The following is a 72,089-nucleotide window of genomic DNA, read 5'->3' as shown; positions in this document are numbered from 1 at the left end:
GTACTTGAGAAGGTTGAGCCCCTCCAGAGAGACAAGCTGGGTTGTTTCCTCCTTCCTGCTAGTGTGCTTTGAATCTGCAATTGACATTGATGTTTCAGGATTCTTACAATTCTTGTAAATCAGCTTTCATAATCAATAGGTGTTAGTTTATTTTCCAAAATGACTTTAATATTAGTATTTCTCTATTTGGCTTATATTTGTATGCACTTTTACATAAAGGATACTAGCAATGTGTGCCTTATGTTAGGTATGTCCATCTCAGCTCATAATTAAATGTTTTAAATATTCTCAGAATTTTGACATTTCTGAAACAAATGCTCTAATTGTACTCATTTTAACATTCAACAACACTTTTCATCTAAACACTGTAATTCTAAAATTAACAAATAATTGCTTATGGAAGAGTCAGTGTTTGCCTCTTTCCAAACAGATCAGTAGTAACTAATTTAATTTAAGCACCTTACTTAGCTATGTATTTTTCCTGAAAAAAAAAAATTGCTTCTGCAAGTAAAAGCTGGAAATATTTTTGTTTTCTCAAACGCAGGCTTGATAAGCAAAGGTAATATCTAGTCAATCACAAACTCACCCACTATGGATTTGCCCACACATTACTGTTATTGCCGAAATTGAATGCACTTTCTCCTTTTGCATGTCTCACATCCACGTCTATTTTTGAGACTTCATTTTGTACTTCAGTCTAACTCAGAACAATTCCTAGTGTGTTACAAACTTTAAAAAATGCTGAATAAAAGAGTAAACTAATAGAGGTCTGATGATATGCCTCAGTCTTTGTAAATGCCTTTATTTCATGAGGGAAACCCTGTCCTGTCTTCTTAGTCACTGTTGAGAAACTTGCTTCAGTCAGAAGGAATCTATTTATCTTTTAAGCTAAGAACTTTTAAGGGTCAGTAATTCTTCTGGTGCATTGGTCTTCATACAAATAATTTAATATTGACATCATTTTCAATTAAGAATGATTTGGCCATTTACCAGTAGATTTTTCCATTGGAATTAATTACTACCATACATAGAATTTCATTGGAGAAAACAATCTCCTCTGGCCTGTAACATGTACAAGTAAACTATCTTAGAGTTTAAAAGTGATGTAGAGGATTTACATTCTATTTGTTTATTTTCTCTATTCAGATACTATGATCGTAGACCTTGATTTAAAAATGAAGTATATCCATTGAGGAGCTCGTATGCACAGTGCAGCTGGCCATACAGAAATGACTGTAATATCAGTGGCAGTAATGATAGTAATAGCAGTAATATTCAGCCATAAAGTGTTTTGATGCAGTTGGTAAAACTAGACATTAAATGTGGCTTTGATAGCTTCATACTCTATTGTGTTTCAATGTCATATTTGGGTTCACAATTGGAAAATCACAATTGTTAAACTATTAAGAAGATTTAAAATACTAATAGTGATTCTTAGGAAGGGTATTATAAAGGATTTGTAGACAGTCAACTCTTCTAAATACTGTATTTTTCTATTCCATCTCATGGTCTAGGAATGTTTATAGTTAAATAACTTTTTGTAGTCCATAAAGAGTTGATTTCATCAAGTTTGCTTAAGCAAAATGTCATTAGCCAAACTAGGGCAGGATCCTGTAAATGTTACATCCAACTCATGACTGCATGTAGTTCACATTAAAATCCATAAATAAATAAGAATATAAATGAATAAACCAATAAATAAGAAGACTCTAATCATCAAAAGATACAAGTAGATGTTTGCAATAATTATATAAGAATTTTTATCCAGAATGTGTAAAGAGCTCCTACAGATCAATAAGAAAAGGATAGACAGCCCTATTTTTAAAATGTGGAAAAATCTTGAATAGACACTTTTCAAAGAAGAATTTTGAAATATTCAATAAACCTATCGATTAAACATATTAGGCCATTCTTGGATTGCTATAAAGCAATACCTGAGACTAGGTCATTTATAAATTTATAAGAAACGAAGTTTATTTGGCTCACAGTTATGCAGGCTGTACAGGAGGCATCATGCTGGCATCTGCTTCTGGGGAGAGCTCAGGGAGCGTTTACTCATGGAAGGTGGCGGAGGAGCAGGCACACCACATGGCGAAAGCAGGAGCAATAGAGGGAGGGAATTGGGTGGGGAGGTGCTATACAATTTATTTTATGTATGTATGTATGTATGTATGTATTTATTTAGAGATGGAGTCTTGCTCCGTCACCCAGGCTGGAGTGCAGCGGCGCAATCTCGGCTCACTGAAACCTCTGCCTCCCAGATTCAAGGGATTCTCCTGCCTCAACCTCCCAAATAGCTGGGACTACAGGTGCATGCCACCACGCCCAGCTAATTTTTGTTTTTTTAGCACAGACAGGGTTGCACCATGTTGACCAGGACGGTCTCGATCTCTTGACCTCGTGATCCACCCGCCTCGGCCTCCCAAAGTGCTGGGATTACAGGCGTGAACCACGGCGCCCGGCCGGTGCTACACACTTTTAAATGACCAGATCTCAGGAAAACTCTTCACGATTGCAAAGACAGCACCAAGCCATGAGGGGACAGCACCAAGCCATGAGGGAACAGCACCAAGTCATGAGGGATCTGCCCCCATGATCCAAACACCTCCCACCAAGCCCCACCTCCAGCATTAAGGATTACAATTCAACATGGGATTTGAATGGGGACAACTATCCAAACTATATCACATATGATATGGTGCTAAATTTTACTGTTTTTGAATGCACTAAGTGGGGCAGTGATGTCAAAACACCAGAAACATTATACCTGTTGTTAGACTACAAAGCAGTACATCTGTTTTGGAAACTTGTACTTAAAAAATTGAACATAAGAATCTATTATGGACAAGTTAGTATATTCCTAAAGTTATACTCAAGAGAAATGCTTACATACATGTACAAAAATATATATACACAAAATTTTTCATAGCTGTCCCACCTAGTAATCACATCAAGTGGAAAAAACTCTCAAATGTTTTCCAACAGTAGAATGAATAATAAATTATATTAAATTCTTGCAAGGAGATGCCAGACACCAACAGCAATGAAACTACTACTACAATACACAGCGATATGGAAGAAAGTAATAGGGTTTGGATTATTTGTCCCTTCTAAACTGCATGTTGAAATGTGACGCCCAATGTTGGAGGTGGGACTAGTGTGAGGGGTTTGAGTCATGGGGGTGGATCTCTCATGAATGGCTTGGTGGCCTCCAGTGGGAGAGTGAGTTCTTATGTTAGTCCACATGAGAGCTGGTCATTTAAAAGAGCCTGACATCTCTCTTGCTATCTCTCTCACCATGTGGCATGCCTGCTCCCGTTTTGCCTTCTACCATGAGTAAAAGCTTCCTGAGGTCCTGACCAGAAACCGGCATTATGCTTTTTGTACAGCCTGTAAAACTGTGAGCCAAATAAACCTGTTTTACTTATAATTAGCGAGCCTCAGGTACTCCTTTATAGCAATGAGAAACAGACTAACACTATCATCAAAAGGATTATATGGAATAAAAGAGCAGAGACTAAAGATGCAAGCTATATGGTTCTACTTTCATAAATTTTAAAACTAATCTAACATATGCTAAATAATACTAGACGTTAACTTTGGGAGCGTGTAATGACTAAAACAGGCATGAACAGAAGCATAACATTCTACCTGTTAAACTGTATGCTGGTTATATAGAAGTGTTCATTCTGTAAAATTGTGGGCAGCCGAGAAATTTGTGTTCTATTCTGAATTCATATTATGTTTGAATAAAAGTAAGTTTATCTACATTGGATTAATTTACTTTGCTGACAAAATTTGTAGCTACTACCTTTTCCTCACAAACACTTTGTCTTGACATCATTCTCCTTTGCATTTATCCATCTATTTATTCAACACATATGCATTCAGTACCATGTCCTTCAGGCATTTGCCAAAATCAGGAATAAGAGAAATGTTTTCCCTGCTTGTCTCCATTCTATCAGAGATGAACTCTAAAGAAAAGCAAATACCAACATGGCACATGTATACATATGTAACTAACCTGCATGTTGTGCACATGTACCCTAAAACTTAAAGTATAATTAAAAAAGAAAAAAGAAAAGCAAATAAATGAATATAATTTTTCAAAGTAAAATGAATACTAGCTGTCATGGAGTATATTAAGACATTTAACATAATGTGTTTGGGGAAGGCCTTTCTGGGAAATGGACCTAGCTGTGAATCTTGGCTCATGAGAGAAGCCAGCTATGTGAAAGACCAGGAAAATGGTTTTTGAATTGAATGAAAATATCCTGAAGTGAGAAGCATCTTGGCAGGTTTTTAACACAGGAAAAAGTCAGTATGATGAAATGTGTTACACAATTTGTACGGAATGAAGTTTAGAATATACAGGCAAGGTCTCCTGTTCTATGATTCTAGGTACAGGAGAAAAAAGAGATCAAGTTTTAGGAATAAGTACTTTGTGCTCTTTCCCTTGGAAAATGGTTCTTGTACAAAACCTTGTATTATTTTTCTCTTGTGATATTCATGACCATGAAGCATCAGACTTTTCCCTTGTAATTTTTTTGCCTTTGATGTTTTTCCCTTCTGAATTTGTCCCCAAATTTGGTTAATAATTTTCAGTAATTCATTCCTTACCAATCACGTAATCTGTGCAAATAACTACTCTTCTAATTGGTGAATTTTATACATAAAAATTCACAATGGATTTCATACATAAAAATCCATAATGGATTTTTTATGTATGAAAATCACCAATTAGAAGAGTAGTTATTTGCACAGGTTATGAAAATAACACAATTTTCATAGGGTTTTTGAATTGGAGAAGAAGGTCTCCAAAATAAACTGCTCAGGTAACTGGAAGGATATGGAGTGAAGGAAGGTTTTACTCCACACTCTCTCTAACAAGCTGCTACTTAGAGCTTTAGTACAAAACAGAAAATCCCTGAATGGCATAAACTACTTTGTAAAAATGAGAACAACAGGTAGAATAAGTAATAAGCACATAAATGAACAACCAATGAAAGTTTATGCCTGATGTGTATTAAATCAAATTCGGGGTAACTAACTCTAAAACAGATTTTGGTGTTGAACTTATGTAACAACAAAAAAGAAAGCTGATAGATTTGCCAAATGTTAAAGAAAATATTTTAGTTTAATCAGTGAAGGAGTATTTGCAAATAGGTCATTCCAATATATTTAATATTCATTTCCATTAAAGGGAAATCATTCTAAGGGAATCCCACACACTCAATGTGCCATGGAACTAAGTAAGAGTCTGTAGGCCTCTAAGGCAGAACTTCTGTTGATACTGCATGAAATCTGAGCACAGTTTAGTACTCTTGATTAATTTAAATATGCACTGAATTATGGTAAAACACGTTATAGACATTTTATTACAAACACATATGTAAAACACATATATATGTATTCTATAACTTCTTTAACATTAATATTAAATGTTTGGTAGGTAGCTGAGGCTACCTACCTGTGTGGGTACCAATAACCACATATTTCCTGAAAATTCTTAAATATACATATATATGGTATATTTACCTGTTTATACACATACACACATATCAAAACGTCAATCAGCTTTCTTTTTTGCATGTCTTCTCTGCATACTACTAAAATGTTATGATTCTATGGCTGAACTTGTGCCTTATATATTTAGAAATATTTATATTATAAATATATTTTACTAGTTTATATTGTTACCCACCATTCCATAAATGCCTTTAGATATATTTATACAGCATTCACTTTGTGTTATCTTTTCCTCCACTAATTATGATGATGGGCTGTAATATGTACATGTGTGCTGCTTCTAAGTGAGTTGCTGGCATAGTCTTTATGGTTTTTCAGGACCAGAAGACAACAATCAGGTAACAGGCTAATTTAACATCAGGATATAACTTTGACAGGCAGATTTTTTTTCAGCAGCTGTTCTCTAACTATTCTAAAATATGATAGACTTCTCCCTAAATTGTTATGAAGGAGAAATTAAATTGGGTACAGCAGATGCTGTAATCTCAGGTGTTACTTAGTTTTCTTTATTGTTGACTCTGAGGAATCACATCATGACCTAATAATTGTAATAATAAAAGAGGAAGGAGTATTTGTTGGCTCAAAGATAAAGATGACTCTCAGTAAGATAAGGATGGAACATGTATTAATTATCCACCAATCTGTTCCCTGTTGAAATCACAGATAGAATATATAAGACAAAGTAACTTACAACAGTATTTTTAAAAAGGAAATGGGGACAGTCATTAAAGAAAAAATCTCATAAATACTGCAAATGGAATAAAAAAGGAAGGCATGTTATAAAAAAGAATGAAATCCTGTAATTTGCAGAGACATGGATGGAACTGGAGGTCATTATGTTAAGTGAAATAAACCAGGCACAGAAAGACAAATATCACATGTTCTTATTCATATGCAAGAACTAAAAAAATTGATTTCGTGGAAGTAGAGAGTAGATTGGTGGGTTAACAGAACCCAGAATTGGGGAGCAATGAAAAGAGGCTGGTTAAGGGGTACAAAAATACAGTTAGATAGAAGGAATATCTTCTTGTGTTTGATGGGACAGCGGGATGACTACAGTTAACAATTTATTGCATATTTCAAAATAGAATATTTGAAATGTGCCCAACACAAAGAACTGATAAATGTTTGAGGTGATGGATACTTTAATTACCCCAATTTAATCATTACACATTGCATGTATTAAAAATCACATGTACTTCACAAACATGTACAGTTATTATATATCTGTAAAATTGAAGGCAGCTCAACCTAATGCATGACTTTCTGAATATAAAGGAAGTCAATGGAAGATTTGCCAGCAAAATCAGTTTCTCAGAATGCAAAGATTGCTTCAGAATTGGGGATTACTGTGTTCCTTGAAGCATCTCTAGGAAGCATGTCTAGGCTCCAGAGTGGGCATATGCATGTTATATAATAATATTATAATACTATGCAATATTATATTATATACCGGAAATTCAATAAAATAATATATTTTCGGTATTTTTATCACACACACACACACAAAATGGTAACTGTGTGAGATAACGGAATGTTAATTTCTTTGACTGTAGTAATCATTTCACGAAATATATGCACATATATTAAAACATCATGTTGTATACCTTAAATGTATATAATAAATAATAATAAAAAGTAGGGCTAGCCATGGTAGCCAAATCGGGTTGGGAGAGTTAAATGTCTCATGTTGCTTGATACGGCAAATAACATCATGACAAGTAATGAATAGAGGCACTACTCAAGCTAATCGACAGATACTATAGATCAGGGAAAATAAACTTTCCAATAGAGAAAGCAATTATACCAATTGTGATTATTTCTTTCTAACAAGCTGATGGGTACCTGAAATATCGTAGCTTTCTTGTTTGGTCTACACTTGGAAAAGAGGACCCCTCAAAATGTCCAAGAAAAAGTATGAGTATTTTCATTATTAACAACCTATCAACTTAGAAAATACCATCTAAAGATAAGAAATGACAAATTAAGAGACAAGATTTGTACCATTATTTCATGACTGATATTTATTGACTAATGTTGAGGTTCCAGCCTTTGGGATAGCTGGTTGGCTTGCCTTTTCTCTTACCTCATTTAATCATCACCAAACACTATTGGGTTCCCTATTTATAACATGAAGAAACAGAAAAATGTAGATTAAAACACATTACCTAATACGATCAAGCTAGAAAATGACATAGCTGGGATTAAAATACAGCACTGTATAAATACAAAGCCCTTAGTATTAGCAAATATGTTCTACAGTTTGCATTGTACAGAATTCTGTTGCCACTAGATAAAATGGAAAGAAAAAGGACAAATAGTGTGTAAAATTTATCAATGCATTTTGATTAAAAAATGTTAAGAAAATATTAACAAGTCGAGAACATGACTGCCCAAAAGAAGCGATAAGGCAGGAATGGGATTGGTAGATGTCAGTAACACCCAGGAGGTTTCACTGCTAGAAAGCATTTTAATATTTTATCATGTAAATTCTTAAAATGAAAAAAAAAATCACATTATTTTTGCCAAATGTGATGTAGAGGATAAAACTAAAAAAGGCTCAGATAAATGAATCAAAATGATATTTACTGAATATGTTTAGAAGTATGAAAGTCAAAATAAATATCAATATTTAAGACATGCAGAAATATAGTTAGATGTAAATAGTCACATTCATAGCTGCTTTTAAAAATCATTTTTTCAAGCTTTGGCTTGAGTTATACATATTGGAACAAAAGCATTATATTATATAAGGTTTATCTGCTTTGAAAACCCTAGCAAAGTCATTAGAATATCTGGATATTAGTAAGGCACTCTTTACATAGATAAACAAAAATCAATAGCTTGACTATGTAACAGAAATTACTATTTAGGAAATGCAATGAAAACCAAATCCCAGTCACAAAAGTTATAAAACTTTAAATTATGTAGAAATAAACTTCGTAAGAAATTAGGAAAGTCCATATTAAGAAAACCACAAAAGTTTTACAATTTTAAAATAGGATAAGTAGTGATACAAACCATAGGAGACAGGCCAAAATTATGTATACACTTAAGGAAATTGAAAGAAAATTGGCAAATCAATTTTAAATTTCATGAGAAAAAATAAGTGAGAATTTATAAAATATTTTTAAATGTGCTTAATTATATTGTATCCTATATGTGCTAAAAAACCATAGTAGTTAAAGGTGACATTTTTTCTCATAAGGGAGAATGAACAGATAAATATAATAATATAAAATATGGAAGAAATACACAGGCATATGGAGGTTTTTTACCATATTAAAAATGCACCATTTTCAAATCAGTCAGAAAAAGAAGTTAGAACTCTAAGTTATGAACTTAGAAGAAAAAATATGCCATATCTCAACTTCACATTATTTATAAAAGCAAATTCCAAATAATTTAGAGTTCTTAAAGCAGGAATATCTAAAAAAACTTAACTGTAGCAAATATACAAAAAATCTTTTATTATCATTGGTAAGAAATTACTTTTCTGTCACAAGAAGGACAGAATCTATGATTTTAAAAATTGTCTGAATAATCTGCATAAAATTTAGATCTATACAGTGTATAGTAAATAATAATTATTGGCAGCTGAAAAACATGTGCAATCCCTATGAATATTTAAGAGATTATTTTAAAGCAGAAACTAAGATTGTTAAGGTGAAGACAAGAACTTTAAATAATAAATATTACTGCACGCAGCTGTAAGGAGGAAGAGGTTTTATTAAACAAGGACCAGAGTAGAAATGTACTGAGAAAACAATTTGCTGACTCAGAGGGTAGGGTGGTCATTGTGTCATTTTTCTACCTCTCTGCGCATTTGTGATCAGCTATCTTCTATTGACAAATATCCATAGAACCTGTTTGCAACTTCAATACTTATTGTTCCTCAAAATATGTAGCAAGTATTTGCTTTTCTCAACTCTGAAACTGACTTCTGTGAAGAAGTTAAAGTTTGGAAGTAGAAGAGTGCAGCTTTTCAATAACTCTTATATCTGTGAGTAACACAAAATAGAATTAAAAATGGGCTTAACCAATAAAGGAACCCTATCACTGTCTACATTGAAATGCTGTGTCTCAAGCAAAACTTTAGGAATACATCGAGGTTCTCAACATGATCAGTTTCAATTTTGTTTCCCTATGTGTCTTCTTGGTCACAGGTACTCCATGTGTAGATTTGTTAACTACTTGACTGTTAAAAGTAGAGCGATTATATATTTCTTATTCATATCCAGGAAGATAAAGATAGCATAAGTTATCATTCATTTTATGGGAATAATTCCTGGGCTTCCCTGTAATTGGCCCAAAGTAGATCTCCTTTCTACTTGGGTCTCCTCCCCTAAGCTGAATTTAGGTGACTAATACACTGATGTCTAGCTCATCTTCCCCATGTTGACTGTGGCTCCTTGGCCATCCATGTAACCATAGCGTGGGAATCCCTCTCTCACCAATGGAGGGAATAGGAGGTAATATAATAAAAATACTCTTCTTCCAGAACCTCCGATTTAAATTCAAAACTCGTCTACCTAATTGCCCACTGTATAACTCCACTTGGATGTCTAATAAGTATGTCAAATTAAAAACTTCCAAAACTGAGTTACAGTAGTCCCAGCACCTAGCACAGACCTTGGTACCACTTATGCAAACATTATGTGTTAGATAAATGAATGGAACTACAGGTTAAATAGAAAATTCTCCTATTATCTACATCTTCTCACAAATATGTTAAAAATAACTAGAATGTTGGACAAAGATTATAGATTTTCTCATTTTATAGCTATCTTCAATAATTATCTGCCTGTTAATTGGAAACATATACAATGCACAGGGAAATAGCAAAATAATAGAGTCAATTGTAAAAAGTATTATCCTCTGGGTTAGGAACAGGCACTCTTTCTATAAAGGGCAAGCCAACCAGTATTTTAGGTTTTGCAGGCCAGCTGGTGTAGTCTGCACCCAATTCTACCACAGTAGCGTGAAAATAGGTATACACAGAACATAAACAAATGGGCGTGTCTGTGTTCCAAATAAAATTTATTTATACAAACAGGCTACAGCTGGGTTTGCCTAGCAGACTATAGCCTGCTGACTACTGGTTTAGGTAGCAACATTATGCTATTTTTATTATTTACTTATAAAACTTTTTTTTTTTTTTTTGAGATGGAGTTTCGCTCTGTCGCCCAGGCTGGAGTGCAGTGGCGCGATCTCGGCTCACTGCAAGCTCCGCCTCCCGGGTTCACGCCATCCTCCTGCCTCAGCTTCCCAAGTAGCTGGGACTACAGGCGTGCGCCACCACGCCCGGCTAATTTTTTGTATTTTTAGTAGAGACAGGGTTTCACCGTGTTCACTAGGATGGGCTCCATCTCCTGATCTTGTGATCCGCCCGCCTTGGCCTCCCAAAGTGCTGGGATTACAGGCGTGAGCCACTGCGCCCGGCCTATTTATAAAACTTTTCTAAATGTCCAAATTAGCTATCATATGCTTTTCTAATCGAATCTCAGTAAATATTAAAAATAGTTATAATTTATACATGTCTATTTATGATACTGACATATTAAATCCATTCTAGCTATTAAAAATTAGTTGATATACAACATACATTATCTCTTTCTGTAGTTTGGAGGATATAATTCAATGTTGTATCTGAAAGTTGTTTCTCTAGCCACAAAAGAAGAGAAAAGCCCCATTTATTTATTAACACTGCTCAGTCCCCTTAGCTCTCAAAAAGTTTTTTTGCCACTACTTAATTCTACCGCTCATGTTTTGCAGAAAATTGGAAAGCACTTTCATGTGATAAAACCAGCTCACACGCATTTTTAAAAGTCAATCTAGCATGGATCAGTAGTGTTGGAAAAAAGCATACATTGAGAAACGGCACATCAGAAGTGTTAATGTGTCTGAAAGCTCCTGAATTTTCTCCTCAGACAGAGCTTGTCAGACAAACCTTGGTTCATATAGTGAATACGACATCCCTGTAAATGTGATGTAGTCAGGTTACTTAAATTTACTGAGTCTCAGTCTTATCAGAGCAAGAAAGGAATTGTTGACCTCACCTCATGTTTTTGTTGATAAGATAAAAGGGCCATTCAAATGTCCTAGATTAATCTCCTGCCTGTCAAGCATTTGCCATAAATAACACTGTTTAATCTTTCCCTCTTTTTTCTCCTTATTTTCATCTCTAGATAGATTTCAAAGGCAAATTTAGACACCCATAATATGATGGAGTGTAATTTCATTAGAATTCCCTATTAAAAATTAATACTAAAAGTTTTTTGTCCCAGTCTTCTCTAAGTCCCCTAAATATTAGGCTATAAAGTAATTTATCCTGCAGATAACTGATTTATCCCCCCAGATAACTGAGCCAATTGTAATTAAGGTATGAAGACGATTCTTAGCCTCACACCCACAAGTCAGAAAATTCCCAGAATTAGTTTCTAGGCTGTGCATTTGCTTTTCCATCAAGCTGAAAGATTTTATTAATGACCACTATATTGATCCAGTCATTATAATCTTGTTTCGGTTTTTGCTTATGACAACCTGTCCCTATAGCACTGAACAATCTGTCTAGCACATGCCTCCTCCACCTCCCAGGAGTTGACCCTTTTTTTCCATAAACCTGACCATGGCCTGGCACCCTCTGCAAAAGTGACCCATCACGTAGAACAACCCTGAAGTTATTCAGCCTGACAATAAATGTCTACAAGTTCACTTCTTTTTGCTTGCCCATAGATATGGGTGAATTCAAATATTAATGGTCAAATTCTCTATCTCCATTTGGAAAAGAAATATCTAACTCCTGGAAGCATGTCTATGTCTAGCCTTCTTTGTCCAACCCATATCTTGTCCATTCTGACTTACTCCCTATCCCCCAAAAACTCTCATTATAGGCCTGCCTAAGTAATCACCAAATAATCTCTATTATTTTGAAGATGAACTATAGAACAATACAAAAAAGATGAGAGATATCTAAGACAATGAGAACTACTTCTGTTTTCTTCCATATTCTTTTCCATGCATTTTATTTATTTTAAACATAACAGAAAAACTTTATTTATTTATTAATTATGATTTCAACTTTTATTTTAGTTCAGGGGGGTACCTGTGCAGGTTTGTTTCATGGCTGTATTGAGTGACATTGAGGTTTGGAGTACGAATGATCCCATCAACATGTAGTGAGTTTTGAATCCAACCATTGTTCTTCAACCCTTGCCTCCCTCCTCTGTTCTTCTTGTAGTAGTCCCCAGTGCCTGCTGTTGCCATCTTTATATCAATGTGTACTCAATATTTAGCTCCCATTTGTAAGTGGGAACATGAGGCATTTCTTTCTGTTCCTGTGTTAATTCACTTAGGATAATGATCTCCACTTGCGTCCATGTTGCTGCAGAGGGCCTGATTCCACTTCTTATGACTGTGTAGTATTCCATGATGTATATGTGATACATTAGCTTTATCTAATCCACGACTGATGAGCACCTAGGTTGATTCCATCTTTTTGCTATTATGAATAGTGCTGCAATTAACATATGAGTGCATATGTCTTTTGGTAGAACGATTTATTTTCTTTTGGATATATACCCAGTAATTACTTTCTCTAGTATTTTCAAATTATTTCTCTCATAGAAAAAGAAGTAAAGTGTTTTAATTATAATCGTAGCAATGATAGTTGACTCATGGTTTTCAGGAAAAGAATTACCATTTGAATGCGGCTTCTATCCAGAATTTTACTTGTCTTTGAAGAACAAATATTTTCCAGTTCTAATTCACATATAAATGTTTTTTCTGTTTACTTAAAATATATTTATTGTGCTAAATATTACATAACACATTCTGTAATATAAAATGGCATAAAGGAGATAAATAAAAGTTTACATTGATATATTAACTGTAATAGGAAAAGGAACATTTTTAAAACCCTATGATTTCAAAGAACTGAAACTATAGCCAGAATAATAAAAATTGCATGTACCCATACTCTTGACAAGATTCTTGAGTTTGATTTTTAAGTCAATCATCTCCAACTTTGCAATGGCATTTTCTTACTATTATTGTTATTATTCAGTTTTAAAATCCTAATCTTAACATGGAAGCAATAAGGGCAAAATAACAGAGTCATTCTAATTATGAAATGAGCTAAACATTTGTGCCTGCTTCTATATGCCTGTATCACTATCTGATATGCAGTAAAGTATGTGATTAAAGGAAAGCTTTGCTGCCTTGTTCTATTTTATTTGAAGGTTCACAGAGTATTTCAACCGTATTATTACAGGTTCCTGTACTTGGCCTTTAGAAATGATGGTGAAGTGTCACTGAAGTAGAGACAATGTGTATGAAATCATATTTGAAGTGTTACCATCAATAGCCAATTTTAAATTATTGATCCACTTCATCCCATACAAGCGGAAGTCACTGAGTAGTTCCAATTTGTAGACTCAGTGAATTACAGTAATCAAATCTAGAAATTGTAAAGCTATGAACATCTGTGGGTTACTATGCGTTCCTAGGATGAGGTTGTGACCTCCATGTCACCTGCAGGTGCAGATTTATTCCATTTGCTCCAAAACGAAAATTGATTCTCTCACATCCCATCACAGCCTATCATGTATCAAATTACCTCTTGACTTACACCTAGGCGAATCAGTGGTTTCTAATAATAGCCACATATGAGTGAATTTGTGACAGATGACTAAGCTATTATATTCTACCAGCAATGTTGAATTTAGCACTTCACACAAGAATTGCGCCAGTTTTGAGTATCACAAAGATCTAGGTCAACTTCAACTACTCAGAGACTAGCAGCTTGCACAGCAAACATATTCCTTAATTATAGCAATAGGCTTATAAAATTTGCCATCATTAATTGGTTTCATCGAGATAATTTAAAAAATCTTTTCTTATTCAAATGTAAAGCTTTTTGACAGAAACTTTCCGGATTTGTTTCTAATATGGAAATGTCAGATAAAGTTGTATATAATTTTGGTTCTCCTCTTGTAGGAATACATTTTTTTGAAAAACTATTTTCAAATAATTTTGGATTATATTCTCAGTGCTATCAATTGGATTTGTAATGATACAAATTTGTAATACATTTCAAATGCAAGTTGGCACCTGTGACTGGATGGAGGCAGATGTCTATTTGGGCATCTCCTTAAAGAGCTCTGTGAACTATTATATCTAAATTTATATATTTATCTTCCCTTATTTTCCCCACTTTGTTTCAAAATCATGCTCATTTTTTCTTGCCTCTTACTCCTATCATAATTTTATCCCTTTTTTCCTCTTCATTAAAAACAATGGTATTGTTATTATCAATATATCATTTCATTAATTCATATATATTTCTTGCATTCATTTATTCAACATTTATTAAGCAATTACTTTATGTGAAAAAGATAACTGATTAATATGATATTAAAAGATGAATCAATATTTTGACTGAAATAAGTTTGCATTTGAGCCTATGAGCAGAGTTTTATTTAAAATATGTGATCCTTAAAAATCATTGATGTGGTGTGATGGTTAGGAGTAGGTGTCAACTTAATGGGATTGAAGGATGCCTAGGTAACTGGTAAAGTATTGTTTCTGGGTGTGTCTGTGAGGGTGTTGCCAGAGGAAATTAACATTTGAGTCAGTGGACTGGGAGAGGAAGACCCGCCACCACTGTGGGTAGACAGCATCCAGTTGGCTACCAGTGCGGCTGGAACAAAGCAGGGGAAGAAGGTGGGATAAGCTGGCTTGCTGAGGTTTCTTGCTTTCATCTTTCTCCCATGCTGGATACTTCCTGCCCTTAGACATCAGACTCTAGGTTCTTCGGCCTTTGGACTCTTGGACTTAGACCAGTGGTTTGTCAGGGGCTTTTGGGCCTTTGGCCACAAACTGAAGGCTGCCCTGTTAGCTTCCCTACTTTTGAGGTTTTGGGACTCTGGACTGAGTCACTACGGGCTTCCTTGCTCCTCAGCCTGCAGACAACCTTGAATTTGTCAACAATATCTTAAATAGAATCCAAAACTCATTAATTACTAAATAAAAAAAGAAATTAAAGTTCATCCACATTAATGTCAACAATTTTGCTCTTTATAAGAAGACATCATTTAAAAAATAAAAGAGCAAATTACAGACGGAGAAAAAAATTGTAAAATATGGATCCTCCAAAATATTGTTTTATAAAGAGTTTTAGAGTTTTATTATTTACTAATTAGAAATAATCAACTCAACAAAAAATGCGCAAAGAATATGAATAGACACTTCAACAACTGTATGTATGGAAAACAAGCACATGGAAAGAGGCTCAAATCAACAAATCTTTAGGAAAAAATGAAAATGAAAAGCACCTTTAGATACTTTTATATACCATTAGAATGGCTAAAAATTTAAGAAGAGTAATTATAACAGTTATTAGTGAATATGATTAAAAAATGGACACTCAAACACTGCTGGTGAAAATGTAAAATGATATAATTATCATGAAAAGCACCTTGTCAATTACTTAAAAAGTCAATCATATACTTGTCATACAGTTCAGCCTAAGTATTTACCTTTATCAAGTTTATCACCTAAGTGTTTACCTATGAGATATCAAAATGAGTTCTCACAGACTTAAACAGTAATGTTGATAGCAGCTTTGTTTATAATAGCTAAAAACAGGAAATTATCGTCATCTATAGTGACAGAGAGCAAATTCCTGTTTGTCTGAGAATGGTACGGATATAAGGAAGGGATAGATTACAGAGGGTCAACAGGATACTTTCTATTTTATTAATTCAATTGTGGTGATGGTTTCATGGATATATACATATATGGGCATATACATATACAGGGACATATGTGTATGGCAAACTCATCACATTTTACACTTGGTAGAATTTATTGTACATTAATTTTAATATAATATTTAAAAAGAAAATATTGACTCAATAAAGCATTTAAAATACATTTTAACTATTTGTTAAGTAAAAAGAGAACTTTTGGGAAGATCTTTCAAAACTGTTTAGATATTAAAAAGAAAGTACATTTATTCAAGTCTCTAAATTCTCTAATATATTAGCTAAAAGTGATGTGAGAATTTAGATATGATCACTGTCATGTTAATTACATAAAATACTGTCTAGATCACATTTTTACTCTTCAATAATTATTCAAAGATTCAGATAAATTTTTTTTCTATTTTCTATCCTTCAGTTTTAATGTTCATTCATTTTCTTTAGATTTCTAACTCCTTATGCTACTGATAAACTGTTAAAGAGGTAGAGTAAATCAGTTAAGAGCTATGTTGGGGTCTCTCATGACATCCAAGTCATACAACTTTTGTTATGTCATTGTGGTCATCAATCATGCCTTTTATGCTGCTTTGTTTTTTATAATATATATAATCCTATTAGTTGAATATTTGCAAATTATCTGCATTTTGCACTTTATATAAAAATATGTGCATGTGAAACAAATGAAATTCAAAACTAGTAAAATATGAAAATTAATACGAATGAAATATATTTAAATATTGTCACTAAGGACATAGAAAGATTGCTAACACTTATAGAAAAAGCCATCATTAATTGTATTATTTAAGAGGTAAGGATTTGTGCAATGAATTAGATATACGTGTACATAAAAATACTAATGTCTTTTCAAAAGATAAAAGGGTAACTAAAATAAGCTCAAATTTTGTGACACTATTTCTTATCTCAGAAAATCAATAATTTCACTCTGACAGTTTTATAAAAATCTGATACTTTCAGTGGAAATAAAATGCTCCAAGGTTTGAATAAACATAAAAGACACAAAATAAATAACTGAAATTACTTCAAAATTTCCTTAAAATCTTAATGCTCTTAAAATTTTAATTTTAAACTTTATCAAATTTTAATTTTTCTGTTAAATTGTTAAATTATCTTGTAAAATTGTAATTTTTGTGTTAAATTGTTAAATTATCTTGTTTATCATTCATTCTTATGTAATTTGAAGGTATATTTTTAATTTACTTTTTGAATATTCTGCTTTTATTAAATTTAACCTTGACTTATATTAATATCTAAATGTCTGCAGTCACCATAGTGTCTTCAATAACAAGACAAATAATTCAGCATACTTTAATTCACTCTGAAATATTTTGCTATCTTCACTTTATTACTATTTAGAATTATAGTCCTTCATTTTTATTACATAAAATGAGTCAATTCTTATTTTCTTATAAAAATGTAGTTAATTTTAGCAGGGTTGTAATTTACTATATCAACAGACTAAAAAAGGAAAACAACCAATTATTTCAACACTTGTGACAAAATGCAACAACCATTACTACAAAATAGAAAAATACGAAGTTGTTATACTTGTAGTAACTGATAGTTTACCATAAAGCTAGAATGGGTAGTGTTAGTATTCTCTTGATCGTGTTTGTAGTTACACAATTGTCTAGTTTTGTCATAATTTAATAAAACTATTTATTAAAATGAGTACCTTTCATCTTATATTAATTGCAAGGATTTTATTAAGAAATAGAATGGCAACACGCAGAGAAATCGAGGAAAATATTAATCTCACAAATAGCTTGTGTAAGTGTAAAATTTTTTAAACATTTCAGAAAACCATTTTTAATCTTTGAATTAAGTGCTACATTTAAAGTTACCTTATCACACTGAAATCCCACTTGTAGGTATATTCTTAAGAAAAATTAGTGAATATGTTCACAAAAATGTCCACAATAGATTTATTCACGCCAACTAAAAGTTACAAACAACCTCATATCTAGGAAAAAGACAATGGAAAAGAAATGTGGCATCTTCATACAATGGGATATTGTGTAAGCAATAAAAATCCTCCTGATTATTTAGTAGACATATCAAATAAAATATGCAACAGCATGGATATATCTCTAAATATTTTGTTGAGATAATGAGACGAAGTACACATTTATATTCTACAGCTTGTTTTGGGTGATTACTTGGGTGTAAACATTTATTAAGTTGTCCCCTTAAGATTTATGAATTTTACCCTTTGTAAATAACATCTTAAAGAGTAAAACTGATACTTTTACTGTACGTATTTTTGCATTTTAGAAAAGTGTTCCTCATGCCTGTAATCCCAGCACTTTGGGAGGCCAAGGCAGGCAGATCACGAGGTCAGGAGATCGACACCAGACTGGCTAACACGGTAAAACCCCCTCTCTACTAAAAATACAAAAAAAATTAGCCAGGCGTGGTGGCGGGCGCCTGTAGTCCCAGCTACTCGGGAGGCTGAGGCAGGAGAATGGCGTGAGTCCGGGAGGCGGAGCTTGCAGTGAGCCGAGATCGCACCGCTGCACTCCAGCCTGGGCGACAGAGCAAGACTCCGTCTCCAAAAAAAAAAAAAGTGTTCCTCAAATGTTTCCAGAGAAGCATGTTCACTGCTTCTCTGTGAGGAAGCTGTGCAGATATCCTTACTTACTCTGAAATGTAAGTTGCAGAGAACAGTCTTATGTGTGATTTTTTTTTTTTTTTTTTTTTTTTGCTGTCTGGTGTTTACATTAATACTAATTAAAGTTTTCACTGTATCATATCTGTTTGGATTATAACTAAAATATACATTTTTAAAAACCAGTGATTTCAGGAAACTTGCCATGCATATGTTTTGCTTGGCATATTTTCCTGGGGGCATTCAGACTTCAATTTGACAACATTAATCTTTCAGAATCCCTGCCATGTCCTTCATAAAAGAAATTAAAAATCACGTATAGCGACTATGTCCAATCAGACAGAGCAAATCTTGCCAAGGGCAAGTCATACCTAGTTTATTAGTAACTGAAGAAGGACATGGTCAAGAAAAAATCTTTTCTACTTTAACAATTACACTGAGTTGGAATCACAGTTTCAGTAGTCATTTTTCTGAAATAGCCAAAATGTCAGTGGTCAATCAACAATTGTGTGGGCCATACAAAATATTTTATGCAATAATGTACATATAATACATATGTGAATTAAATATATTAAAATTGCTTGCAGAAAAATAATAATAAAACATATCAAAGAAATCCTCAAGCCATGTCTTTCTCTTTTTCAACCCCAGCAAGCCATGTGATCAGAAAGATATATAATAATTAGATGATATTCATCTGCTCAACTACTCTAAATGAATGCAACTGCATTCGATGACTCTCATTAGACTCTTCAGAATGTAACAGAACATTCATAATCTTAATCAACATCTGATGAGCCATCCAGTTCAAGACCAATCCTTTGTGAACATCTCCTTGTGACAGGGGATCTACCAGCCTCATATTAGTCACATAATGTCACACTTGCCTAGCTTTGCCAGTACTGATGAATCCACTGATAGCAAACCCAAGCACCTGCTTAGGGCATGCCTGAAGCCAAGACACCAAAAACAAATCTTAACTTGTAGAAATAATTGGATATTTGATACTTTAAATATGCATTAAAGTGTTTGGTATGGAACAACCTGGAACTTAGATTTTCCTACATATTTTTACTAGCATTATTCTGCTCTTATTTTCAAAACATGTAAGAAAGGCCATTGTAAATTTGTAGGTGTCAGTGCTATAATACAGACTGTTAGTTGTGAGTCAAGTCAGAAAGTGAACTATCAAGTGTCACCTCTGCAGAGGAAGAATTGAGCAAAATGTGAAGGCTGTTTTCATCCAGGATTCATTTCCTCATTTTCTGAAATAACAGAAAACTAGGAAAGGTACCATTTTATTTTAGTGTGGAAAGAATCTGTAAAGACAGTGTCAGTTCTGTAATAATGAGATAGATCACTATGCTAAGAGAGGTCTTTTTTGGGAAAAAATATGTTATATGTGTACAATTCACAATCTGAGGGTTCAAGTTGCATATATTAATAGGAATGGCAAATATTATAAAACATTTGTACTGAAGGTATTTCATAATATTTTTCCCTGAAGATATGTAAGCTATTTACAGAAAAATAGCTAAATGTTACTAACACGTTAAAAAAAGTTCCACCATACACACAGATATTGAACAAAATAATCTATAAATGCAATGCAATCACATTTAAACAAAAGATCCTTTTCATGGAACAAGGTAAACTGATTCTAAACTTTATAAAAAAGTGAAAGTTCCATGAATGGGAAAGACATAATGGCATGATTAACAAAGAGAGAGACAAACAAAGAGAGAGAGAGAGAGAAATAGCGAGAGGGAGAAAATAAATCAAGTTTCAGATCAACATCTGCCATGTTTATTTAAAAGCTATACTATTTAAACATGTGTGACAAAATAATACTAGCTAAAATAAATTGAGCTCTGTATATGTCCATGTGCCATGCACCTAAGTGATTATATGTATGTATAAAGACATAAAATCTATGCACACTGATCAACATAATGCATAACATATGCTATACATATATGTACATATTTGTGTATACATTATATACATACATGTGTGCATGCATACATTCAAGCAATAAAATATAAAATTAATTTTAATATTTTATTTTAACCTAATATTGCCAATGTATTAAGGCTTAACCAGAAAACTGCTCAGAATAGTAGCTTTCTTTTTCCCCAAAATCTTGGCTACACTTGTGAAAATATAAAATAGCTCTGATGGCACATTGTGAATTCAAAACAGTGGTTCTTCTCAGGAAAAAAGGAAATACAGAAATTGGCCTGGGATACAGAAAAGGAATTTCACCAGTACAAAAAAAGTTTTCTCTTGTTTATTCAAAATAAAGTTGATCAAGTAATTTCATTTAAAAATATTAATTTTAATTCCTGATTATTTGGAACTGTGTCCTTGATACCTTACATTTGTTATTTTGTGAATTTTAAATACTCTTTGTCTTATTTATAAATTTTACTTGATATAATTATCTGGAAATTAGTATAGGATCCATTCAATTTTATTGTTGCTTCTAGGTTAGTATAATCATTAGTTATACTAATAGAATACTATTAGTAACAGAATACTATAATAAAATACTATTTCTATTTCATCTGAGTTATAATCTATTCAATGTGACTCAAGATTTTATATGGTAAGGGTAAATGTTGTAACAGTATTTCATCAACTATGAATAATGTAAATAAATATTTAGGGGAATAGGAAATTTTTTCACTATTCTCTCTATATATTTTTCTTTACTAACATTTCAATTTTTACCATATGTATATTTTAACCATATAAAGTGAATTTAAAATTGTAAAATGTGTACCATAATCACATGCAATTTGGATTAAAACTTACAAATACAGTTTTGATCTGTAGGGAAAAGTTAGTCTTCCCTTAGATTCACAAGGATAACTTTATTTGATCTAATGAATCTAATTGCCTTCCATGAAGTAAGAGAGTATAATAAATGCACTAATTATAAATCATAAAACCCTATGAATATAAGAATATAATAACTATCTAAATTATTACCCATAGAGCATAGCCAGGAAGAATGTAAATCAATGTGCACTTTCTTCGTATTATAGCCGAGTGAAGAGCACTTCAAATAGCATCCTAGGCGACCAGAAAAGTTTTTTAATAAAATGACAAGTATTTATAGTACACTATATCTTTTTTGTTTGTTCAATTATTTTTATTGGTACATAATAGTTGTGTGTATTTAGGAGGCACATGTGATATTTTGATACATTAAAACAATGTATAATAATGAAATATGGTGGTAGGTAGAAAATTTAATACACTATGCTTTCTTATATTTTGATTTATTTTCCTACAAATCAAAACATTGCTGTGCAATCACAGAGCTGTCTCCACTTGATTTCTCTCTGCCATGCATTACCGTGGTGCTTTACATATATTTTAGTCTTCTCTTACTCAAAATCAAGGCTTATTTGCAAGAAGTTGCATCTAAATCACTCATATAAGGTATTCAATTAAACGTGCAAAACTGACTACTGCATGGGATTGTAGCTGAAACTACAAAATTTTAGTGCAAACACCATCATTTGAATATTTGATAGTAAAATGTCATTGCAATTGAACCCAAGGCTTTCTTGAACTCTCAAACCACTCAAAGTCAGATGTAGCAAACTAAGTTGGGTATAAGCTTCAAAACAAGCATTTACGTACTCAGTCTTTAGTTGTGGTGGTCACAAATAATTCTCTTGAGAAGTGGAAGGACAAACTATTAGAGAATATCTTAAAAATTGTTTTGCTATGGGAAGAATAACATAGCCCCTTAGATCTAAAAACATTTGTGATGTGCTTTCTAGAGCAGGGCTTTTCAAACTGTATCCTTGGAAACTCTAGCTGTTTACCAGAGATCATCTAGAAAGAGCTGGGTCTGCAGACACTGGGGATGCAATGGGAGCAAACACTGCAAGTTTTGTGGTTGGCCCATATGGCCTTCTATCAAAGCAGATTTTCTTCAGTGTTGTCTACATGTTGTGATGATAGGTAGAAAATAGAAACCGTTCTGGATGAACTATTATTGGAACATTTCACAGTTCACGAGTCCATCCTTTCATTTTAGAGAAAAGGGGAATTAGGCCAAGAATAAATAGAAACTCACACAAGTAAACTAGGGACAGTGTGATTAAAAGCCAGGTGATATGGTTTTATTTCACTGTATAATATGGTTTACCTACACCACATTTTATTTCCTGTTTTGTCTGTTTTTTGACCTAGCACCATCTTCACCCTTCAGGAAATTATAGTTTGCTGTGAGATCACAGTATAATATTTTTCTATACTCACACTAAAAACAAACAAACAAAAAAACAAAAAACAAAAAAACTCCTTTAAAAAACTGGTAATACAATAAAATCCAAGCAGATTCTATTCATCCTTCAGAAGACTAAAATTTAAATGTATTTTTATCAAAATCTAAAAATTATACGCACATATATGTATACACACACAGTCAGTTCTCAATTATAGTTTTTCAGCTTTGCAATGGTGTGAAAGTCATATGCATTCAGTAGGCCCCAGCTTCCAGACAGTGGAGTGTTGCCAGATAATTTTGCCCATACCATAGGCTAATGTAAGTGTTCTGAGCACATTTAACATAGGCTAAACTAGGCTGTAATGTTTAGTAGATTAGGTGTATTAAATGCATTTTTGACTTAATTTTAATTTACAATGGGTTTATCCAGGTGCAGTTCCATTGTAAGTTGAGAAGCATCTCTCTAACCTTTTCATTTAAGGACAGGTATAGTATTTTAATAAAAGACCGCTGATTGGAGCATTATATATGACAGCAAAAGATCAGAAATAATAGAGGACTGATTTTAAATTGTCTTATATGTGTACACACACACCCATACACATGCACACACACACCCATACACACACACTCATACACATAAAAATATATATGGACTTGTAAATATCATTATATAAGTATGTGTTAAAACTATCCCTGGGCTGGGTGTGGTGGTTCACACCTGTAATTCTAGCACTGGGAGGCCAAAATGGGTGGATTGCCTTAGCTCAGGAATTCAAGACCAGCCTGAGCAACACAGTGAAACCCTGTCTATACTAAAATACAAAAAATTAGCTGGACATGGCAGCATGCGCCTGTAGTCCCAGCTAGTTGGGAGGCTGAGGCAGGAGAATTGCTTGAACCCCGAAGGCAGAGGATGCAGTGAGCTGAGATGGTGCCACTGCACTCCAGCCTAGGCTACAGAGCGAGACTCCGTCTCAAAAAAAAAAAAAAAAGCAAAAACAAAAAACAAAACAACAACAACAACAACAAAAACTATCTTTGGTGGAAATATAAGAACCTGTAATATAGAGTGGAATTCCTGTGTGGTAATGAACGCATACGCACAACTTCAGGAAATACTGCAAAAATCGATTTTGTCAATCTGCATTCCGACAGCTGAATGTGTATTGAAGACTTCCTGTTACTCCACATTTTCACAAATACTCAATTTAAAAATAATTTTAGCCACAGGGTGCCATAATTTGGTTTTAAATCGCATTTCTCTGCCAATCAATAACTTTATGAAACTTTTCTCATGTTATTGGTCCTTTGTGTAGCTCCTTTGTAACATCTCTGTTCATGAATTTTTCTAATTTTTTCATCGGGTTATCTCTTTTTTCTTTAGTTGCAGGTACTCTTGCATGTTCAGGATAAGAGTCCTTTCTCAGATATATGTATCAAGAATATGTCACCTTTCTGTACTCCGTTTATTCTGATGTTATATGCAGTAAACTTCAGATTTTTAATATTCTGTCAGATTAAAGGAATTCCTTAAATTACTAACTTGCTAGAAGATTTTTTAATGAATCATTGTTGAATTTCATTAAGTTTTTTCTGCAATTTCTCCCTTTTTTTTTTTTTTTTGAAACGGAGTTTCACTGTTTCTCACAGGCTGGAATGCAATTGCGCCACCTCGGCTCACTGCAACCTCTGCCTCCAGGGTTCAAGTAATTATCCTGCCTCAGCCTCCTGAGTAGCTGGGATTATAGGTGCCCACCACTGCACCCAATTTTTGTATTTTTGTAGAGACGTGGTTTCGCCACGTTGGCCAGGCTGATCTCGAACTCCTGACTTTGTGATCCACCCACCTCGGTCTCCCAAAGTGCTGGGATTACAGGTGTGAGCCACCGTGCCCGGCCTCTCCCTTTTTGTTAATTATATTCATTCATTTTGTTTATGCTCAGTTGGTACTAGATTTGGGCAGTGAGAGCCCTGTCAAACTATTTTCTGAGTTTTTGTTTGTTCGTATCGTTTTCAAAAACCTATTTACATCATTTTTAGAGCATTTGCTTTCTTTCCAACGTAATGTTTTACACTTATTATGTACCTGATGTCTAGGATTCATGTGCCTCAGTCTTGGATTCACCTATTCCTTCAAGAAGCCTTGGGTCCCTTGACCCAAATAATTTGGACCCAAGGAATTTGGAATTTGGAGAGCAAACTATGGACCCTCTGTGCACCTATTGCTTAAAGGTGTCAATCTGCCTGGCTTTCCCTGTGGACAGACCTAGGGGTATGGAGGTATGCATAATCACATAGAAATGAAAATACACAGAGACGAAGATGTATAACTATTATGTATTTTATATGTATGTATTTTATATGCATAAATATTTCTGCATCTTTATATACAATTATTTAAATACCTAACAGTTATTACTGATACATTTGTAAAGATAATACCTACTGCAGTTCTAACAGAACATCTGAGAGTACTTTCCAGGCTTTGGACTTTTCATGTGTAAACGCTTTCTCTGAAAGGACTGTGGGAAAATAGATAGATAAGTAGATAGGTGGATAGAGAAAGAGAGAGGATTGCTTGGTTGATAGATAATCATCTTAAATCACGTAACTTGTTTGCTCACTGCAACGGAGGCTTCGATTACTCAGATATCTCCTTTGTCTGAGATAACTGTGTTGCCTCCCGTCCCCACTCTATGTCCTAGGCACCCAGGCAAACCAATGCCTGTACATGGCACCCTCACCTACTCACTGCTATGCCTCCTTGAACATCTCTGTTCTGGCAGGTAACAGAGGTGAAACGGAAGATGAGCATGGGTAGGGGAAAATGAAAAGGGTAAGGAAATGATGATAAATAAGCCAAAAATTGGTATTTTTTATTAATAATATTCCTTTTATAGTAATTACTTTTTCTAGCACCATAGTTTGAATTTGATTTTATTATTCCATTTTTCTAATGTAAGATTAGATAATTGGATTTGTACTTTTATTTTTTTCTTACCTACTTGTCCAAAATAAATGTCTTATATATATATATATGAGATTCTATGTATTACGCCTATGAATTTCTCTACAAGCATAACTTAACAGATTTTAATATATCCTACAAATTTTAATATATGGTTGTACTTTCACTATTACAGGCAAACCTTGGAGATATTGCAGGTTTAGTCCAGACTACCACAACAAAGCAAATACTGAAATAAAGCCAGTCAAACAACTTTTATTTCTCCATTCATATGAAAGGTAAGTTTACACTATACTGTAGTCTACTTAGCATACGATAGCATTATATTTAAAAACCTGTATGTACCTTAATTGAAAAATACATTGTTGCTAAAAATGCTAATGATCTGAGCCTTCAGCAAGTCATAATCTTTTTGCTGGTAGAGGATCTTGTCTAATGTTGATGGCTGCTGACTAATCGGCGTGGTGATTGCTGAAGGTTGGGGTAGCTGTGTCGATTTATTTTTTTCTTTTTTGAGATGGAGTTTCACTCTGTCACCCACGCTGGAGTGCAGTGTCACAATCTTGGCTCACTTTAACTGTTACCTCCCGGGTTCAAGGGATTCTTGTGCCTCAGCCTCCTCAGTAGGTGAGACTACAGGCGCACGCCACCATGCCCGGCTAATTTTTTGAATTTTTAGTAGAGAGGGAATTTCACCACGTTGGCCAGGCTGGTCTCAAATCCCTGACCTCAGGTGATCCTCCAGCCTCGGCCTCCCAAAGTTCTGTGATTACAGGAGTGAGCCACCACGCCCGGTCTGCTGTGTCGATTTCTTAAAATAAGATGACAATAAAATTTGCCACACTGATTGACTCTTTTCATGAAAGGTTTCTGTGTAGCATATATTGGTGTTTGATAGCATTTTCCCCACAGTAGAACCTCATTTAAAATTGGAGTCAATACTCTCAAATCCTGGTTTATCGAACAAGTTTATGTAATATTCCAATTCATCTGTTGTCATTTCAAAAACATACAAAGCGTCTTCAGCAGGAGTGGACTTTACCTCAGAAAATCTCTTTCTTTTCTCACCCATGAGAAACAACTCATCATCCATACAATTTTTATCATGAGACTGAAGCAATTCAGTAACATCCTTAGGTTCCCCTTTTAATTCTCGTTCTCTTGCTATTTTCACCACATCTGAAGTTACTTTCTCCACTAAAGTCTTAAACCCCTCAAAATCATTCATGAGGGTTGGAGTGAATTTTTCGCAAGCTCCTGTTAATGTTGAAATTTGACCTCCCATGAATCATGAATGTTCTTAATGGCATCTAGAATGTTGAATCTTTTACAGAAGATTTTCAATTTGCTTTGCACAGATCCATCAGAAGAATCACTATATATGGCACCTATAGCCTTACAAAATGTGTATCTTAAATAATGAGACTTGAAAGCTGAAATGACACCTTGACCCATGGGCTGCGGAATGGATGTTGTGTTAACAGACATGAAAACACATTATTCTCTTCGTAAATCTCCATCAGAGCTCTTGGATGACCAGTTGCATTTTCAATGAGAAGTAATATAGTGAAGAAATCTTTTTTTCTCTGAGCAGTAGCTCTCAACATAGGGTTTAAAATATTCAGTAAGCATTGCTGTACAGATGTCCTCTCATTCAGACTTTGTTGTTCCATTTATAAATCACAGGCAGATAACTAGCATACTTGTTAAGGGTCCTAGAATTTTCAGAATGATAAATGAGATTTGACTTCAACTTAAAGTCACCAGCTGCATTAGCCCCTAACAAGAGAATTAGCCTGTCTTTGAAGCCAGGCATTCATTTCTTCTCTCAAGCTATGAAATTTCTAGATGGTATCTTCTCCCAATAGAAGGCTGTTGTGTCTACATTGAAAACCTGCTTTTTAGTGTAGCTACCTTCACAGGCTGTTGAAAAAAAAATGGCACTGATAGACTTGCTTGATGCAGGATTGCCACAAACTTTGAATTTGTAAAAAATGTAATATCTGTGAAGCATAGTAAAGTGAAACAATAAAATGTGGTATGTTTTTATTCATTTTGAAATATTTTCTTTCTCTTTTGCATTCTTTTAAGACATATAGATTATTTATAAATATATTATAATGTCAATGTAATGATGCTTTTAGTTAAACCTGTGTTATTAATGTACAGCTTAATTCAATGTGGCTGGGGAACATTGAATTATGATCATCCTTTGCAATTTGTATTCATCATGGTTCTCAATCTCAATTTTTATAAGTGTCTAATGTGCAACTGTAAAGAATAGTTTGTTAATTATTTTATTTGGATCTTTAGTGTTCATAGTAATGTAATTCCTGCTACCTATATGAAATATGACAATATTATAGCACATTCTGGAAGTATATTTGGATTTTCTTATGTTTTATAATATGATTATATATAAGGATATATATTTTCGTTCCACTTTTATTATTGAAAGGTGTTTTTATTGGATATAGAATTCTCTATTGGTAATTTTTTTCTTTTCACATGTTAAAAATATTGGTCAATAGCATTACTGTTTATGATTAGAAGTCATCAGTTATTCAATTTCTTGTTCTTCAGTAATGTGCTCTTTTAATCTGGCTACTTTCAAAATTTTACATCTTTGTTTTTTATCATCTTGCCTACCTTGATTTAATTTGACTTTATTTTTCTTGTGGTACGCTTTTATTCATAAACCCGTAAATTCTTGCCTCACACCATTTTTGTGAAATTATCAGTCACGATTTCTTCAAATCCTTTGTTTAAAGCCACATTTGATTTTTCTCTTCTCTCCTGTGGATTCTTGTTACATTCTTGTTAGATCTTTGAATACTCTCCAAAGATTTCATGAGGAGATGTTATTTTGTGTATTCTTTTTTTAAATCATTTTGTCTATTTTTCCAGATAATTTTCATTAATTTCTTTTTGATACTGAGTAACATAAAGTGAAATTAATTCTTTTTAATTAATTTGTTTCCCCTGAAATTTATATGTACTAAACCCTAGCATCTAAGAACCTTATTTGGGAATAGGGTCACTGCAGAGGTAATTAGTTAATGTAAAATGAGGTCATTCTCTTGGACTTTACTCGAATGTGATTAGTGTTCTTATATAAAGGGAGATTTTGGACACAGACACACAGGAAAAGAATGGCATATGAAATTAAGCAGAGATTGGGAAAATGTTTTCTCAAGCTAAGGAATATCAAGCATTGCCAGCAACTCCCAGAAGCAAGGTGCTATGAACCAAATGTTTTTATCCCCCTAAAATTCATATGCTAAAGACTATCCTCAATGTGACAGCATTTAGAGGTAGGGACTTTGGGAGGTAATTAGATCATGAGGGTGAGGCCCTAGGAATAGGATTAGTGCTCTTAGAAGGAAAGGCCTGAGAGAGTTTGCTTCATCTCTCTGCTCACTATTATGTGAGGATACAATCTGCCAGCACATTGATCTTGGACTTCCCAGCTTCCAGAGTGTGAGAAATACATGTGTTGTTTAAGCCACCCAGTCTATGGTAATTTGTTAATGTAGTGCAAGCTGACTAAGACACTAAGGAAGAGGCATGAAACAAATTCTTCCTCATACCCTTCAGAAGGAACTACACCTGACAACCCTTAATCATGGATTTCTGGGCTTCAGAACTGTAAGAAAAAAAATTTCTGTTGTGTAAGCCACCAACATCGTGACACTTTACTACGGCAGCCATAGCAAGCTATGACAATCCTCACTGTGCTATCCATCAATGCATTTTTTATTTCAGATATATTTCCACTATTCCAGAATTTTCTTTTCATTTGTGTTTATTTGTTCCAATCTCCTATGGATATTCTTTTAACTTTTCATTTATAGCAAACATTCTTTACATTAAACATAATGAAAATTCATGCGTAAAAAAATCTTAGTGTGATACATCCAACATCTCAGTTATTTCAGAGTTATTATCTGCTGCCTTTCTCTTGAGAAAGTGACACATTTCTCTGTTTCTTCCAAGTCTGGTGATTTTAAATTGTATCCTATGCTTTGTGAATGCTATGCTATGTGCTATTTGAATTCTGTTGTAGTCCACTAGATAGTGTTGAGATTCTCATTTGTTTGCTTGTTTCAGCAACAAATAAGTCAGTTGGGTTTAATCTGGAAATGCTATCTCTTGGATAGAATCTTAGAGTTGAGGCATTTTATCCTATACTGAGCTCCTTTGACTTTGTCCTATGCATAAGTGGCTCAGGGATGAGCCAGAGGCTGTTGCAGGGTTTATGAGTAGAACACATGTCTACCTGTCTCTGACTCTCTTTCCCATGGTACAGCCTTCCTACATACTTACACACATTTTGCAGCATCTGTGGTTGTCCCTATCTCTCCCTTTGGCTTCTTTTGTGGGCATTCTATCAGAGTTTTAGCTGCTGTATATGGTGAACTGCAGCATGCCTTCCAGCTATAAGTTGCTAAAGACAAGAAATTTAGCTTCTGCCATTCTGTTCTTGCAAATGTTCACTTCCTTTTAGAATCTGTCTGCATTTCTTCATCCTACACTACATTCAGGTTTTTGTTTTTATTTTTCTCCAGAGTGTATAGTTATCTTTATTTAAAGTATTTTTCCTTAATAGTTTTAAAAGATAATATTATACTTTTAGCTCTATATAGATACATCTGTGGTCACTGGAATTTTAGGGACAAGAATCAGATTCAGAAATCTCTAGATAATAAAACTGAAATCATTATTTTGGATAAAAATATCTACATTACTTATTTAATAAAGGAATACATTTTTAATTTTCTAGGCTATTATACATGAAATGCTGCTTTTTTGCTTTATTACACTTTTGAATAGCTTTAGGACATAGGTCTCAGGGTGCATGATGATTTTATTAAGCACATGTTACTTCATTTTAAATTATATGCACATATAAATTACTTTAGAACTGCTGTACACATTTTCCATTCCATTATTTGAGTCTCTAATCCTACTTCTTCAATTTCTTTGTAAAACTATTCTGATTAATTTCTTTATTGCCTAAAATATTATTTGCCAAGTGCTAGAATAAGTCATATTTAATGTATTGATTTGAAATTCCTGAAAATAAGAAATTTAATTGTAATGTTGGCACACACTTAATTCCATCAGGGTGAAAAATTGTCACTGTAATAAAAGCTTCATTTTTTAATTGCAATTTACCTTTGTCAGAAAACTGTATAAAATGTTGTATCAGTGTTTCATTTACAAAATGAAATGTAAGGCAACACTATCCAAATAATTCATTGTATTGTCACTAACAGAGGTAGAAGCCCCCAAAATAAGGTAACTATACATAGGTGGAGTTATTTTTTTTTTAATTTTCAAGAGAGGTAAAAGTGAGGTGCTATGATTATTCATGGTCAGGGGCTTGCGGCTATCTGATTACTGAGTCTATCTCCACATAATGTAATTTTTGAGGAAGAAAAATTTACATTTACCCAGAAATTAGGTTTATTTTCTGTGAGCTTGCAAATATTTAAATGAAAAACAAAATCAAATATATAATGTTTATCTTGAGAATTGCTGACTTAAAGAATAAAATGTTATTTTTTACTACAAAAACAAAGTATTTTATTGATAATAAAATACTTTGCTTTTGGATCTTGAAAAACAGAAAGATGTTCATATTAATTTAAGGTAATGTTTTAGCATGTTTGAAAATCCATAATATAAAGTTCATATTATTTCTTTTTAGCAATAATGCCTTCCTAGGTGATGGTAGGTCAGGCTAAATCTTCATGCTCTTAAGAATAAAATTTAAATTCATGTATAGCAATAAGTATTAAAATCTATTAATCAGTGCACTCATAGTATCAACTGTGTTGGCTCCATTGGTATGATATACTGACAAGATTTCCTTTTTGTGGCATCAGTTGCAACACAGAAATAGGGTAGGGATTTGGACATTAAAATTATCTACTCCCATTCCAGAAAAACCAAGTCTGTCTATCCTCAATAATATGCCTTCAATTTTAAATTCAGAGATTATATGCTTGTTAATTGATCATAGATCCCTAATTTATGTTTTATAATGGATAAATATTACTTCTAAATATGACTGTATATTTTTGTACAGCCAATTAGGTAGAGCCATATAAGTATCATTTTGAAATGTATTAGATTATTCCTTAATTGTTGAATCGATAATTTTGCAATGATTTGATTTTATCATCAAATTGGACTTTAGATGGTCTATTCACAGTTTTCTTTCCAAAAGCAAGTAAATTATAGAATTGCTGAGGACCTAATAAATTAGTCAACACAGATTTTGAACAAAATTTTATAAAGCTTGACAATCCAATTGTTAAAATCTATCACATGTATATCATTATAATAGTATAATGTATATTACATGATATAAACGCCTTACAATTTAATATTTATTGCAAGCTCTAATTTATGTGCTTATAGTATCTATGTAGTTAACATTTGATTTATCTTATCACTTCTATATATACTTATTTGCTTGTTAGAAAATTTGAAAATAAAACTAGTTTATACTACTTCTGTCTTCTTGCTGTTGTGAATTTGTTGTGAATCTTCTCCTTGTATCCTTTACCATGTATGTTTTTTTCTCCTCTAATTATTTTGTGAATTTTTGCTAAAGTTCACTGGTTAAAAAGTGGTTAAGTAAGATTGGAGTTTCATCCTCTCACACACAAAAGATGAGACAGACTAATGTTACTGGACATCTGTCTTCCAGGGCCTTCCTGGAACCCACCTCCTCCAATGCACTATTCCATGGTGACTTGACACTATCTCAACATGGAATGAGCAAAAGCACCTCATGCTTGGATGCTGTGGAGCCACAAAAAGCTCAACGCAGAAAGTCAAAGACCTCTCAGATTTACCCTACCAATTTTAAGGTGACTGCTTCCTTGGCCTGAAGAATTTTATCACCATAGTGAAGATTCTGCTAATTTTCCTATAGAACGCTTACTCAGAGTATTTGGTTTCAATTGTATTTTCAGTTTTGAAATTAGAGAATTCTCCAGATGTAAAGATATGCCCTCTTAAGCTAATTATTGTCTTTCATCTCATTCCCTGCTTCCTTGTGCATACCAATCTTGGTTTCTTAAGATGCTATTTTTGAAGTAATTTTTGACAATGGCCTAAGATTTCAAGTTCTCAATAATTTATCTATTATTGTAACACAGATTCAGATGCACCTTCAAGTACATCTGCCCCTGCACACATATAGAAACACACATTCACACAGAAACCATGCTGAACTCTAGCTCCAACCTCTCCCATGGAAAACTCCCTGCTCTAGTCAACCTGTCCTGGATCATATGTTGTCATCGTAAGTGTAACTTTGTAAGGGTAACTTCATTTTCCTGGTGTGAAACTTGCACTAACCACAGACAGGGCAGAAGTCTTCATTCTATAGGTCTTGCTTACGGAAATTTTTGCTCTTGAACACAGGACCATTTTGCTAAGGCACAGAGCTACAGGTCCAGGTTTCTTTTTGCAAATCTTATTGCATCTGCTCCATGTTTGAAGACCGAAGGTGAAAAGACAAAGAGGTACATCTTCTAGGGAGAGGTCCTGGGTGGAATCTTGTACTGCGTGCAGAGGAAGGGCCTGAGGGGGTCTCCTTAATTTGTGGAGAAGAACCTCCTTTCTAGATAAGATTGAAAGATAGAGAGGAAGTCAGTAGACATCAGGTAGAAGCCTGAAATGTAAAAACCCATGCACCACGCTGAGAATTCCAATCCCCACCACTACTTGGGAATGAGAAGTAAGAGTACCTTGAACTCTCCCCTGATGGCCTATAATGTTCTAGAGTTGGACAGAAACTAAGGGTGCCACCAACAATCCAGAAGCCCACTTGCAGGACTAACAGGACACTGTACGTATAACAAGCTCCCTGAGAAAAGGGATTTATACTATTCTTATGAAGAATCTTCTCTATGTTTGAAAATTTCTCCTCCTTAAACTACTCTGGGGAATATGAGATTTGGGGCCTATCCATCATGATTTACTCACCTGCTACTTGGTCGAAGCTAAGAACCTAATAAAAGAAAAAATGCATAAAGGGAATTCATTATTTATGTGTGTCATATATATTTTCTACTTGCAGTATGCTCTTTGCTCCTCTTGCAAATTATAAACTAACTGTCAGTTCTCTTGACTCTAGCACTAAATATTTCCATGCTAGCAGAAGGTAAAAAATAATTCCCTAGTGTGTTTTGCTCTGGGACATCTGGTCTTTTTTTTGAAAAGACAGGAAAAAATAAGGAGAGCAAGCACTCTTCCTCTAAAAATCACATCTTTTTGTCCATATGAATTATGTAGCTGCACTAAGGAATGGCATCTTTAAAATGGCACAGCTGTAAATGCACCAAGAGATGCCTGCACATGTACCCTTCAACCTAAAATAAAAGTTAAATAAAATTTAAAAAGAGATGGATAACACAAATGTACACACAAAAAAGTAAATAAACTTTACTATTCCAGCCTTTTTCGCAAAGCCTATCTAATCTGTGCCATATCAGAAGTTGACATTATTACGGGAAGATATAGTCAAGCACATAGAAATACATTTCAGAGAAGAACATTGAAAGACTCTAAAGGCAAGCTACATAAATGGCAGAAGAATTGTTACGATGAAATTTACTTGTGTATTTATTTATTTTTAGTGATAGAATCTTGCTACATTTTCCACATTGGCCTCAAATTCCTGGGCTCGACTAAACCCCCTGCCTCAGCCTTTTGAGTAGCTGGGACTACGGATACAAGTATTTTAATAAGGTAATTAATAGGTTATTAAACTAATGCTCAGTGAGATTGTTCTTCTATCTGAAAATAAATATAAACTGAATAAAAATAAATTGAAAGAAAAGTGAGGATATTGAATCAATCCAAATATAAGTTATAACGTATGAAATCTGTTTTACGCATTTTGTAAACAAGGCCAAAATCGCCTTTTCACTGGTTAAAGGAAATTACAAAAAAAAAATTCTTGATTTTCTAGAAAGTTTACTAACATTTTAAAGAACACTTTCAGAGAACTACCTCCTATCTAAGACTTCTAACATAGGTGGTATGTCACAATTGATGTTTCATCATGTATAAAACTATTATTAAGATAAACCACTAAAACATGCAGAAACATTGCATTAGTACTAAATTTAAATATACTAATTAATGAGGATTAAAACATTGATAATGTACACAATATAAGAAATCACAATTTTAATATTAAATGGTGTATCTTATATATCAATAATACTATGTTTTACTAAATTTATTCTCATGGTAGTATCATCCTGTTATATACTACAAGGATTTTTGTAAAAAGCCTGTCACACATCAAGGCTCACTATAAGATAGATCATTGATTGCCATCACTGGGTTTTCTGAAACTTTTTCCAATCCACTTTAGGACACTGATATGGTTTGGATCTGTGTCCCCCCAATGTGGGGATTACTCATGTTGACTTGTAATCCCCAGTGTTAGAGATGGGTCCTGAGGGGAGGTGATTGGATCATCAGGGCAGATTTTCTCCTTCATGCTGGTCTTGTGATAGTGAGTGAGTACTTTTGAGATCTGGTTATTTAAAAGTGTGTGGCACCTCGACCGGTCATAGTGGCTCACATCTGTAATCCCAACACTTTGGGAGGCCGAGGTGGGTGGATCACCTGAAGTCAACAGTTCAAGACCAGCCTGGTCAAGACGGTGAAACCCAATCTCTACTAAAAATACAAAAATTAGCCAGGCGTGGTGGTGAGTGCCTCTAATCCCAACTACTTGGGAAGCTGAGGCAGAGGCTGCAATGAGCTGAGATTGCACCACTGCACTCCAGTCTGGGCAACAGAGTGAGACTCTGCCTCAAAAAATAAATAAATAAATAAATAAAATTTAAAAGTGTGTGCCACCTCCTCCTTTTTTCTCTTGCTTCTGTTCTGGCTATGTAAGACATGTCTGTTTTCTGTTTGCCTTTTGTCATAATTGTAAATTTCCTGAGGTCTCCCCAGAAGGAGAAACCACTATGCTTCCTGTACAGCCTGCAGAATCATGAGTCAATTAAACATCTTTTCTTTATAAATTAGCCAGTCTCAGATATTTCTTTATAACAGTGCAAAAACAGACTAATAAAGAAAATTAGTACCAAGGAGTGAGACATTGCTATAAAAATATCTGATAATGTGGAAGTGGCTTAGGGACTAGGTAGTGGGCAAAGCTTGGAACAGTGTGGAGAGCTCAGAAGAAGACAGAAAGGTGAGATAAACTTTGGAACTTCCTAGAGACATGTTGAATGGTTGTGACCAAAATGTTAATAGTGATATGGACAGACATGGCCAGGCTGAGGAGATCTCAGATGGAGATGAGGAACCTATTGGGAACTGGAGCAAAGGTCACTTTTGTAATGCCTTAGTGAAGAACTTGGTTGGATTGTGTCTCTGCCCTAGGGATCTGTGCAAGTCTTCAAGAGATGACCTCTTTGCTTCTATCTCATATGCATGAACAAAGAGATGACCTGATATTGGAACTTATATTTCAAAGAGAAGCAGAGTGTAAAAGTTTATAAAGTTTGCAGCCTGGCCATGTGGTAGAAAAGAAAAGCCCATTTTGGAGGAGGAATTCATTCAGGCTGCAGAAAGTTGCATAACTAAATGGAAGGCAGGTGCTAATAGCCAGGACAATGGAAGGCCTTGAAGGCATTTCAGAAACCTTCCTGGCAGCCTTCCCATCACAGATCTGAAGGCCTAGTAGGACAGAATGGTTTCATGGGTCAGGCCCAGGTACCCACTGTCCTACTCCCTGCATCCCAGCCAGTCCAACTCCACCCATGGATAAAATCAATAGAGATATATCTTGGGCCACTGCTCCTGAGGATGCAAGCCATAAGCCTTGGCAACTTCCACATGGTGTTATGCCTGTGGGTGCTCAGAGTGCAAGAGTTAAGGCTTGGGAGCCTCTGCCTAGATTTAAGAGGATGTATTGACAAGCCTGGATGTCCAAGAAGCCTGCTGCAGGGGCGGAGCCCTTACGGAGAACTGCTATTAAGACAGTATGGAGGGGAAATGTGGGGTTGAAGCTGCCACACAAAATCTCCACTAGGGCACTGCCTAGTGGAACTGTGAGAAGAGGGGAACTGTCCTCCACACCCCAGAATGGTAGATCCACTGATAGCTTGGACCCTGAGCCTGGAAAAGCTGCAGGCACTCAATGCCAGTCCTTCAAACCCACTTCAGGGTCTGAACTCTGCAAAGCCATAGTGGCAGAGCTTCCCGAGGCCTTGGGGACCCACACCTCACACCAACGTGCACTGGATGTAGGACATGAAGTCAAAAGATACTTTTTGGAACTTTAATACCTAACAACTGCCCTGCTAAGTTTTGGACTTACATGGGGCATATAGCCCTTTATTTTGCCCAAATTCTCCCTTTTGTAATGAGAGTATTTAGCAAATGCCTGTATCCCCATTGTATCTTTGAAGTAACCAACTTGGTTTTGATTTTACATACTCATAGGTGGAAAAGACTAGCCTTGTCTCTGATGAGACTTTGGACTTTTGAGTTAATGTTGGAATGAGTTAAGAGTTTCAGGGACTATTGGGAAGGCATGATTGGATTTTGCAATGTGAGAAGGACATGAGATTTGGGAGGGGCCAGGGGCAGAATAATATGATTCAAATTTGTGTTCCTGTTCAAATCTCATGTTGAATTATAATTCCAATTGTTGGAGATGCACACCGCCATTGTGTCTCTTTGCGTCACCAAATTCTCTTCTAGCAAAGACAGGCTGCTACTCCTGTAATGCCATCAAGATATTGTAGATGCAGTCACTGAGCTGGCTCATGGCATCAACCAAGCAGGTTTGTGTCCTTATGTTTCTCAGCATCACTGACTCAGAACATGGCTTCTCAAGAATGCTGACTCTACACTTTAACAGACTAGCTTTAAGAGTTTGTCTCTTTCTGCTTCTTTCATACAAGAATGTGGTTATCAAGGCCCTGCTTCTAATTCCCAGTGCTCCTACCTCTCAAAAGTAAAATATTTTGATACATCTGCTTGTTTCCAGTTTTTGAAATTAAAACACCTAAAATTTTAACATGAAAAACTGATTCTTCTTTTGAATTTTATGGATAGCACGTTACTGAAATTCTCTTATATTTATAACCAAAGCTATTTTTAATATAATGATATTTTAATAATCTACCTTCATTTCTAACTGGAGTGGCACATTCAAAGGAAAGAGACACATGAGCTCAAACTCCATTTTCTTTTCCTCTTCCAGCTTTCAGTTTAGGTTCAGGGGATACATGTGCAGGTTTATTATGTGGGTAAATTGTATGTCACTAGAGTTTAGCGTGCAAATGATTTCATCACCTAGGTAGTAGGCATAGTACCTGATAGGTAGTTTTTTGATCCTCACTCTCCTCCCAGCCTCCACCCTCAAGAAGGACCCCATGTCTGTTGTTCCCATCTTTGTGTCCATGTATACTCAATATTTAGCTCCCACTTAAAAGGAAGAACATTCTAGTATTTGGTTTTCTGTTGTTGTGTTGCTTTGCTTAGGATAAATGCCATCCAGCTGCCTCCATGTTACTACAAATGACATGATTTAACTATTTTTATGGCTGCCTAGTATTCCATGGTGTATATGTGCCACATTTTCTTGATTCAGTCCACCACTGATAGGCATCTAGGTTGATTCCAGGCCTTTTCTAATGTGAAAAGTGCTACAATGAAGATACAATTGCATGTGTCTTTATGGAAGGACAATTTATATCCCTAGGGTATATATGCAGTAATGGTATTGCTGGGTCAAATGGTAGTTTTTCAGTTCTTTGAGAAATTTTCAAACTGCTTTCCACAATGGCTGAACTAATTTATTTTCCTTTAGCAGTGTGTATACATTCCTTTTACCCTGCAACCTCACTAGCATCTGTTCTTTTTTGAGTTTGTAATAATAGCCTTCTGAGTGGTAGCACTTTCATTTAGCACTTTTTAAAGCATCTCATCTTGATTTTGATGGCATTTCTCTGATGATTAGTGATGTTGAGTTTTTTTATATCCTTCTTGACTGCATGCATATGTTCTTTCTGAAGTGTATGTTAATGTCCTTTGCCCATTTTTTAGTAGTGTTGTGTTTTCTTGTTGATTAAGCTACTTATAGATCCTGGATATCAGACTTTGTCAGATGCATATTTTGCAAATATTTTCTCCCATTCTTAGGTAGGCTGTTTGCTCAGTTCATAGTTTCTTTTACTGTGCAGAAGCTCTTTAGTTTAATTAAGTCCCACTTCTCAATTGGGTGGCTTTTTTATTTGTTTTAGCAATTGCTTTTGGACTTTTCATCATGAAATCTTTGCCAGTTCCTATGTTTAGAATGGTATTTAATAGCTTTTCTTTGGGGACTTTTGTAGTTTTAAGTTTTGCTTTTAAGTCTTTAATCCATCTTAAGTTAGTTTTCGTATTTGGTGAAAGGAAGGGGCTCAGTTTTATTCTTCTGTATATAGATAGCGGTTATCCTAGCACCACTTATTGACTAGGGAGTAATTTCCCCATTGCTTTTTATTGTTAACTTTGTTGAATATCAGATGGTTGTAGGTGTGCAACTTTATTTCTGGTTTCTCTTACCTGTTCCATTGGTATCTATGTCTGTTCTTGAACAAATACCATGCTGTTTTGATTACTGTAGCCTTATAGTATAGTTTGAAGTTAGGTAACATGATGCCCCCAGCTTAGCTCTTTTTGCTTAGAATTGCCTTGTCCCTTATTGCTCTTTATTTTTTTTCTGTATACATTTTAGAAGTTTTTTTAATCTAAACTTGTGAAAAATGTCATTGGTAGTTTGAGAAGGATAGCATTAAATCTGTAAATTATTTTGGGCAGTATGACCATTTTAATAATATTGATTCTTCCTCTAAGTGAACATGGAATGTTTTTCTATTTGTTTGTGTCATCTCTGATTTCTCAGCAGTGCTTTGTAATTCTTGTTATAGACATCTTTCCTTCCCTGGTTATCTGTATTCCTCAGTATTATATTCTTTTTGTGGCTATTAGGAATAAGACTGTGTTCTTGAGTTGGCTCTCAGTTTGGATGTTATTAGTGTATAAAAATACTACTGATTTTTGTACACTGATTTTTTTTTCCTGGGACTTTGCTGAAGTTATTTATCAATGTTGGAGGGCAGAGACTATGGGGTTTTCTAGGTATAGAATCATATTGTCTGGAAAGAGAGATAACTTGACTTCCACTCTTTGTATTAGGATGCCTTTTAATTTTTTCTCTTGCTTGATTACTCTGGCTAGGACTTCCAGTACTCTGTTGAATAGGAGTGGTAAGAGTGGGCATCCTTGTCTGGTTCTACTTCTCAAGAGGAATATTCCAGCTTTTCCACTTAGTGTAATGTTGGCAGTGGGTTTTTCATAGATGGTTCTTATTATTTTGAGGTATGTTCCCTTAAAATATAGCTTGTTGAGGGTTTATAACATGAAGCATTGTTGGATTTTATAAAAAGCCTTTTCTGCATCTGTTGAGATGATCACGTGGTTTTGGTTTTAGGTCCGTTTCTGTGATTAATCACATTTATTTATTTGTATACGGTTAACCAAATTTGTGTCCCAAGAGTAAAGCCTACATGATCATAATGTATTAGGTTTTTTGTGCTGCCAGATTCAGTTTGCTAATATTTTGTTGAGGAATTTGCTTTTGTTTTCATCAGGAATATTGGCCTAAAATTTTCTTTTTTCACTGTGTCTCTGCCAGATTTTGGTGTCAGAATGATGCTGACCTCACAGAATGAGTTAGAGAGGAGTAACTCCTCAATTTTTTTGGAATAGTTTCAGTAGAATTGGTGCCAGCTCTTTTTTATGCATCTGGTAAAATTAGGCTGTGAACCCACCTGGTACAGAGCTTTTCCTGGTTGGCAGGTCTTTACATACTGATTCAACTGCAGTACTCCTTACTGGTCTGTTCAGGTATTATTCAACTTCTTCCTGATTCAATCTTGGAAGGTTGTATGTTTCCAAGAATTTATCCATTTCTTCTATGTTTTCTAGTTTGTGTGCATACAGGTATTTGTAATAGTCTGTAGTGGGGTGGTTTATATTTCTGTGGGGTCGGTGGTAATGTCACCTTTGTGCTATCTGATTGTATTTATTTGACCTTCTCTTTTTTATTGGTCTAAGTAGTTTACCAGTGTTATTCTTTCAAAAAACCAACTTTTGCTTTAGTTGATTTTTGTATGAATTTTTGCATGTCAAGTCCTTTATGCTGAACATTGATTTTGATTATTTTTCTTCTGCTCGTTTTGGGCTTGATTTGTTCTTTGCTCTTATTTTTCTAGTTCCTCTAAGTGTGATATTATGTTGTTAATTTGAGCTCTAGAAAGAACTCAAGTTATCACTTGAGCTATATCACTTGACCTATATCACTTCTTGATATAGGTGTTTAGCCCTATAAACGTTCTCCTTAACCCTGCCTTAGCTGTGTCCCAGAGATTCTGGTATGCTGTATCTGTTTTATTAGTATCAAAAAATATTGATTTCTGCCTTAATTTCGTTCTTTTTCTAAAAGTCATTCAGAAACAGGTTTAATATCTGTGAAATTGTATAGTTTTGTCAAACTCCATTTTGATATAAATGAAAACACTGCTATAAATGTTACAGATTACTTTTCTAATTTTATCATACCCTGGATGAAGAGAATACCAATTAGTTTCCTAATTCCATTTCCCCTTCTTCATTTTAATGGGATCCCCAACTTGTAGCTATCACTTAGTTTTCCAGGATAAGTAATAATAATAGTATTGCTAAAGATTTCACAGAGTATAACCACTGTTCTAAGTCTGCTAAATATATTACTAAATTTAATGCTCACAAAAATAGGAGATGAGACTATTATTATATTTCCATTTAATAGCTGAGGAAGTTAAGGACAGCTTAATTTGCCAAAATTCAGAGTTAGTAATGGCAAAGCCAAGTTTTAAATAGAGCCTGTTTCCAGAATCCCTGCTAGGGTATACTGTTGTGTAATCCCTCATTTTTCCAGTTCTGTCTTGTATTAGGTTATTTCCATGGGCTTATGTGTTGTTGGTTAATCAATGAGATGTAAGCAAATATGTAAAGTGTCAGAGTCTAACATTTTCCATAGAAAAAAGTGCAGTATAGTTTTCTTTTTTTAATTTGTTATTTCATTCTCCATGCTGGTCAAAATATATTTATGATGACCAGACCTGAAGCACCTACTGGAACACAAGTTGATCTTGAGAATGGAGACCATCTTTGAGGCATATATTTGAGCAGAAAGGTAGCAAGAGTTTCAATCTTTAAGAATGTCTTGGAACAGAGACAGCATAATGAGCCCTTAGACTGCCAAACTCAAGATTTTTATGAGAAAATAACAATCCAAGTTTTTAAACTGCTGTTATTTGTTGGGGTAACATTCTTTGTTATTGCCTGACAAACATAATTCTTAATGATATGTATTGGATCCTCCAAATAATTTTACATCATAATATTTAAAAACATAAAAATATGGAGAAAATTCAAAGTTAATTGCTTTAAGAATATTATTTATTAGAGTATAAAATTAGCCTGTGATATATTGCATGGAAGCTTGATTAAGAAAACACTGAGCAAAATCTAAAAACAGCGACTTCTTTTAACTTACATAGGAAAGATATAATGATTGATAGAGTCTTGCTGTGATCACTATGAATTTTTATTTTTATCTTATTCAGTGTTTGCAGTTCAGTTGGAGACAACTTACTGGAGAGATGTTTGGAAGGGCTCCTTACCAACTGTTAAGGGAGATTGATCCTCTCTAAAGATAACTCCAAAATAATATACTAATTTCATCATTGCACATAATGGTGTGCCAACATATGCTATCAAGTTAGTATAGCATAAACATGATAGTTACAAAAATGAACTCCAAAAGAGCTAAAAATGAAGTCAAAAGTTCATTTATCAAAACTGATTTCTATATAAGAAAACATATTTAATACAGTAAATTTTAAAAAGCGATAAAATGGAAACTATAACAAATTATAATGCTCATGAAAATATAAAGTGTTGAACTGTACAATCAGTCTCAGATGAATCAGACATTTAAAATCCAAACTGTACTAAAAAATTCAAAGAATATATGAAGGTACCAGGCTCAGGGAAAATAATATTTTGTTATTGAAATACTCTCTTAAGGTCATCAAATGCAGATCTCCAAAATTATAAATTTGTTCCCACATTAAGATAATTTTTAGTTTCAGGTTTAATACATGAGGTGACTTATGAGAACTATATGTGGGACACCTTGTTCACCTATAAAAAGAGATCTTTTTGTTTCAGAACTTTTCTGTTCGGTGTTGTGTAATTTATATCATATACTAGAATGGTATCCACTCTCTAATCATTCATGCTCCATAATTTATAAATTACAGTTTGTTTTTCAATAAGAAATGTAGACAAATAAAGTGCATGCTGCATAAGGACTCCCCATAGTCTTTCTGCTAGGCAGAACCAAAAGCATGCTGACCTGGGTGGGAATATTACTATAGGACATTTGAGCAAGTTGATCCCTTCTTCCCAATAGTCTCTGTTAGAATGGGGAAAAGTCCATTATTATCATTTTTCATTATTTTTGTCATGTCAAAAAGTATATCAATTAAACTTGGCAATTCATAACAGGTTATATAAATTACATACTATGCAAATATAAATGAAAAATCTTGCCACAGAAATGATCTTGTCAACATTATGAATAAAAGTTATTACCTGCCATTGTAGGAAGTTTTATAGAGTCCTAGACAGAAATAGTTTTATATGGAGTCCTGGACAGAAATATAATCCTGCAAACTTGAATAACTTAGCTAGATTTACTTTTCTCATCCAAATATGGACTGATAAGACTAATATAGAGTTTTTCAGCCCTTTTTGGCAAATCTCTATTTTTTTTAGTGCGACCTTAATATACTTCTCTTTCATCTCACTAACCAGATCCGCTCAGCTTGGGAAAATTTTATTTTGGAGTTTTAGTAAGATTATACAGAGGAAAAAAACATTCTAAAGAAAAATGAAAAAAAAATTTAAAAATATTCAATAGTAAATTAACTCTTTGCCTCTTTTCAACTCAAAATACCTACTATTTCTCAAAGTGTACTTCACTCAAATTAATATTAACCATGAAAATACAAAGAAGTATCAGTTTTACATAATAACTAAAACTTGATTATTAATATTTAAGACTTTAATGTTAATTCTCTAAAGTATGCATTTTAACTGTTGTGCCTCTTAAAATATTAGATTATTTTAAATCACTGAAAAAGAATATATCTGCATGTTTTATGACTTTCCGAATAAAAGTATGAGGTATGTCAGGCATGGTGACTCACACCTGAATCTCAGCACTTTGGGAGGCCAAGGTGAAAGGATTGCTTGAGCCCAGGAGTTTGAGACCAGCCAGGGTCTCTACAAAAAATTTAAAAATTAGCTCAGCATGGTGGCATGCGTCTATAATCCCAGCTAATCGGAAGGCTGAGATGGGAGAATCACTTGATCCCAGGAGGTAGATGCCATCATGACCGTGCTGTTGCACTCCAGCCTATGCGACAGAACAGATCCTGTCTCAAAAAAAAAAAAAAAAAAAAAAAAGTATTTGGTAACATGTGGACATTTACTAAGCAAATGTGATAGCTTAAGATTGAGGGTAGCCACCTGTAATCCCAGCACTTTGGGAGGCCGACACAGCCGGATCACGAGGTCAGGAGTTCAAGACCAGCCTGACCAACATGGTGAAACCCCGTCTCTACTAAAAATTAAAAAACAAACAAACAAAAAAAACGAAAGAAAAGAAAATTAGCCGGGCGTGGTGGCAGGCACCTGTAATCCCAGCTACTCGGGAGGCTGAGGCAGGAGAATTGCTTGAACCCAGGAGGAGGAGGTTGCAGTGAGCTAGATCTCAACACTGCACTCCAGCCTGGGCAACAGTGAGAGACTCCTCAAAAAAAAAAAAAAAAAAATTGAGAGTAGTCAACAAACTTCAGCTGGGAATGTATATTCTAATATAATAAAGGTTACTGTCAGTTTATATATCTTCATTTCTATTTTGTATAGCACTTCATATATAGAGAAGTGAGTTGCATTTCATCTAAAAAATTCAAGCAATCTCAAACAGAAAACTTAAAAGTAATATTTATATATGCAATAAAGCCCTATGTTTCTCCTGTTCTCTTTAGAATCATACATATCTAACCTCATTTGGTGGTTGTTAAAACATTGCAATCACTCTTAGTCATATCACAATATGAAAAAAAGTACTTCATTAAGATTTTTAAAAAACCTTTCATTGTCCGTTTATCTTTACAGATAATTTCTGTGAAGCCCAAAGTACTTATTTCCTAATTGTTGGTTTTATGGTTTGTATTAAAATGTAATTCAGATTTATTCCCAAATACCATTCAACTTAAAGCAGCCTTCTTCAAATGCTGCTTACACAAATGAAAGTCTAAGGACTTTTATGACAATGCAGTTTATATAAAAATATCTCATGCATATCTTGTCTCCTATCAGGGATTTCATGTACTGCTTTTTCAAAACAACTATAAACATTCAGATTGATTTATGCTATAATGGCATTCAGGAGTGTGTGTTAGAGACTCAATCATAAACTATTTGTTGAGGTTATATGTAGAGTAAAGCAAGTGAGTTATGACACTAAGTAACTTTTATATTATGGTGGCTTTCAGTTGTATATCTTTAATTCTAGACTTTCTTTTGTGGACCATACTTGTATGTTGATGGTTACATTTATATGTAACAAATATCATAAAGCAAACATTAGTAAAATTTACTTTTTGATCCCCACCTCAAATATGTACTGCTCCATTTAAGGAAAATGCATCTATTCTAGAAACCTAAAATTCTTTGTTGACACTTCTTCAACATCTCCATTCAATTAATCACAAAATCCTGAATCCTGTTAATTTTTCCCCAAATATATATAAATTCTTCTCATACCTCTAAATTCCTTCTCTTTCAGTCTAGTTCAAATGGGCATCATTTTTTTTTTTTTTGGTCCAAAATCCTACTACTTGTCTCCTCACTTCCGTTTTTCTTTTTTTTATTATTATTTTATTATTATTATTATTGTTTTGAGACAGAGTCTCGCTCTGTCACCCAAGCTGGAGTGCAGTGGTGCGATCTCGGCTCACTGCAAACTCTGCCTCCCGGGTTCATGCCATTCTCCTATCTCAGCCTCCCTAGTAGCTGGGACTATAGGCGCCCGCCACCACGCCCTGCTAATTTTTTGTATTTTTAGTAGAGACGGGGTTTCACCATGTTAGCCAGGATGGTCTCTATCTCCTGACCTCGTGATCCACCTGCCTCGGCCTCCCAAAGTACTGGGATTACAAGGGTGAGCCACCGCACCCGGCCACTTCTGTTTTTCTTAGTTTATCATATGTATTTACAAGAAAAGCATCATAAGTAATGTTATAAAGCAATTGGTATTGTCAACCTCTTTCACCTTGTTTCTGAGGATAGAATCTAAAGCCTGCATTTTGAGGTATCCCTTATTAAATTATCTTGCTTCAGTTGACATCAGTCTCTTCTTTCAGCTCTGCTCTCTAATCACTTTGGTTTTACTTTAGTTATTTGTTATGACATCTTTCTCAAATCTGAAACTTTATGCATATTATTCTTTTTCTCAGAAAAATCTCCATCATTCTCATAACCTTCTCAATTGAAGTTTTCTTGGAAAAGTATTACTAATATTCAAATCTCTGATTAAATTTTATTTACTCAGACAGTATCTCTTTGAGCCCCAATTGTACTATAACTTTCTTTCTCATAAAACTTGTAATCATCCTTCTTTGTATATTTTAACAATGTATTTATTTATGTTTTCTTAATATGTATCCCCACCCAAAAGACTATGGGATACATGCAGCATGTGTTTTGTTTATCAATACATAATCTTTGTAGCAAGGATATGGTAGACACTCAAAAGTTTTAAGATCAGTGAGTTAATTATATAAATGTTTATGTTATGATATTTGTCCTTCAAGGACTCACAATCTATTAGAAGAAATGAAACAGGTTCATATATGATTATATTCTGTCTTAGTCCATTTTTGTTTCTTATAACAGAATACCTAAAACTGGATAATTTGCAAAAAACAAAAGGAATTGTTTACAGTTCTGGAGGCGAAGTCCACAGTGAAGAGACTGGACCTGGTCCCTCGTTTGGTAAAGACTCTCTGCAGAGTCCTAAGGTGGCACTAAGCCTGCTAGCTCAGATTTCCTTCCTCTTCCTATAAAGTCAACAGTCCCACCCCCGTGATAACCCATTAATCCATTAATGAATTAACCCATTCATCCAATCACGGCAGAGCCCTCATGACCCAATCATCTCTTAAAGGCTCCACCTCTCAACACTGCCACATTAAGTTTCAACATGAGTTTTGGAGGGGACAATCATTCATACCATAGCATGTGCTAAAACAACCAATAGCCAAAGATAAACATCTCAACTGATTTTATTAAGGACATACATTTTTTCAGATATTATCTGTTTTTCAATTAGTGTCCTTTCTCTGATGCAGGAGACAACCCACGTTGCACTTCGTTCACTGAATTTTAACGAGAAACTTTTGTGAGTGTGAAAAAAAAATGTCAATTTACAGATAGGTCAAGTCCATGTCACACAGCAGTTAAGAGGGTATCTCCACTGTCCTAGAGATGAGTGTGTGTGCACCCTCTAACTTGTGTAGTAGGACGCAAAAAATAAATGCTTCTACAAATCTACCCTTAGGAGGAAATTCCTCAAAGATCTAGACATTTTCTTAGGAAAACAACAAGTATGACTGAAGAAATTTATTTTGTAATAGCAACATTATTACTCTTTAATAATCAGTATTAGCCACCCCCAAACAACACAAAATCATTTTATATGTGCCTAATTATCCATTGACAAGCACAGTCCTAAATGGCCAAGATGTAATGTCATATTTTACTGGAACTGATTTCAATTGTTTGTGATGTCCTATAATATCAATTAAGTTACAGTGAATAATCTTATTGTTTAAATCTTCTGTATTCTAATTGCCTTTCCATTGTGCTCTCTCAGTCACTGAGAGTGGTGAGTCAAAATTGCCAAATATGATAATAAATTTACATATTACTCCTTTTATCTTGAATGTTTGTTACATATTTTTAGCTTTATTGATGTATAATTGGCAAATTAAAATTTTATATATTTAAGGTATATAATGAGATGGTTTGAAATATAAACATGATGAAATGATTACCATAATCAAGCTAAATTAACATAAACCATCACCTCACATAGTTACTTTTGTGTGTGCATGTACTAAGAATAATTAAGATTACTTTTTTAGTAAATTTCAATGTACAATATATTAACTATAGTCATTATGCTGTAGATTAGGTCGCTAGAACTTATTCATCTTATAACTAAGTTGTTTTATATATTTTAGCCAATGTTATTCAGTGCATACACATTTATGCTGTGATACTTTTTTCTTGAATTTATACTTTCAATATCAAATACCTCTCCTTATTTCTAGTAATATTTTTTTCAAGTCTATGTCTTCAAATATCAGTGTTACTACACTTGTTTTCTTTAAAATTATGATTGAAAATGGCATATACTTTATTTCTTCCATCTTTTTATTTACAAGCTCTTCTCTCATATTTAAGAGTATAATATATGTTATGAGCAGTCTGACTTTTTCCTCTTAAGTGGACAATTACAATGCTATATTAATTAGCACTGGTTTCATTTCATCAATCACACACATACAGGTGTAATAATATTTGTTTATGCACTTTAGAATTATATCAATGGTGAATCCCAGAATGTTCAACTAATGGTAGCTAAAGAAACAGATTTATCCTACTGCCAGAGAATCAAATAGCATACCCTCAAATTCATCAGTCAATAGCTCTTTTTAGCCATTTTTAGTGTGTTGTCCTTGAGTTTCATTATACAGCCTCTTTATTCAACTTCATATCTCATTCCTAAATTCAAAGAGTGTGAAGGGTGAGCAAAAAGGGCTTTTCTTTGGGTTGATCTTAACTTTACTGTAACCCCACCAGATTTCACTTTAAAGGTGATAACCAGGTTTCATGGCCATATCCGTTTGCAAACCATGCTTAGAAACCGAGTATCTGGGAAAGAAGCATGGGATATTCTTATCACCCTCAAAACTGTGGTTTTGTTTATTGTTTTTTGTTTTCTCCAAGCAATAAGGGTATGAATGACTGATAACCAAATAATGCTGTCCTGCATGAAGTACACAAGTAGCACTGACTTAATTTAGAAACCAATAATGTTGAGAGTAGGGGGTGAAGAACTTAATATCTATTTAAAATCTTCTATATAGGAAAGATCATCATTTTGACTACAGCTGAGGAACTATTAGAACTGGTGAAGATAAAGATGTATCCTTAAAAATCTGAAGTCTAGGTTGGTCCTTAGGATTCATTTAAATAACATAAGTTTTAAAAGAATAAATTAATTTGCAGAGCAGAATACAGAAGGCTTTTAAATGATACTGTGGCTGAATGCTATCTATACATACATTGTATAAATATATTTACATATATTTATATGGAATTATGTATAATATTGTTTTACAATTATATATACATATATGTAATCTCTAGATAGATTTTATTTAATTCTAGGCATTGAAAAGAAAGAGTATTTATTTAAGCTATAATTCAAGTGAAAAATCAATGAAAATCATATTAGAGATAGATCTTGGCACACCACTGAGCTGTACTTTGAATAAATCTTTCAATTTGTTAAATATCTGTAAATATTTATAAATATCTATAAAATGGGTAATCATAACCTCTGCATTCAGAATTCTTTTTTTTTTTTTTTTTTTTTTGAGACAGAGTCTCGCTCTGTCACCCAGGCTGGAGGGCAGTGGCACGATCTCAGCTCACTGCAAGCTCTGCCTCCTGGGCTCACGCCATTAAGAGGTTAGATTAAATGGTATTTTTAAATGGTTAGGCATATATTTAAATAATATTATTTGAAATACTGTTAATACTTTGAGAAAAGTCTTATAAATATAATGTTACAGGATCCTTGAGATGTCACTTCACCAGTAGGAAGCCTCTGTGGACAGTGTGGCACCTTTGCCTGAGTTTTGCTTGGGCCTGCTGGACTCACTCAGCCTGGTAGGCCGCATTCAGCTCACACTGCCACCCTGGATCCCATGCCGCCAAAGGTGAGACAAGCAGAGAGCGGTGTGTGTGAGTGAGCATGAGGTCCAGCCACCACACACAGCCAGGCATTTTGGCTGCATTGGGTTGGTCAGCTCCAGGTGCTAGCATAGGTGTGAGCTCCCTTCAAGACTGGCTGGACCAGGCATACCTCAAACAGCTCCACAGCTAGCACCAAGGAATGCGGTGGTACCCAGAAGCTTGGAGATGCCAGGAACCGCCAAGCCCCAAAGAGGGTATCATAGCCCTGCCTGGGAAGCTCCTAGGTCTGGGATCCCAAAAGGGCCACAGCACTTCTCTCCTTCTCTCTTCTCTCCTTGTCTCTGGCAATGTGGTGAGCAAGAAGCTTGTTTGAACTTTGTTTGTGTTACAGCTCTTTCAGCTCCACCATGTGGTGGGTCCCCAGTTCTTGTCCCACTTCCAGGAAGAATGAAGTGGGTGGACAAGTGGAGGGTGAGCAAGATGAAGAGGAGCTTTATCAAGCAATAGAACAGCTCAGAGGAGACTCACAGTGGGTAGCTCCTCTCAGCAGCCAGGGTGTCCCAATGAGTGTTCAACTCTTAGCAGAGAGGAGACCCTGTATTGGGTAGGTCCACTCTGCAGCTGGCTGTCCCATCATCTCCTCAAGTCTGGCTGAGTCTAAGGTTTTTATGGGCTTCAGAGGGATGGATGTGCATGCTGATTGGTTCATGGGTGGCATGGGTGGGCCTAGAAAAAGCACCGTAAGTTCCTATTCTGGTTAATCAGCCCATCCTCCAGGCTTCAGGTGGTATCTGGCCTGAGTGTGACTTCACCAGGGACCTGCCACTTTCCACCCAGGAGCCTGTCTGCCTCCTACCTTCATCCATGGCACCCAGGTTGTTTGAGCTGAGGGGTGCCTGTAGGCCAGCACCCAACTGCCTACAGCTCCCTCATTGGCCTCCTTCCCATGTTCATTAGGACCCAAATTCTGGAGGGTAACAAGTCAGGAGGGGGCTCTCTTGTCAGCACTGCCCTGAGTGCACATACTTGGGTGGGTTGCAACAGTGCCTAGGCTCGGCCTCAACTTTTCTCCAAGATCAGACTGAGCACTGAGAGTAAAGAGAGGCCAGGCAGCAGGAGCAGGCAGTTGTAAGCCTGTAGGGGTATCCCTGGCTCCTGAGAGCAAAGAGACTCCCAGGCCCACAGCTGCAGCAGTGCCCAGGAGCACAGGGCTCCTGCCTGCTCTCATCCCACAAGAGAATAGGGATGCCTGGGTCCAAAGCCATCGCTGGGCAACCACAGCTGTGGCCATGTAGCATGAAGTTCCCACCCTACCAACTCAGAAGGGAGCAGGGCTTCCAACTGTTCCCAGCTCCCGCTGGCTCTGTGAAGCGTTCGGCCCTGGCCATGCCTCTCCCACTGCAGGAGGCATCATGGCAGCAGCTGCTCCAGATGGGCTGCCACTGCCATCAGTAATGCTCTTTATTAAATTATTTTATTGGATAATTCATTTAAAAAGTTGACATATAGACTTATAAATGAATATATGTATAGAAATACATGTATGTACATATGCGTATTTCTATATGCAAATGGGTGTCTTGAAGCTTAGTACTGAAACCAACCCACTAGTCCCATAGATAGTTTTTCTTTTTTTAAATAAACATATAAATTAACCCTTCTGGTCTTAAAGCTTGAAATTTATGTTTGTTTTAACATAGTTCTTTCCTTTAGGCCTCTCAAAAATACTAGCAAAGACTGAAACTCAACAGATCACCGTATCCAGAAAATGAGATGCCAGACCACTCATTCATCATGATTTGTTTGCCCCTCCCTAGCTCCTGGTTTCTTACACATTGTTACATTTCTTCCCTACTATATAAACCCCTAGCTTTAGTCAGTCAGGGAGATGGATTTGAGACTGAGCTCCCCTCTTGGCTATAGCACTCAATTAAAGCCTTCTTCTTTGGCAACACTCATGATCTCAGTCATTGGGTTTCTGTGCAGTGAACAGCAGGACCCAGATCAAACCCCTGGTGTTTTGGTAACAGTATGCAACTCCAGAAAAGTTGGTTTATCCCTAATGAATTAGAAATATATCATAGCTAGAAAAATATACAGGAAAACCATTTACTGAACAATCGCTCTCTCTCTCTTTTAATAGATAGTTCATGGTACACCTTAATTTGTTCTTGTACATACCTAAAGTTTTGGCATATTGACTACCTGCTGTTTAACTAAACGGTATAATCTTGAAGCTTGGCTAAGTTGATACAGTACAAACCACTAGACCAGTTGAGAGCTTGTGAAACATAACACAGAAGTAAAAGAAGTACTGCAAGAATAATACAGTGTTAGTTTTTTTGTCCCTCAACCAGACTTCTTATAGATAAATCAAATAGATAACTTTGAAAGTTAAGCGGGATTTTTCATTTTAGTATAGTCATATAGGCATTTGATCAAGAATTCATATTAACAAGTTGGTATTTCTGGAGGAATAGAGAACATAGTATAATATTCACGCCAATTTAAGATTATATTCTCATGATCCGTTAGCAGTTTATCCAATTAATGTATGGCTTATTAAATTATTCTCCTTCTATTCACAGAGTGTCAGCAAGTGATAATTGTTGCTTATTGCTTATTTTACTAATTTTTAAACAAATTTGCCACAACATAACCATTCATATTAAATTGAATTAAATATAGAGTGCAGTCTCTTGGGAGAGTGGATGAAACGTGCATCCAAGCTTACTCTCACGAGGAGGATTAGGCTTGGAGGGAGGCCCATCAACTTTCCTCACTTATCATAGAATTCAGAATCTAAAATTTTTAGAGTGGTTGTGTTCCAAATGCCTAGTAGAGTAAACTTGAGGACCCAGAAACAAGGTCATGGTAAGAAAAGGGAAGATAAGAGGGACAACAAACACATTTAAGCAACATTTACTGAGCACAAGAGGTGCTCCTCTCATACACACAGTTGGGATATGACACACTATCTCCTATAGTTTCTCGAACTTGAACAAAACTAAACATTTTCATTCATATTCACTTGGAAATTAGTTAGGATGAATTTTTCAGACAATGAATTTTGCATACTTTTTTGCATATCCTCAGAGAAAAAGCAAATATGGTGATAATGAAAATTTGGATAGCAAAAGATAATTTTGTAATTTTATTGGTCATCAACTATTTTAATATCTGTAAATAAAGATATATCATTATATGAAAATGCTTTCTAAATTACTGATCATATATTTAAAGAAAATAATATTTGAAGACAATTTTACACGATAAAAATGTTACTTTTAAATATAAAGTTTGCTAAGTTATATGTATTTAAATTAAATACAATTTTAGTGAAAAATTCCTTATCTCATTTCAGTGCCTAATACTTTGCAGTGTTATAGTGGTTGATATTTTGGAGTGTTAGAACATAAACTTCAATTAAGGATTATAAAAATGTGCACATTTATCACAACATTTGTAAGGTATCAGATTATTAACATATAAATTATTTTTCTTGATTTTGTTATATTCTCTGCTTATCTTCTAGAAATAATTCCTGCCTACTAAGTAAATTAACTTAATCACAAACATGGGCATTCACTGGAAATTTTCAAGAGAGTTGGATTGGGGAAATGCCAGTAGTTAAAATAAATGACAAGAGGGAAAATGTTAAAAGAAATCATTCTAACGTTCAACTTCTATGCCACATTATTCAACTGAAAGTGTCAGTTTAATTTTATTTAAGCTTTGATGAAAAGGCATAATGAATTGGGTAAGGACAATGAAATAGTAATATAACATCTAGAATGATAGTTGATTTATACTCCCATTTAAGATCTGCACTTGGCCTATGAAATATTTTGTTTACTTTTTAATCAATGTTAAGTGAAACACTAAAACCAAAATGAAAATTTTCTCATTCACTAAAGATCTCATTTTTATATATCACAAATTGAAGAGTATTAATAATACTCATGAATACTTGTGAGACTGAGGTTTGGCTGTCACAGGCATTTTCAACCATACTTTGATATTCAGTTTTCTGATTATTTCATTGCTTTGCATAGAAAAACACTTATAAATTTTTTAAGTGGACCACATTAATATGCTTACTATATCAAAACCATGTTAAATAAAGAAATAAAGATCAAAGCCAATGTTGAATGTGCTATTTTGACATCTTAAAATAAATCCTGTGGTCTTTTCAAATAAGCCATGTTGTTTCATAACATCTTTTAAAATAACGGCATGCATTTTGAAGAGGAGGCATTTTTTTCGGAGCAGCTCAGAACTATCTTTGATGTAGTTATAAGCTAAAGGGCATGATGAAGAAAAAAATATGTAGTAACTTACCCTATATAACTTCCAGGCAGGGGAGATTCAAATGATAAATTATTTAAAGGAATCAAAGAAGATACCACAGGGCTCTTATTGCTTATTAAAGGTGAACGATTTTCAAACTCAGTTATGTTACATACCAATAGATTATTTCTTCTGCTTAAGCTTTATTTCACCTAAACATGACAGTTAAAAAATGTTAGAACTGTTTTTATAATATTCTGGAAAAGATAATGGTATTTCCTGATTAGTATTTTCTCCTTCATAGTATACTGAAGCATTAACTTGTAATTTTATTATTGTGATAAATTATTAAACAGCTGATACAAAGAAAGATCCACAACAATTAATTTCTTTCTGATATTCCATAAGGGAAATTTATTAGATTTGATATGCATGGTAAAAGGTGCTGTTTGACAGCAATATTGTTTCATTAATTGGTTAATTTATTGTATTATTGGTTCATTCTGGTTCAATATAAAATATTGTACAATATTGGTTCATGTATTGTATTATAAGACTGCTATACAGTAAATATAGTGTTTAAAGAAAAAATAGTCAGAGGCAACCGAGAATGGATCTAGCAAATGTATGCTGACCAGGCTGTGCCTTTTCTCCAGGCAGTGAATTTGGCTGTCTACAGGAAAGACTGTGGAAGTGGGAGCTGTGCTGTGCTGATAAAGGTCTAACAACCAACTCACTGAGAAAAAGACATCGCAAAAAATTTTCCAATATCTGATTTTCTTACCTTGTTTTCCTTGGTGCAAATTCTTTAGGATTTATTTGAAGCCACCTATATGATGCCCCTGACCACTGAACTGGGAAGAGATGCACAGTTAGCCCTCCCTCACAGCCATACAGGCCAGCTGCAACATACTAGTGGTTACCTTCCAGCATGATTCCAAAGGAAACAAGGATCAATAAAGCAAAGTGACTATAGGAAGATTTCCCCCTATACAGCAAAATATTCCCAATAGAGCAGCCCTCATCCATTGACTTATGAGTACTCATATACCAAAACTTCAGTGCCTTGATTCTCTATTTAGAGATAGCTCTATGGCATATGCTCTTACTTGTGGGATAGTGTTCTGTAGAAGAATTTAGCTTCAGGTGTTCTGCGGTTACTGGCTTTGTAGTCACACTTTATCGATTTTCCTTCTAGTGAATCCTGGGATTAACTTCCACATAAACTATTTGCACTCTAAACTTTGAGTTAGTGTCTGAGATATCTCAAAATAATCCCTTTTCATTCCTATTTTATATATTTCATCATCTTAATTGTCATCTTTTCTATCAACCATGGAATGCTCACACTGGGATGATCTAGTGAGATTAAGCATGGCTGTGACACACTCTTCTATTCAGGCATTTTCACTTTAGGCCACAGCAGGGTTCAGAATTCGCTTAACCTATGAAACCTGCTCTATTGGGAAAGTGTCCTCTCTTTCAGGAGTCTCGCCATTTAGAAGATGTCAGACCTGAGGCTGCTATGGATGCTTTCAAAGATCATGTGTATAAAGGACAAGAGGAACATCGACAACAGCAACTTCTCCCATGCACTGCCTACAACATTGGCTTGCTTTGGCTTTTGGATATTTCAGGTCTTGAGTAGCACTGGCTATGTCCTTCTCATAGCAGTTCAACAGGTTTCTTTTTTAAAATTTCATGTTCTTTTCAAGTTTCTATACATCAGGAACCTTGACAGTATTAAATTTTGTAGAATAATTCTTTGTTGTGAGAGGTTAGCCTGTAAATGTAGGATGCTGAGCAACAGCCCTGGACTCCATCTGCTAGATCACAGTAGAACTCCCACCCTTAGTTGACAATCGAAAAAGTCTTTAGATATTTCCAAATGCCCTGTGGCAAGCAAAATTTTATCTGGTTGATAGTTGTTAGTCTACACCTTTCAGAAATGCTCCATTGAGTTTAATAACATTTTACTCTTCTCTAGAACATATAAATAGGGGGCTCTACTTTATCGAATTTGAGTGCATCCTGAATTTGATATTTCTTTTATAATAACAATACAATAATAACTGTTATTTTTACTACTATTTTGGGTTTGGAGCACTAATGGTTGTTTTTAGATCAAACTTAATTGTTTTTCTTCTTTACATCATTGTAAGAAAACTAAATAATTCTTAGTAAAATATATTTTTATAGTCATATTAGAATTAAGTCTCTATGGAGTTCTATTACTTCACTCAACTTCAAAAGATATTAATTTGCCTCATTTGCTTGTTCTCAATTATTTGCAAATCAAACAAGGAATGCATTTAGATAATTTGAAACTATATAAAACAATGCATATTTTAAAGTATTTAAAAATATAAAATATATTTCACAGCACAATGTATGGTCTTATTGCAGACTTCAACTTTTGCAGGGACATAGATGGAGCTGGAAGCCATTATCCTCAGCAAACTAACACAGGAACAGAAAACTAAACACCACATGTTCTCACTTATAGGTGGGAGCTGAACAATGAGAATACATGGATACAGAGAGGGGAACAACACACACTGGGGTCTGTCAGTGGTGGGGATGGGGAGGGAGAGCATCAGGAAAAAAAAATGCTTACCGGGCTTAATACCTAGGTAATGGGTTAATAGATGCAGCAAACCGCCATGGCACATATTTACCCATGTAGCAAACTTGCACATCCTGCACATGTATCCTGGAAATAAAAATAAAATAAAATAAAAGTCACACAGGTGTAAAATGCAAAAAAAAAAAAAAAAGAAGAAGAAGAATATACAATTGATAAACACCCTCCAACTAGAAGTTAAAACGTTCATTCAAAAATAACTGTTGTCACTATTTATTGTGTGTTTATTTTTACCACATACTTTGCCAAGTTCTTGATATACATTTTTTCACTTTTTACAATTATGCCCTTTTTATAATGGAAAACCTCAATATACATAAATGCAAATGACTTACTTAAATTTGCAGTTCTACTAACTATCAAAGGGCAAACTGAGCAAGAATGACCAGCTTCCAAAATCCATGACAGCATGACGAAAATCCCCAGTTTCTTAATTTGAAGCTATACATAAATATTAAGAGACAATTGAGGGTTACAGTTTTCATTTTCTTAAAAATGGTAACCCTTTCTGGTTTCAAATATTATAAAAATTAGGAAGCAAATGTTAGTATGTGCAGTCATGTATTAAAGGTGTAGAAAGAACACTTTTATTCATGATTAAATGCATTGCTTTATTAAAATACATTGTTTTAATATGAAGTGCTTATTAATAAAATCTGATTGTACATTTTGAAAAATCATTCACATGAAATACATGTATACACACATGCATGGGCACACACACACACACACATACATACACATACACTCCTACTAAGGGTATTTAATGATTTCCATTAGAGAGTATACCTAGAAAAAGTTGACTTCATTACCAAGAATCAACTTAGGAACCTGGACTAGGCAAGAAATTAGACTGTATTACATGCATAAATGTAAATTTAAATATGAGTATTGGTGCTACAAGTTTTGGTATTTAATCAGTACCTACAAAAAATAAAAACAATTACAATTACAAAAAGTTTTGATATTTGACTTTTCCAATCTTTTCAATCAGGATCTCTTCTTTTTAATAAGGATACTATAGTAGTTTTGAAAAAATTTATATAGTAATCAAAACAATAATTTTAAGCTATTAGCCTAATTAAAACTCAGTAACTTTTAAGCTAAATTGTCACAAAATCACAAAGCAAAGTTATGCTTGAGCAAGATGGCAAATCACTACTTTTCTATAAAGGAAAATGTCAGACTATTCAGTGAACAAACACTCAATAAATAATGACAATGGTTATTTCTGAACAAATGTTTTAACTTTGCCCATGTATAACCAACAATATATCAGCAAAATTTGGAGATAACATAAATTGGAAACTCTCTGAATTATGGTCACTTTCCTAGGCTTTTAAAATGGCAGCAACTGGCCATGATGGTTTCATAAAACCCAGAAAAATCAGTAATATCAGTAACATATCTGTAACATACCATCCCTAAATACATCAAATTCTATGCTTCATGTAAGGTGAAAACCAAAAATAAAAACCGAAAGCCCCCTGCAGCCATCTGAATGGACCTCAGCCAGGGTACTCTAAAATTTAACCTGAAAGACTGGTTCAGGTCATGTCAGGAAGTGAGGGTCAGACATGCCTCATTACACCCAGACAGCATTAACATCAACATAGACCTTAAGTCTGATAAGAAACATGACAGTCTTTTCTCTCTAAAGCCTGCTAGTGGGGGCTTCATCTGCATGGCAAAACCTAAGTGCCCCCAACACCTCATTATAACCCAGACTTTTTTTTTTTTTTTTTTTTTTTTGAGATGGAGTCTTGCTCTGTCACCAGGCTGGAGTGCAGTCGCACGATCTCGGCTCACTGCAACCTCCGCCTCCCGGGTTCAAGGGATTTCCCTGTTTCAGCCTCCTGAGTAGCTGGGACTACAGGCTTGTGCCACCACATCCAGCTAATTTTTTGTATTTTAGTAGAGACAGGGTTTCACCATGTTGGCCAGGATGGTCTCAATCTCCTGAACCCAGATATTTCTTTCTACTGATAACAACTCTTTCAACCAGTTGCTAATCAGAAAACGTTTAAATGTACCTATGACCTGGAAGCCACCCTCCTTCTCTCTTCCAGATCAAACCAATGTAAATGTTACATGTACTGATTGATGCATTATGTCTCCCCAAAATGTATAAAAGCAAGCTGTACCCTGACTGCCTTGGGCACATGCCATCAGGACTGTCACGGGTGCATCTTTAAGACCTGTCTCAGATATTTTGAGTTCACAAGGGTTAGTTGAAAATTTTGCAGACTATAGATATGAATTACAATGATTAAAACATTCTTCTTAGAAAATAATTCTACATTATCATGAAAGTTCAAAACTGAAAACAAGTATTGCTAAAAGTTTGGTTTTTTTTTTTTTTTAAAAGATGGAGTCTCGCTCCGTTGCCCAGGCTGGAGTGCAGTGGCGCGATCTCGGCTCATTACAACATTCGCCTCCCGATTCAAGCGATTCTCCTGCCTCAGCTTCCCGAGTAGCTGGGACTACAGGCGCCTGCCACCTCGCCTGGCTAATTTTTTGTATTTTTAGTAGAGACTGGGTTTCACCGTGTTAGCCAGGATGGTCTCGATCTCCTGACCTCGTGATCCGCCTGCCTCTGCCTCCCAAAGTGCTGGGATTACAGGCGTGAGCCACCGTGCCTGGCGTGGAGGGATGAATCAATTAATGAATGAGAAGACCCCACTGTAATCGTAATAACATTAGGGGATATCTACTTCTCATTTCATGTATTTCCAAGAATCTGTTTAGAATTTTTACTTCTAAACAGAATCTGTTTACTTCTAAACAGATTCTTGGAAATATATGAAATGAGAAGTAGATATCCCCTAATGTTATTACGATTACAGTGGGGTCTTGCCATTCATTAATTGATTCATCCCTCCACAAGTTTACTCAACGTTATCTCTGATGTACCAGATGCTATTCCAGTCACTGTACTTGGAGTGATGAGCAAAACATAAAAATTCCTGTAGCCCTGACTTCATGGTGTTTACACTTTAGTGTGAAATGTTAGAAAATAAACACAATAAGTTGAATACATACCATGTTAAATTACTAAAGATTACTAAATTCCTGTAGCCCTGACTTCATGGTGTTTACATTTTAGTGTGAAATGTTAGAAAATAAACAAAATAAGTTGAATACATACCATGCTAAATTACTTAAAAGTAAAATTAGGAATTGCTGGGCCAGAAGGGGATTACAAATGTAATTGGGGTAGCCAAAGATTCATATACTGACAAAGTAACATTTGAGATAATACTTGAAAATGTTGAGGAAAGAACCAGGTGCACATAGGAGAGAAGAGATTCCAGCCAGCTGGAACAGCAAAGCATAGTGGCCTTGGATGGGCTCAGGTGAGGCAGGCTCTAGAAGCAGCAGGAGCTCTATGTTTTATCCCAGTGAGCTCAGGAGAGAACAGTACAGGAAGAGTCCTAGAGGACTGAAAGGAACCAGATTTGATAGGGCTTAGAGGCCATTCATATTCAAGAGATGCATTTACTAAGGATGATGGGAGGTACTGGAAGAGTTTTCAGCAGGGTAATGAAGAAATACCTGATTTGCCTTTCAAAGGAATATTAATCCTGCTTACTACAAAATCCAGATCTGAATTGCGTTTTGAAAGGATTATTGACAAACACTTTAGGAGTTGAGTGTGGTCTGTAATAAAAAGTCAAAGGAAGAAGCTGGGAAGGTAAATACGAAATGTATTGAAATCAAAGAGGTGTGAAATAATGGAAGGTGAAGGGAGGCAGTCAGACTTTGGATGTACTTTGAAGGTAGAACAAATGGGATGTGTGAGAGTTGATTGATGGGAGGCAGAAAGAGAAACAAGAATGGTGGTGGTGCCTTTTAGAGAGAAGAATCTCCTCTTTCTTACTTAAGAGGAGCTAAATTAGGGTAGAAGAGTAGGAGTTTTGTTCCTGTCTGCAGTTTGCCTTCCCAATTTCTGCTTCCAAAATTTCCAGTGACACTGCAACAGCAATTTGGGGGTTCTCTTTCTCTGGGACATCACAATCACCTCTGCCTTTCCTGTTTCTTTTAACGTAACAATGCAATAATTGTCTTGGTTTTGTTTTATTCTTACCTGCTCATATTTTGGCATTTATTAGCATGTGTTGTCACCTAGTGTGGCAGATTAAATATGGCTGTCACTTCTTAACATTTTTTTTTCTGTCAAAAGATGAGGTCTATGCTCTGTACCTTGAACTTAGGAGGTCCTCATGAGTGTTCAGACAAATAAATAGCAGATGGTGCAAATGACACCATACCATTCCTCAAGACACTACTAGCTTTTATTTTCTTTCTCTTGCAATGCTCATCTGTAAGCCTGGAGCTATCACATAGGAAATCTTTCTCCCTTTTGATAACATGAAGGACAGTCCTTGAGTAGGTCAACTAATTGATAGTTCAAGCTGACCTCAGTATTTCAGCCCTTCCTTTTAAGGTCACAGGTATGTAAGGGATGATGTGTTTGGCCCTTCAGATCAGACCAGCTGCCAGTGGAATATCACTAAGAGACCTCAGTCAATGCAACATACAGTGGAATTACTAACTTGAACCCTCCCCAAATTTTTGACCTGTGAAGTTGTGAGGGATAATACAAAGTGTGTTTTAAGGCATTTATATGTAAGGTGATTTGTTTTGCAGCAATATATAACTGAAACAGACCTAGTTGTTTGTTCGTTTGTTGCAAATGTTGTCCGTGTAGTTTTTTTTATTATTATTCCAGTTGCTTTGTCCGGGAAGATTAAACATTCCCATCTATATTGCCACCATCTTCTCAGAATTCCTGCAATTCACTCTTATCCTGTCCTATACAACATTGCTTTCTAACAAGAAAATCATTTTGCAGCTATGTGAAATGCAGAAATTTCAGTTGTTACCCCAAGAACATAATCAATTATTTAAGTTAGAGAGCAACATTTGGCATGGCTTTTCTCAAAGCCAGAATACATGAAATTAAAATCTAAGTGGGAATGCCTTATCTTATTATACGTAACAGTACCTTCATTTAAATCTTTCCCTAATATTTTGAATTTTAGTGGTTTTGATATTTTAATTCCGAAGATTTATTTCAAAGCTCACAATGATTCTTTACAGTTATAATGTAATATTTGACCATTTTGATACTGAGCCAACAGGAAATTAAGGGATTCCTGTAAACCCTGGTATAATTAAATGTGTTTATCAGGAGAAATGCACACAAAGAATCTGTCTGGAACCCAGGGCATCCTCTTGAGGGATCTTTAGTACTCTTAGGATTACAGTAACCTTATAAATCTAATAGCAACAATGTCTCATATCCTGCAAAACTAAAATTTGAATTGCCCCATTATGTAAGTAACAATTTACTGATGTACTTGCTGAGAATAATACAACATAATGGAAGAAAAAAGTGATAAAGATCAAATATGGCCATTTATATAAAAATATAGTCAATTCTATGTAAATTTCCTTTCATATTTGTAATAAACTTAAACATATAATCAAATTTTTCTTTCCCATTTTAAGATGATTTTATATAAAGAGTGCAGTACAGATACCTGTTTGCCCAGAAAATTGCTAGTTACTGCTTGTTATCCAGGAGTAGTTATTATATCCTTTCACTCTCAAAAGCGTTCAAAGACAAATTACACAATCGCGCCGTATATATCAACGATTGTGATCATTTCTGTAATTTCCCTTTATGTTACAGAATATGCAGGTTATATGAGGAACGAACTAGAAGAGGAGGGGTATTTAACATAACCAGAAATGAACACAGGGTCTCTTGAGGTATTTTGTCTCAACTTTGGAGGGTAAGTTAAGTGTGTCCTTGTTTTTTCACAAAGACAGTTGCTTCCTGTTACGTAGATGCATAATGTTTTTGCTCTTCTGGTACAGAAGTTTATTTATGCATAGAAGGGTACATTTAGATGTGGTTAAATACTAAATATCCAGAGGCTATTTTGGAAAGTGTATATTTCTCCACTTCTAAACCTCATACTTACTTTTTTCTAGTATGCTATGCGCCCCACAGTGGTAAGCCTGAAGATCACATTTCTCAGGTTCTCTCTTCAACTGACTTACCTTCAGATTGAGAGATCTGACTCCCAATCTGAGAGAAAATGACTTTTCCTACTCTTTTTTATATATTTTTTCTGACTTGTAGTGGCCCTTCAGAAATGTGTGGTGGCAGTCCTGGAGAGAGAATTTGAGCTTCTGACTTGGGCATCTGCGTTCCAATAGTTCCTAGCTTCAGAGATGTAGTAATAACCATCACCAGGCCCCTCACGTTTCTCCATTAGCTTTGCCAAAAAAAGGTAAGTAAATTTTCTTCTATCCTTGTGACAGGGAGTAGTTTAACAGCTTGGAGCAAGCCACCCCTGCTGAAATTAGGCTTCTCTTCTCCCACAGAGGCTGGGAGGTAGGGGCTCTATCTTCCTTGATGATTACATTTCCAAGAGGTGGATCCCAGGTCCTTGAGAAAGACATTCCTGGGTTTGGAACTGGTTAGAGGCTTTTAAAAAAGATTTACATCTCAAATGGGCAGAGAAAGGATTTACTAGTACAAGCTTTCTAAAGTTAATGCTCTAAAAAAAATAAATAAACATAAAAAAGAGGAGTTCAGTGGCTTATACTCTGGAAGAAACCTGTTTAACTTTGGTGACGCTGGATAATATTATGGCTTTCTTGTTTACTAGTTTCTCATTGAACACAGAAGAAAGCTTATCATTATTTCCCAATTAAGTAGGAAGGAGAAGGCAATGTAGGATTAAGACATACGACAGATCTTGTTACATATCTGCAGGAGAAAGGAGAGTGAATTTCCTAAGGCAATGCACAAGTTCTGGGCCCTAAGCGGTCTGCATACGTTGTGAAGTAACTGACCAGTGAGGAGTGACAGCCAAGTGTCTCTGCTGTCCTTTGCGCCTCTCCAGCCATGTTCAGCACTGAGGGCACAAGCATAAGACAGGCATATAGTTGAATTCAACCAGAGATACAATGTAGCAATACACAAGGTAGGACAGGGAAGTTGGTACTGGTAGGGGAATAATTATAAGATTAACCACATAATCAATGTTATATAAAGGAATATGAGACTGTGATACATTAAATAGGTGACAAAACTAATGGCTTATGAGTCCTAGTATCATTGAAGGAAAGTTAAATTGGGATAATAGAAGCAATAAGGTGGAAACTGAGAAGTTGTCATGAAAAAGGGAGATAATAAATATTTAAATAATTGAAGGATTTCCGTATTATTAATGACAAGGCTAAGGTATGACCATAGAAGTGAGCAGCTGAAATCGGAAGTAGGAGAAGGTTGTATTTGACTATTCAATTTCATTTAATACAGTTGGATTTTTCTCTTCTAAATCAACGTTTCATTTGCATAGGAGCAGAACACAGTCTCCTTTGTTATTCTCCAGATTATAACTACCCTTTTAGTCTTCTTTTCCATTGTCTCCCCATCTTTTTACCCTCACAGGACCTTCTCTAATGACTCTTCTCTTCTTTATCTATACTCACTTTGTAAGTTGTCTAATCGGGTCTCAGAATTTTCAGTACCACCTAACTGCTAATGATTTCAAAATGTATAGACCAACCAGATGTTTTTCCTGAATTCCAGTTCCATAAAAATAACTTACTTGACATCCCTTGAACATTTTATAAAATTATTAAACAATCCTCTATGAAGTATTTTCATTCTATCTCTAGTAGACATGAAAAAGTATTTTTCTCTATGAAAGATGACATCATGATTATACATATCCTGTTCTTCCCAGTTCCTAAATTGTTCTTCTTGCATTATTTTTATATTTAAAGACTTGATATCTCATCTCTTTATTTAATAGGGCCTTAGATTCATTCAAAACACTTCTCTTTTTTACATATCCCATGTTCAACCCATTAGCAAATTCTTTTACCCAGCCCTCAAAATATAACAAGAATTTTGATCACTTCTGATTTCCACTACTACTACTGGTAGACGTAAGAGCCATCTAAATATTCCAAGATATTGAAAGGGAGGAAAGTATCCATAAGAAAAAATATGATGCTTCTAAGAGTGGTTTCTCCTAGTGAGCAAAGTATATTGTATTTTAGCAAGCCTCAGAATTAAGGTATTATCGTCACCTGAAGATATGAACTCTCAAAGCACTCTGATTACATATGAAAATAAAGCTGATATATTTGAAAGGAAAAAATAAATCAAAATATTCCTAAATTTACCTCAGATTTTTAAAACATAACTATGCAAAATCTGGATAAGATTATTGCAATAGTCTTTGTCATATTTCTGCTGGAAATATTTAAGTTAGTTATATATCTTTTCCATCAGAAGAAATTTAAAAATTTCAGGCCAATTATATTTAAATGTATTATGCAATATATTACTCTGGAGGATTAAGAAGAAAAAATCGTCCGTATTATTTAAAACAGATAATTTTAAATGTTATAGAAAAGATGTACTTGCAAATGTAGTGATGATTGTATAATTGAAATTATCTAGTTATTAAATAAATTTAACTCAATTTAACTTAAAATTTAAGTACAAGACAGGTGTGGAGGCACATGCCTGTAGTCCCATCTACTTGGGAGGCTGAGGTGGGAGGAATGCTTGAGCCCAGGAGTCTGAGGCTGAAGTGAGCTATGATTGTGGCACTGTACTCCAGCCTGAGCAACAGAGCAAGACCCCATGTCTAAAAAAAAAAAAAAAAAAGGTGATAAAGAAAATTCAAGTACAGCTTTCTAAGCAAAGTTGTATAGAACTTAGAGTACTCATAGCAATTTAGGTAGATGATACATATTTTAAAAATATTTTTAGATTCAGTTCTTTTCATTTTATTGGATATATTAATTTTAATATTTCAAAATAATTGTTTTCATTGAAAAATGCATTTTCTACAAATGAACTGAAAATCAAATCAGAGTAAGTAATCTTTGACTTTGCTTTACAAAATTAAAACTCAAAATCCACAGAGTTGAAAGAAACCAGAAACAAACAGGTTTCTAATCTTCTGTTTCAATGAATTAAAATAACAAAAATTGTATTTGCAAATGTCCTACAGAGAAATTTAGAACCCTTCTGTCTATAGCTGTGAGTTAGCAATGTTTTTAGCATCATAGTTTTATTGATATTAATAATATGCAAAAATTTTATGTCACATCTCTAATTAAATCCTATCAATATTCATTAGGTAATTTAATCACAGTTAATATCATTTTTGTTCTTTACAGAGGAGGAACATGAAGCTTAAATCATTAAATAGCTTTTCTAAGGTGATAATAAATCTTTTTTGATTCCTGATTCCTTAAGCAATTTTCACAAAATTCTAATGAATGTATGATTTACTAAACTACACTTTATCAAAAGTCATCATTAAGTAACTATCATCTTTTATGGAAGGCAAAGAATTGGTACTGGCTTTGAAAAAAAAGTAAATAAAATAAATTTCCACTTTTGATCAGCTCATAGTCAAGAAGGGCTACAAGATACATAAACGCCCTATTTTATAATATGTAGTTACTGGTATTTGATTTAATCATGGATTTTACTATAATGAAATTTGTTTAGTAGTTTATTATAATATTATTTATGTTTGTGTAATGTGGGACTAATGTATTTAGTAAGGACAATATGAGTAATTGGGACTTCATAATTCACTGTAGAAAAATTAATACAGTGGAGATTTGATTGAAATTCATAATTATAGAAGAAGCATTTGCATTTTTACTTGTCTACACAGGATATGTAATGGAAGAAATATGCCATCGTAAGTGGCCAACTTAAACGGATATATTCGCTTGAGATAACAGAATGCACAAAGAGAAAAACTTAGACAACCTTTTGCAGAACTATACCAGCTTAAAATTTAAATTACCTTTTAATTTGCATAGGTATGTCTGTGCATGAGTATGGGTGTATGTGCACATGTATGTTTTAGATGTGCATATATTATCTGTATTGGGAGTAGGTAATTATATTTTACATTCCTTTTCCAAAAAAAAAAAAACTACCAGGATTTTGACAAAAGTATAACTAAACCTTTTTGATATCTAATTATAATACTATACCAGTATACTCACAGAGAAATGGATATTTGCACTTTAACCAGGTTTTAGTTTTTAAGGTTTTGAGAAAAAGGAAAAAAATAAAAATGCAATGTAAATGGCCTTTCAATATTATCATGAAGTTGTTTGGATAGTATATATGTTTCTCTGTAGTTACTAAATGTTTTTAAACATTGCAGAGCAGGGAAGATTTACATAGACTTTTAAATTAAAACCTATGACTGATTATCAAGTTGTTTTAAGAAATTGCATAGAATTCAGCATCAGACAGTTTCTCCATGATCAAACTAGAAGACAATCAAGGATTACTGAATACTGGATAAAGTCAAACCCATTCAGATGAATAGTAAAAACATGATGCTGCAGAAGTGGAGAATGGACTGGAGAGATACATATTTTAATTTGAAGAGAGGGAGAGAGGGGGAGAGAGAGAGAGAGAGAGAGAGAGAGGATGAAACCTCCCTATGTTCCCAAAGCTACATACTTATCTCCATGTATTGAATGAAAAATATTTATAATGTAAGACATGACCTTCAGAACGATCCTTTGTGGGATGGAGTGCTCAATGAAGACAGCCACATTATGTTGATTCCTTATAAACTCCAGACCTTTCTGTCCCAATTGTCCTCTTGACAAAGCTGTGTCAAATGTTTTGGCTTATGATTTTCAGTACTAATGCATAAATTTGGTTTATTTATTCAGTCAGCATGTACAAAACACATCTATGTGATATTCAGTGAAGATTAAAGTTTGGTAAAACATGCCAATACTCAAAGAATGTATTCTCTACTGAAGGAAGGAGGCAGTGAATTAAACAACTAAATTTTGGTTTTACATTTTTTTAAGAATTAAATTAAAATGTTACCAATTTAACAAAATGCAAGGATTTTAATAGATTTTGAAAAAAATGAATTTCTATTTATATACAGGGAGAGGGGGCATTCAAGATAGGGGAAATACCAAATTTATAAAGTTAGTGAAAAGTTGTAAGACCGTGTTTGCAGTGACCCTCAAGTCTTGTTAGATCATGGTGGTTTCGGAGACAGACTGCTCCCAGACTTTCTATCCCATAGAATTGTTGAGATTCTTAAATGTACTAATATCTGCAAAGTTCTTAGAAGACAGTTTGGCTCAAATAACAATTCAATACATGTTAGTATATATGGTCAGATTATAGAACATGTACTGAAGTAAAATTAAAGGTTCTTCTGCAAATGTAGACAGGAACCAGATCATGAATTACTTAAACACTAAAGTAGATATTTTGGAATTTATAGGACATCACTGATTATGTTAAAGACATATCCTGATTCTTATTTTACAAGCACTATTTTTATAGTAGTGAGAAAACAGATCATAAGGAAATGAAATAAAGAAAAAATACATAAAGCTGTATGCTATAAATTAGAAGAACTGAATAAATTTATGAGTTAGTCAACATGAAAAATAGAAATTCTGGGACTTATTTAAGAGATGGGCATAACTTGGAGATATATTGGATATGCATAGTGTAAGAGGACGGAGTTTAACTGTAGATATATGTTAAGGCTAATTATAGTGATCTCCAAACCACCCTCAAATATATATCTGTAGTATGATTTTAAGAGATTGGTCTTAAATATATTTCTTAGGAATCTGTTTACTACACAAAATGCAAATTAAAATAACATCTATTATCATAGAGAAGTAAGAGTGTAACTTTATATTAAGAAATTTAATCAAGTTTTCTAGATAATCAAATAATATATTAACAAAAAGGTAATTAAATTTTCAAAAGAGACACATAGAAGGAATTTGTCATTGTGATTTCTCCATTACTGAAGGATGGATGTTTCAAGTAATTTAAATAAACTTTCCAGCCCATTTTTTGAAAGGTGTAAATGTACATGTCAGGGTTTCTTACTGCATGTCCATACATATTTATAAATATAATTATTTTATGTAATTTATTTTTTTCCATGTGTTCAACTTTACATTGGATTATATTCTACACAGACATAGGAATTGTGTATGAGATCATACCTTTTCTCATAAACTTAAAGAAATAACTCTTGAAATTGTATTCATTTTCTTCTGGGTCTTTTGTATTTTCTTGTGCTTATCAGGTTTGCTGCGATAACAAAAATCTCAATCTCAGTAACTTCTTCAAAAGATTTGCTTCTTATGCCCCGTCTGCAGCGGCAGCTGTGCTCTTCCCACTGTGGTTGAATCTGCTTAGCTTTGCTTGGATCTCATCCACGTGCCTTCTCATTTTGAGATCAGAGATGAAGGTGAAGTCTTTCTGTGGGACATATCAGATCTTGTGATGAGGAGGAGTCAAATGGAGTCACACAGCATGCACACTTTTGACTGGCTTGTTTTTGCTCAACAAAGTGTTTTGAGGTGGACATATGTGCGTATCAACATTTTATTCATTTATATGCATGAGAAGTATTACACTTTACAAAATATATCCAAATTTGTTTTTCTATTTACCTGTTAATTGACATGTGAGCTGTTTCCAAATTTTTATATTTAGGAATACAATTACTACGAATATTCATTTGAAACAATTTGTATAAACTAAATTTTAATTTCTCTTGGGCAAATACCTGGAAGTGAAACCAGCATTAACTTCATTTTTTTTTTTTTTTTTTTTTTTTTTGAGATGGAGTCTCGCTCTGTCACCAGGCTGGAGTGCAGTGGCATGATCTAGGCTCACTGCAAGCTCCGCCTCGCAGGTTCACGCCATTCTCCTGCCTCCGCCTCCCGAGTAGCTGGGACTACAGGCGCCTGCCACCTTGCCAGGTTCATTTTTTGTATTTTTAGTAGAAACAGGGTTTCACTGTGTTAGCCAGGATGGTCTCGATCTGCTGACCTCATGATCCGCCTGCCTCGACCTCCCAAAGTGCTGGGATTACAGGCGTGAGCCACCACGCCCAGCTGCATTAACTTCATTTTTAAAAATTGCCAAATTGCTTGTCAACGTAGTTGAAATATTTTTCCCACCAGCCATATATAATTGGTTGCTCCACATCCTTGGCAACTCTTGATATTTTTATTATTTACTTATAGTCATTATAAGGAGTATGCATTAGTATCCAGTAGCAGTTTAAATTTGCATTTATCTGACGGCTAATGGGATTATGTATTTGTTAGCCATTCATAAACATTCTTTAGTGAAATGTCTGCTCAAATAGTTTGTCGATTTTGCTTTTATGTCTTATTTGTAATAATTTGTGTTTGATTTAAATAGTTCTGTATATAGTCTATATACCCGTTTCTAACAGATACATGGAATATAAAATAACTTCCCAATTTGTGTATTATCTTTTTATTCTCTTAATGATGCCTATAGGGTGAAGACAATATATTGATTCATTTATCGTATCTTTATTTGTTCCTGCTTTAGCTCTTCTATTTAAGAAATCTTTACTTTCTCCCCAAATTATAGAAATTTTCTTCTATATTGTTTTCTAGGACTTTTATGTATAAGTTTGAATGGTTAAGTCTATGATCCACTTTAATCTTTGTTTATGGCATAAACTGAGTTTTTAGGTTCATTTTTTCCTCATATTGATATTTAGTACTTTCTATAAACTTCTTGAAATTAATGCCATTTCCTCATTGAATCACCTTAGCATATTTAGCAAAGGAATTGATAAGAATGAATAAAAGAAATAAAATTTAAAGAGGGTCCAAGGAACTAAATAAAAGGAATACCACTGAAAGAGTTGAGCAGTAAGAAAGGTTCTTGGAGACAATAATGGAGAGATTAAATATTAATTGTTCAAAAATAAAGATGAACAGAAGGAAAACATATAAATTAGGAAGATCACCATGAAGGAGATGAATTAAATTTTTTTCTTTTTAAGTTTAGTTAGCATTTCTTGAAGTTGAACGTTGACTGATTAGCAAGAGTATCCCAGAAATTCCATGCTGTTTTTACTATATTTATTATCGAAATTGAAATTTAAGAAATGGTATTTAAAATTTAGTGAATATTATTGCTAATTATAATGAGTGCCAAGTTTGCCACATTGATGATTGTCATAGTCACCAGTTTTATCTTATTGGCTTAAGTTTTCTTTTTTAATTGAATTATTTAATGTGATTCTAAAAGTACTATTTTGATGTCAAAACTTTCCAAATACATTACACATATCCTCAGTGCCTTGCACTGAAATATCATTTCCTATCTTCTTGACAGGAACTAACATAAGGAAGCCATGACACAGTGTGGGGACACTCACCAGAAGACAAAAGACAAGATCAAAATAAACATCATCAAAGACGGAAGTCAGAGATGTGAGAGAATCACAAAAAGTGAATGACATGGCCATGTGACAGGAGTTTGAGTAGATTCAGAAAGACTTCAAACTTCTTCTCTAGCTAAATATATGCCAAGCCCAGCTTTATATTTTTATACTCCTAGAGTATAATATCCCTGGGGATTCTTTAGAGGGAATATTTCTGACTAGGGTAACTTGTGGCTTGTCAGGTTCAAAGTTCTTCATAAAATACACCTGAGATCTTGTGGCACTTTACTGATTGTTAAAGCACAATCCACAGATCTGATATTATCTTAAAATTCAACCTGAAATTACAGTTTGATAGACTCTCATGAGAAAATAGTCAAAGTTTTCATCATGCTAAAATCCCTTTTACAGTTTTCTGAGACATAACCTTAAAAATGGAAATTGCCTTCTGAACTAATGTCATGCTATCCAGATTAATAAAAAACGTCAACTGGCACCTGATAG

The sequence above is a fragment of the Pan paniscus genome, chromosome 4 (assembly GCF_029289425.2).
Source record: "Pan paniscus chromosome 4, NHGRI_mPanPan1-v2.0_pri, whole genome shotgun sequence".
NCBI lineage: Eukaryota > Metazoa > Chordata > Mammalia > Primates > Hominidae > Pan > Pan paniscus.
This window is presented reverse-complemented; position numbering follows the sequence as displayed.